This window comes from Phyllobates terribilis, unplaced genomic scaffold, assembly GCF_046119375.1.
Source record: "Phyllobates terribilis strain yellow unplaced genomic scaffold, ASM4611937v1 Scaffold_10__3_contigs__length_209671492, whole genome shotgun sequence".
Taxonomy (NCBI): domain Eukaryota; kingdom Metazoa; phylum Chordata; class Amphibia; order Anura; family Dendrobatidae; genus Phyllobates; species Phyllobates terribilis.
This window is the reverse complement of record NW_027362770.1, coordinates 192,022,054-192,083,001: the sequence shown is the minus strand read 5'-3', so window position 1 is coordinate 192,083,001 and position 60,948 is coordinate 192,022,054. Positions and strand designations below refer to the sequence as shown.

The 60,948-nt window shown below is 46.3% G+C and overlaps 1 protein-coding gene across 3 annotated transcripts; it reads right to left on the bottom strand.

Annotated features, from left to right (window-relative positions):
* Nucleotides 1-6,213: 6,213 nt before the first annotated feature.
* LRTM2 (leucine rich repeats and transmembrane domains 2) lies at nt 6,214-50,817 on the bottom strand. Of its 3 annotated transcripts, XM_073650385.1 has the most exons (5): nt 50,561-50,817; nt 50,344-50,483; nt 17,593-17,719; nt 8,870-9,460; nt 6,214-8,012 (listed from the first exon to the last, which is right to left on the bottom strand). In XM_073650385.1, the coding sequence occupies exons 3-5, from the start codon at nt 17,639-17,641 to the stop codon at nt 7,582-7,584; spliced, it is 1,071 nt and encodes a 356-aa protein (XP_073506486.1). In that variant the 5' UTR covers nt 17,642-17,719; nt 50,344-50,483; nt 50,561-50,817; the 3' UTR covers nt 6,214-7,581. The 3 variants fall into 3 exon arrangements, with proteins under 3 accessions (XP_073506486.1, XP_073506485.1, XP_073506487.1); XM_073650384.1 differs by having other exon boundaries at nt 50,344-50,817; XM_073650386.1 differs by lacking the exon at nt 17,593-17,719 and having other exon boundaries at nt 50,344-50,803.
* Between the last annotated feature and the right edge of the window lie 10,131 nt (nt 50,818-60,948).

The following is a 60,948-nucleotide window of genomic DNA, read 5'->3' as shown; positions in this document are numbered from 1 at the left end:
AGGCAGTATTATAGTAGATATATATTCTTGTACACAGGAGCAGTATTATAGTAGTTATATTCTTGTACATAGGGGGCAGTATTATAGTAGTTATATTCTTGTACATAGGAGCAGTATTATAGTAGATATATATTCTTGTACACAGGAGCAGTATTATAGTAGTTATATTCTTGTACATAGGGGGCAGTATTATAGTAGTTATATTCTTGTACATAGGAGCAGTATTATAGTAGTTATATTCTTGTACACAGGGGGCAGTATTATAGTAGTTATATTCTTGTACATAGGGGGCAGTATTATAGTAGTTATATTCTTGTACATAGGAGGCAGTATTATAGTAGTTATATTCTTGTACATAGGAGCAGTATTATAGTAGTTATATTCTTGTACATAGGAGCAGTATTATACTAGTTATATTCTTGTACATAGGAGCAGTATTATACTAGTTATATTCTTGTACATAGGAGCAGTATTATAGTAGTTATATTCTTGTACATAGGGGCAGTGTTATAGTAGTTATATTCTTGTACATAGGGGGCAGTATTATAGTAGTTATATTCTTGTACATAGGAGCAGTATTATAGTAGATATATATTCTTGTACACAGGAGCAGTATTATAGTAGTTATATTCTTGTACATAGGGGGCAGTAGTATAGTAGTTATATTCTTGTACATAGGGGCAGTATTATAGTAGTTATATTCTTGTACATAGGGGCAGTATTATAGTAGTTATATTCTTGTACATAGGAGGCAGTATTATAGTAGTTATATTCTTGTACATAGGAGCAGTATTATAGTAGTTATATTCTTGTACATAGGGGGCAGTATTATAGTAGTTATATTCTTGTACATAGGAGCAGTATTATAGTAGTTATATTCTTGTACACAGGGGGCAGTATTATAGTAGTTATATTCTTGTACATAGGAGCAGTATTATAGTAGTTATATTCTTGTACATAGGGGCAGTATTATAGTAGTTATATTCTTGTACATAGGAGGCAGTATTATAGTAGTTATATTCTTGTACATAGGAGCAGTATTATAGTAGTTATATTCTTGTACATAGGGGGCAGTATTATAGTAGTTATATTCTTGTACATAGGAGCAGTATTATAGCAGTTATATTCTTGTACATAGGGGGCAGTATTATAGTAGTTATATTCTTGTACATAGGGGGCAGTATTATAGTAGTTATATTCTTGTACATAGGGGCAGTATTATAGTAGTTATATTCTTGTACATAGGGGCAGTATTATAATAGTTATATTCTTGTACATAGGAGGCAGTATTATAGTAGTTATATTCTTGTACATAGGAGCAGTATTATAGTAGTTATATTCTTGTACATAGGGGGCAGTATTATAGTAGTTATATTCTTGTACATAGGAGCAGTATTATAGTAGTTATATTCTTGTACACAGGGGACAGTATTATAGTAGTTATATTCTTGTACATAGGAGCAGTATTATAGTAGTTATATTCTTGTACATAGGGGCAGTATTATAGTAGTTATATTCTTGTACATAGGAGGCAGTATTATAGTAGATATATATTCTTGTACACAGGAGCAGTATTATAGTAGTTATATTCTTGTACATAGGGGGCAGTATTATAGTAGTTATATTCTTGTACATAGGAGCAGTATTATAGTAGATATATATTCTTGTACACAGGAGCAGTATTATAGTAGTTATATTCTTGTACATAGGGGGCAGTATTATAGTAGTTATATTCTTGTACATAGGAGCAGTATTATAGTAGTTATATTCTTGTACACAGGGGGCAGTATTATAGTAGTTATATTCTTGTACATAGGGGGCAGTATTATAGTAGTTATATTCTTGTACATAGGAGGCAGTATTATAGTAGTTATATTCTTGTACATAGGAGCAGTATTATAGTAGTTATATTCTTGTACATAGGAGCAGTATTATACTAGTTATATTCTTGTACATAGGAGCAGTATTATACTAGTTATATTCTTGTACATAGGAGCAGTATTATAGTAGTTATATTCTTGTACATAGGGGCAGTGTTATAGTAGTTATATTCTTGTACATAGGGGGCAGTATTATAGTAGTTATATTCTTGTACATAGGAGCAGTATTATAGTAGATATATATTCTTGTACACAGGAGCAGTATTATAGTAGTTATATTCTTGTACATAGGGGGCAGTATTATAGTAGTTATATTCTTGTACATAGGAGCAGTATTATAGTAGTTATATTCTTGTACATAGGAGCAGTATTATAGTAGATATATATTCTTGTACACAGGAGCAGTATTATAGTAGTTATATTCTTGTACATAGGGGGCAGTATTATAGTAGTTATATTCTTGTACATAGGAGCAGTATTATAGTAGTTATATTCTTGTACACAGGGGGCAGTATTATAGTAGTTATATTCTTGTACATAGGGGGCAGTATTATAGTAGTTATATTCTTGTACATAGGAGGCAGTATTATAGTAGTTATATTCTTGTACATAGGAGCAGTATTATAGTAGTTATATTCTTGTACATAGGAGCAGTATTATACTAGTTATATTCTTGTACATAGGAGCAGTATTATACTAGTTATATTCTTGTACATAGGAGCAGTATTATAGTAGTTATATTCTTGTACATAGGGGCAGTGTTATAGTAGTTATATTCTTGTACATAGGGGGCAGTATTATAGTAGTTATATTCTTGTACATAGGAGCAGTATTATAGTAGATATATATTCTTGTACACAGGAGCAGTATTATAGTAGTTATATTCTTGTACATAGGGGGCAGTATTATAGTAGTTATATTCTTGTACATAGGGGCAGTATTATAGTAGTTATATTCTTGTACATAGGGGCAGTATTATAGTAGTTATATTCTTGTACATAGGAGGCAGTATTATAGTAGTTATATTCTTGTACATAGGAGCAGTATTATAGTAGTTATATTCTTGTACATAGGGGGCAGTATTATAGTAGTTATATTCTTGTACATAGGAGCAGTATTATAGTAGTTATATTCTTGTACACAGGGGGCAGTATTATAGTAGTTATATTCTTGTACATAGGAGCAGTATTATAGTAGTTATATTCTTGTACATAGGGGCAGTATTATAGTAGTTATATTCTTGTACATAGGAGGCAGTATTATAGTAGTTATATTCTTGTACATAGGAGCAGTATTATAGTAGTTATATTCTTGTACATAGGGGGCAGTATTATAGTAGTTATATTCTTGTACATAGGAGCAGTATTATAGCAGTTATATTCTTGTACATAGGGGGCAGTATTATAGTAGTTATATTCTTGTACATAGGGGGCAGTATTATAGTAGTTATATTCTTGTACATAGGGGGCAGTAATATCTGGGCTGTAGGTAATTGGGCCTAGCAGGTGACAATGGTGGTGACACAGTGGTGGTGGTGACGGAGTGTGGCACATGACGTCTTTGCGGTGTGGGGCGATCCTGCAGTGACGCTCGGCTTGTACCGGGTATTAATCAGGGTCTGTCTTCGTAGTGTAATGTCGTTACGTTCGCTGTATGGTTGCAGTAATATCATTGTGACTTTGCCCTTTAAGGGTTGGTGACATCAGTCGGACGTGAGACGCATTTCAATCATTATTTGGTGGTGCTCGCAGTCCGGTGTTGTGTGATTAGATCTCTTCCCATATAGACCTGGTGGCTGCGGTGGGTGACGGGTTGGGGATGATTCCGCCAGTTGCATAGTGTCGGGGGGGAGATGGCACCTGTGTGCGGGCGCAGCGTGGCATGACCCAGCACGGTGCCGTTATCTGCCCCTCTGATGTGTGATTGTGCACGGTGACCTCTGCGGATGACGAGCCGCCGGCTCCCGAGTTGCTTTGGTAACAAGAATGTGCTGTCATCCTGAGCGCTTAATCTTCCATATAATCGCACGTCTGTTCCTTCCCGGTAGAAGGGTCTTAATGGTGTGAATGCCCTTGATCTTTCTTAAAGGGATGGGATCACCTTGCGGCCATTTGTTTCCCGATAATGTGATCTATAATCAGGATTAATGATCATAATTAGAGAATTCATGTATCGGAGTCAGCTTGAAATTACGGAAGCAACTGAGGCTTTATATGTATTTCGGTCATAGAGCCCATAGTATGAGGGAAGGAGAGAGATGCAGCTGCAGCATCTGTACCTCCATGCTGTGAATCTGCATGCTGTGAGAGGGGAGAAGGACCAGCCAGGTGGAAGAGAAAAGACTTCAGAATATACAAGTTAGATACCTCCATTGTTAAGGAAAGTCAGTATCCCAAACAGGCTGTATCCACAGCTTTCGACCCAACCAGTTTTTGTGCTGATGAGGTTCACAAGACCGAAACAGATCTTCCCATCAAAAGGCGTCTTCAAAGAGGAGATAACTGAGACATTTATCTACTCTCAAGAGACATTGATCTCAAGTGCAGCCATAGATCAACATTATATATAACTACTGGAATCCTAACCTGCGCTGATGAGGGTAATAAGACCAGAACTGGTCTCCGATGAGGTGACACCCACGTCGTGCTCCAAGCTTGGTACACGCGCAAGACAGACTCACGGGGAAGCCATATCTCGGCATTATACATGGCTAACAGGAATCCTAACCTGCGCTGAGGAGGATAATAAGAACAGAACTGGTCTCTGATGAGGTGGTACCCAAGTCATGCTCCAAGTTCAGTACAAATACAGGGAAGCCATGCAATCGCAACTCGCATAGCTAACTGGATTCCTAACCTGTGCTGATGAGTTCCACAAATCCTGAACCGGTCTCCAATGAGATGATACTCAAGTTGTGTTCTAAGCTTACAACAAGCACAAGACAGACTCACAGGGAAGCCATATATCGGCATCATGCATTCCTATACTGTGCTGATGAGTTTCACAAGACCAAAACTGGTCTCTGATTAAACAGTACACAACTCATCCTCCAATGTTACTACAAACATGAGGCAGGCTCACACAGAAGCATCCCACAATGCTAACTGGATTCGTAAACTCTGCTGATGAGTTTCCCAAGGCCAAAACAGGTTTCTGATCATCCGTTGCCCAAGTCATGCTCCAAGCTTACTACAACAACAGGACAGACTAACTGGAAAGCCATGCAAACCACATCTCGCAAAACTTACCGGAATCCTATCCTGTAATAATGAGGGTAATAGGACCAGAACTGGTCTCTGATAAGGTGATACCCAAGTCATGTTCCAATCTTGTTACCAATATGTGGCAGAGTCACAGGGAAGCCATATATCTGCGGCATACGTGGCTAACTGGACTCCTAACCTGTGCTGATGAGTCTCACAAGACCAAAACCGGTCTCTAATTAGGTGATACACAAGTCATTCTCCAAGCTTACTACAACCTCGTGTCAAACTCAGAGAACCCATGTAAATGACATCCCACATAGATAACGAGATTCCTAACCTGCGCTGATGAGTCTCACAAGGTCAAAACAGGTCTCTGATCAGGTGATACCCAAGTCGTGATCTTCCTGCAGCCACTAGCCGAACTCTAAGAAGCCATGTAAATGATCTTTTACATTGATCTCTTGACTCCTGATCTTTGCTAATGAGGTAGACAAGACCAGAACTGGTTTCTTTAATAATTCTTTGGTAACATAACCAGGCGGACCCCAGAAATACCAGAACTGTTTTTTTTGATGAGGCGATACCCAAGTTGTGTACCGAGCTTACTAGAACCACGAGACAGACTCGCAGGGAAGCCATGTATCGTCATCATACATAACTATCTGTATACCTACCTTGTCCTGATGAGTCCCACAAGGCCAGAACTGGTCCTCAATGAGATGATGCCAAAGTCCTACCCTGATCTTGCAACAACCATGAGACAATCTCACAGAAAAGCCTTAAGACCGGCCTCTCACACAGCTAACTGTATTCTTATCTTTTACTGATGAGGACCACAAGACCTAAACAGATCTGTCTATAAAAATTCTCAAATGACATCTATTTTTTTTTTTTTTTTCAAAGTTTCCTGTTTTCCTCTTTATTCCAGATGATTTTACTTGACTATTTTATTGAGGCACCTTTCTAACAAATACGATTCTTAATCTGCGCTGATGAGGTATACAAGACCGAAACAGTTCTGCGGGACACCGCTTAGGCGGATCATGCTGGGAGCGGTACTTTTGCCACACATGGGGAGCAGTATTGTCATACCCGCTGACCGGGGGTAAAGAACACGTTCTCGTATATTAAGGACCACGTCTTTATTCCATAATAAAGTGCATTGGTTACAGATCGTAGATAAGACTAGGGGGAGATTCACACTGCAAAGAGGGAGACACTGAGCCGACAGCACTAGGCGGTGACAGATACATATATTCCATCCTATGTCATAGAAAAATATATTGTTTGTACAACTTTATCTATAGTCCAGTCTCCGTCCGATAACATTCTCCAACATTTTCTGTGCTTTACCAGACAAAAAAAGGAATTTTTTTTTTTTTTTTAGAAATATTGGAGTTATACTAGGAAGTGCTGCCATTTTGTGCAGAAAATGGACGAATAAATTCGCAAAATTTGTACAATTTTCCTAAATGCTAGATCTACTCCCGGAGTGGATCCGATTTTGTGAAAATACCGCCATCACCTCAAACTCTGGCCTGGGTTTTCATTGCACTTTTCCATACCTATGCACCAGCTACATTTTGGACTACAGTACCCATCCTGCTTTGCTTCTTAATTACCAGTGCATTCTGGGATTTTGCCTTGGAGAGCAGCTGCAGAGCCCGGAGGTTGTCTTCCTCCTCCTCCTCCTCCTCCTTCCCGCTTGCTCCTCCAGCCGCTTCCAGCTGTGTTGCTCTTGGTAACTGAGTGCGTTGCTTCAATGACATATGGAAAAGAGGCATTTAAAAAATGACTCAAAGAAATCACGGCGGCTTTCGAGTCCCAGCGGCCTCCGACTCCGGGATCCTTAATTAGCTGATTATGAATCAATCCATCTATACAGAAGTCTTCCAAAAAAAAAAGAGAATCTCTGCCAAATACTAGGGAAAAAAGAAATTCTAGCAAACGGGGGAGGAGGAGCTGGACGTGGCTGCCGTATTTATTGCCGCTTTTTTAGGGAAAGGGGGAAAAAAATAGAGTCTCTGAGTTGCAATCCTGTACAAGATCAGTTACGAGACAGGGGGTTACGGTGGATCTCCACATCTGACCACAGACTCGTACAGGCATCCTGAGACTTTTACATGGTCCTCGGTGACCACCATGTCAGAGTCCCACTCCAGGTGTAAAGGGTGAGTTTTTATTTTTGCTCATTTTGCATGTGGTCCACTTGCACTTTCCGGGGGTCCCACATTAAAAAGTTGACGTGACCTCTCCACAATTTTTGGATTACGGTATTTAGCAGCCGGTGGATCTAGATATTGAATATTGACATCTGCCTTGTGACGCAGACTGTACTAAAGTTGTTCCATGGCTGACTTCGATAGATTTACACCCCTTGGACAGTTTCTAGAAGGGTCGTGAATTTGTCCATTTTCTTTAGGGCGCAAGAACCACCTAATTTCTAAGATGGATCATTTGCAACCTCCACTCATGGTGGACACCAGATGCGTTCCTCATGCTACAGATGAAATCTGCCGCTGCTCTTCTTGTTCTCCTTCTGCGTCGCCCATGAGGGGCTGACGTTTTTTCAACTCTCGGTGGTACTTTGCCATTAAAGAGGCGTAGATACACCCGTAAGCCGCTGCAACCACCATCATGATGCAAACCACCCCACAGACAACTCCAGCAATAATCACAGTGCCGATGGCTCGCCGGACGCTAGCAGGGCGGTACCTCTGTTTTTGAGGACAGTCTGGCCCTGGTTCTGGCTCCGCGTGGGCGGGGCTTGTTTTAGTGCAGGGCGGAGCTAGCCTATCAGCAGGCCCCGAATTGTTCTCATCCTCTAACTGTGAGCAGTAGCTGAACATCTCCACGGGGACCATGCGTATGTCCCTCCCCCGAAGCTCCTTTGGAAGGGTGCACTGCAGCTCGTCAATTTTCCCCCCTGTAGGGATAGAAAATGGGGACAAAGGTTAATTTATTTCTGGATTCTAAAATGTTGACTTGTCATGGACCAATGCAACGGGTGGAGTAGACGCAACTTGGAGAACCCGTGTTGCGGATGCCTGGAAGGGAACGCGCCGTGTTGGGATCAGCGGCACTCGTAATTATCGTCAATCACGGGGACAAAAAGTTAGAGTACATATAAGAAAAGGGCATCTAAGGCATAGAGGCTCACTTTACAACTACTACCGGGCCCCTGTAGAGAGGGGCCCCCCAACCTTGTTTGGCTGCATCCATTTTTTTTATGGATCTTGAGAACCTACTCAAGTATCGTAGAAAGGGGTCCCATGTGGCTAGAAATGTGGACACGTAGACCAGCCCCAGTTTAACTTCTGCCATGGAGTCCCATCAAAGGACCCTGTGCACTTTTTATTGGACCACCACCTGGACAACATTACTACGGATTCTTAGCTGGTTCCCAGATAAAGAGATTAAAGATTTTTTTTGACCCTAATGTAAAATTTGTATCAGATTTTTCTAATAGGACCCTGAGCCCCGGAGGACCACAGAAGGTCACCAAAGAAGACCTCAGATCTCCGAGATCCAGTGGAGATCCACATTGATAGAAAGGTTCCACCAGATCATCTGGACAGAAGTGTAGCTTGTTTGGGCTTCTAACCTAATCACCCCAATTGCCACCATCTTCCTGGTGTCCTATCTTTTCTAGGAACCAGATCGACCACTATGTCTATACCTGGACTATGACAACCCAAGAGGAGATGGAGCACATGCGACTCGAGGTCTGAAGAATTAGGGACTTTGTGAGGACTGGTGACCCCGGATCTCCTGGCGGCTTACCTCTATAAGAGAACCACTCCATCCAGTGCTTGAAGTCTCGAAGGTTGCAGTCACACTCCCACGGATTGTCACCGAGCTGAATGTTCTCCAATCCACCTAGAGGTTCGAAGGTCAACCGCTCCAAGCTCTGCAGACGATTGGAGCGTAGGGACAACCAGTGCAGGGTGGGTAGGTCGTCAAATAGTCCCGAGGGCAGTAAGGACAAGAAATTGAGGGAGAGGTCCAGCCGACGTAGCTGCGGCAGCCCCTGGAGGAGGTCACGCTCCACTCCGCGGATGCTGTTGTTGCGCAGGCGTATCTCCGTAAGGTTCACCAGGTCCCCAAACACCTGTGGCGGCAGCTGATCCAGGTAATTGTTGGAGAGGTCCAAGCGGTGCAAGGACGTCAGATTGGAAAAGGGGCCTCCAGACAAGGAGCTTATCCGGTTGTTGAGGAGCAGGAGGATTCGTGTGTCCTGGGAGATGTCCGTGGGGACGGATGTGAGTCCTCGTCCGCTGCAGTCCACCTCCATGCTGCTGCTGTTACAGGTGCAAGATGGCGGGCAGGTGAAGAAGGATGAGGCGACACACAGAGACAGCGAGCAGAAGAGGACTGGAATAGAGATGAAATACGAGGAATTATCGGGCAAGAAGATTTCCTTAAAGGGGGGTTCCACGTCTGATCACATACGTCACCTATCCAGAGGGGTTCACAAACTTTACTAAGGGGTCAGTAAATCCCTATTGATTGCCAAAATGACTTGTAATATCATATACTACACATTCAGAGACTGATCACCATCCAGATATGGTCCTGCTCACTGAGCTGACGAGTTACCTACACTGATACACAGTAACAAAGTCTCAGCTCTGTATGGGACTTCATCCTCTGGATGTAAATGCGAATGTTTATATTCATTGGCAGCAAGCAGAGATATTAAAAAAAAAAAAAAAAAAAGTTTTGTTTTTACAGGTAGTCATTTTTTTTCTGTTTAGTTTGGTGACCCTTTGTCTTGGGGGTTGGAGGGGTGGTCCTCGCTCGTCTGTTTCCCCCCATAATCATCCTTTAGCCTCTCATCTGAGTCCTGCGGGTTTGTTGCCGCGCTTTCATCCCACGTTTGAAGCTATATTTAAGGATTTTCTGAAGTTGTTCACCTTCCCCCCCGGTGGCTGCAGTGAATGCAGCGCGGATATTGGATTTGCGGAGCTGAATAGCCGCCTGCCGTGGCCTAGATATTGCGTAGAGTCAGCGGAAGAACAGACGGGGGCAGCCGGCTTGTAAGAAACGAGTCGTGATCCATCCCTGAGCCCATAAGATGGCAGCCAGGAATCCAGGACACTTGGGTGAGCGCCCGACTGATGGCCACTCAAGAGGTTGTGCTCCCCGGCCTCCAGAGGGGGCTCCTAGGCTGGCACTAATGGGGGCTTCTTTAGTTACCCCTTGCAGGATTTTGGCTAGTACTTGGAGGCTTCCATGGCTGGCATTTGGGGAGACTTCTGTGGCTACCAGTTATGGGGGCTTCTTATACTAGGACTTATGAGACCTCTGTGGCAGAAACCTATGAAGGTGCTTCTATATCTACCATTTATAGGGGCTTCTATATCTACCATTTATAGGGGCTTCTTTGGCTACCACTTATATGGGCTTCTATATCTACCACTTATAGGGGCTTCTTTGGCTACCACTTATAGGGGCTTCTTTGGCTACCACTTATAGGGGCTTCTTTATCTACCACTTGCAGGGGCTTCTTTGGCTACCACTTACAGGGGCTTCTTTGGCTACCACTTATAGGGGCTTCTTTAGCTACCACTTATAGAGGCTTCTTTAGCTACCACTTATAGGGGCTTCTTTAGCTACCACTTACAGGGGCTTCTTTATCTACCACTTACAGGGGCTTCTTTGGATACCACTTATAGGGGCTTCTTTGGCTACCACTTATTGGGGCTTCTTTATCTACCACTTATATGGGCTTCTTTGGCTACCACTTATAGGGGCTTCTTTAGCTACCACTTATAGGGGCTGGCTACCACTTATTGATGCTTCTTTGGCTACCACTTATTGATGCTTCTTTGGCTACCACTTATAGGGGCTTCTTTATCTACCACTTACAGGGGCTTCTTTATCTACCACTTACAGGGGCTTCTTTGGATACCACTTATAGGGGCTTCTTTGGCTACCACTTATAGGGGCTTCTTTGGCTACCACTTATAGGGGCTTCTTTATCTACCACTTATAGGGGCTTCTTTGCCAACCATTTATAAAGGCTTCTTTGGCAGCCACTTATGGGGGCGACTGATGCTGACACTTATGAAACCTCTCTGGTTGAAAATTATGGAGATTTTTTTGGCTACCACTTGGTACTTAGGGGGAATTCTGTGGTTGGCATTTATGGGACTTCTGGTGTTAGCACATAGGGGTCTTTTTCTGGTTGGCACTTAGCAATTACGGGGCTTCTGTGACTGGCGTTTATCGAGGTTTTTGTGACCACCACTTTCGTGATCATTGGTGATTAGCATTTTGGGGTTTTCTGGAACATATAAACTTCCTTTGGCTACCATTTATGGCTTTTATGGCCATCTGGGTGGGAACGATGATAATTTTTGCAGACAAATCCAATGTTTTAAATGAAGACCCCCAGCCATGTTCCGTGCAGCCCCTCATTCCCCACATATTACCATGGCATGATCTACATATCTGATATCCTGCACTGAGCCGGGGGTTGGACACGAGGACCCTGGAGGTCCCTTCCAGCTCTAACATTCTAGGACTCTATGATGACCCCACTGAGCTGATCCGGGGAGTCCTGAGTTACGGCACTAATGTCTCGTCTACCAGATTTAGACTTTTTAAAGGGTGAGAACGTTGAATAGGAGAAAGTGGTTGGGACGGCCCCCCATAATCCGACTACAATACATTGCAGCCACCGCCGGGGTTGTCACCCAGCTTTCCCCAGACCCTGAGCTGACTTTGATTCTTTTTTATTATTTGCCAGTTTCTGCTTCAAGTTTCCAGGTATAAGACCTCCGTGATCAGAGTCTCTGCGGCCCCCACCATGACACATTTCAGGTTCTCGCACAGCGAGGTCAATAATAATGAATATTTTATGGAGATGAGAAATGCGTCGTATTGTTCAGAGGCCGGAGCGACTTCTCATGTAACAGATCCAAGTGAGACTGGTCCCCGGGGGGCGCCGCTCCCTTGAAATGCACCCCGTTCAGCACCATAAATATTTAGTGAGAGGTGTCGCTGCTGCAACAGATCTTATATACAACAAGCAGAAGGAAGATATCCATCCGCCCCTGAAACATCGCCACCGGTGATTCCACAAAGCTGCATCATTAATCTGAGTTACATCCTGTATTATACCCCAGAGCTGCACTCACTATTCTGCTGGTGCAGTCACTGTGTACATACATTACATTACTGATCCTGAGTTACCTCCTGTATTATACTCCAGAGCTGCACTCACTATTCTGCTGGTGCAGTCATTGTGTACATACATTACATTACTGATCCTGAGTTACATCCTGTATTATACTCCAGAGCTGCACTCACTATTCTGCTGGTGCAGTCACTGTGTACATACATTACATTACTGATCCTGAGTTACATCCTGTATTATACTCCAGAGCTGCACTCACTATTCTGCTGGTGCAGTCACTGTGTACATACATTACATTACTGATCCTGAGTTACCTCCTGTATTATACTCCAGAGCTGCTCTCACTATTCTGCTGGTCCAGTCACTGTGTACATACATTACATTACTGATCCTGAGTTACCTCCTGTATTATACTCCAGAGCTGCACTCACTATTCTGCTGGTGCAGTCACTGTGTACATACATTACATTACTGATCCTGAGTTACCTCCTGTATTATACTCCAGAGCTGCTCTCACTATTCTGCTGGTGCAGTCACTGTGTACATACATTACATTACTGATCCTGAGTTACCTCCTGTATTATACTCCAGAGCTGCTCTCACTATTCTGCTGGTGCAGTCACTGTGTACATACATTACATTACTGATCCTGAGTTACATCCTGTATTATACTCCAGAGCTGCACTCACTATTCTGCTGGTGCAGTCACTGTGTACATACATTACATTACTGATCCTGAGTTACCTCCTGTATTATACTCCAGAGCTGCACTCACTATTCTGCTGGTGCAGTCACTGTGTACATACATTACATTACTGATCCTGAGTTACCTCCTGTATTATACTCCAGAGCTGCACTCACTATTCTTCTATTTAATTTCAAAGTGTCTGAAGTGAAATGTATGAATGTTTCATTAGATAAATGATTCGCCGCTTCTCCTCCGAGCTTCATCTTTCCTCTGGGCTACAGATAAGTGGATCTGACTGAAGGGAGACAGATGAAGCGTTCCTCGCTGTATCCCCTCCAGTGCCGGAGCGGTGTATAGGAATATCCATAAGGCCAGGAGCTGCTATAGGAGAGAGGCTCGCGGCCAAACAATTCATATTATGTCTCTACTCATAAGGGTGTAACAAAGCTCATCTTCTCACCTCAATATTCATTGTCCACAGCCACCACTAGGGGGAGCGCCCTGTATACAGAGATACATGATAAGATTCTGTCTGCAGCCACCACTAGAGGGAGCTCCCTGTATACAGAGATACATGATAAGATCCTGTCTGCAGCCACCACTAGGGGGAGCTCCCTATATACAGAGATACATGATAAGATTCTGTCTGCAGCCACCACTAGAGGGAGCTCCCTGTATACAGAGATACATGATAAGATCCTGTCTACAGCCACCACTAGGGGGAGGTCCCTGTATACAGAGATACATGATAAGATCCTGTCTGCAGCCACCACTAGGGGGAGCTCCCTGTATACAGAGATACATGATAAGATCCTGTCTGCAGCCACTACTAGGGGGAGGTCCCTGTATACAGAGATACATGGTAAGATCCTGTCTGCAGCCACCACTAGGGGGAGCTCCCTGTATACAGAGATACATGATAAGATCCTGTCTGCAGTCACCACTAGAGGGAGCTCCCTGTATACAGAGATACATGATAAGATCCTGTCTGCAGTCACCACTAGGGGAAGCTCCCTGTATACAGAGATACATGATAAGATCCTGTCTGCAGTCACCACTAGGGGGAGCTCCCTGTATACAGAGATACATGATAAAAGCCTGTATGCAGCCACCACTAGGGAGAGCTCCCTGTATACATAGATACATGATAAGATCCTGTCTGCAGCCACCACTAGGGGGAGCTCCCAATACAGAGATACATGATAAGATCCTGTCTGCAGCCACCACTAGAGGGAGCTCCCTGTATACAGAGATACATGATAAGATCCTGTCTGCAGTCACCACTAGGGGGAGCTCCCTGTATACAGAGATACATGATAAGATCCTGTCTGCAGCCACCACTAGGGGGAGCTCCCAATACAGAGATACATGATAAGATCCCGTCTGCAGACACCACTAGGAGGAGCTCCCTGTATACAGAGATACATTATAAGATTCTGTCTGCAGCCACCATTAGGGGGAGCTCCCTGTATACAGAGATACATGATAAGATTCTGTCTGCAGCCACCACTAGGGGGAGCTCCCTGTATACAGAGATACATGATAAGATTCTGTCTGCAGTCTCCACTAGGGGGTGCTCCCTGTATACAGAGATACATGAAAAGATCCTGTCTGCAGCCACCACTAGGGGGAGCTCCCTGTATACAGAGATACATGATAAGATCCTGTCTGCAGCCAAAACTAGAGGGAGCTCCCTGTATACAGAGATACATGATAAGATTCTGTCTGCAGCCACCACTAGGGGGAGCTCCCTGTATACAGAGATACATGATAAGATCCTGTCTGCAGCCAAAACTAGGGGGAGCTCCCTGTATACAGAGATACATGATAAGAGCCTGTCTGCAGCCACCACTAGGGGGAGCTCCCTGTATACAGAGATACATGATAAGATCCTGTCTGCAGCCAAAATTAGAGGGAGCTCCCTGTATACAGAGATACATGATAAGATCCTGTCTGCAGCCAAAACTAGGGGGAGCTCCCTGTATACAGAGATACATGATAAGATTCTGTCTGCAGTCACCACTAGGGGGAGCTCCCTGTATACAGAGATACATGATAAGATCCTGTCTGCAGCCAAAACTAGAGGGAGCTCCCTGTATACAGAGATACATGATAAGATTCTGTCTGCAGCCACCACTAGGGGGAGCTCCCTGTATACAGAGATACATGATAAGATCCTGTCTGCAGTCACCACTAGGGGAAGCTCCCTGTATACTGAGATACATGATAAGATCCTGTCTGCAGTCACCACTAGGGGGAGCTCCCTGTATACAGAGATACATGATAAGAGCCTGTATGCAGCCACCACTAGGGAGAGCTCCCTGTATACATAGATACATTATAAGATCCTGTCTGCAGCCACCACTAGGGGGAGCTCCCTGTATACAGAGATACATGATAAGATCCTGTCTGCAGCCACCACTAGGGGGAGCTCCCTGTATACAGAGATACATGATAAGATCCTGTCTGCAGCCACCACCAGGGGGAGCTCCCTGTTTACAGAGATACATGATAAGATCCTGTCTGCAGCCACCACTAGGGGGAGCTCCCTGTATACAGAGATACATGATAAGATCCTGTCTGCAGTCACCACTAGAGGGAGCTCCCTGTTTACAGAGATACATGATAAGATCCTGTCTGCAGTCACCACTAGGGGGAGCTCCCTGTATACAGAGATACATGATAAGATCCTGTCTGCAGCCACCACTAGGGGGAGCTCCCAATACAGAGATACATGATAAGATCCTGTCTGCAGCCACCACTAGAGGGAGCTCCCTGTATACAGAGATACATGATAAGATCCTGTCTGCAGTCACCACTAGGGGGAGCTCCCTGTATACAGAGATACATGATAAGATCCTGTCTGCAGCCACCACTAGGGGGAGCTCCCTGTATACAGAGATACATGATAAGATCCTGTCTGCAGCCACCACTAGGGGGAGCTCCCTGAATACAGAGATACATGATAAGATTCTGTCTGCAGCCACCACTAGGGGGAGATCCCTGTATACAGAGATACATGATAAGATTCTGTCTGCAGTCATCACTAGGGGGAGCTCCCTGTATACAGAGATACATGATAAGATCCTGTCTGCAGCCACCACTAGAGGGAGCTCCCTGTATACAGAGATACATGATAAGATCCTGTCTGCAGCCACCACTAGGGGGAGCTCCCTGTATACAGAGATACATGATAAGATCCTGTCTGCAGCCACCACTAGGGGGAGCTCCCTGTATACAGAGATACATGATAAGATCCTGTCTGCAGTCATCACTAGGGGGAGCTCCCTGTATACATAGATACATGATAAGATCCTGTCTGCAGTCATCACTAGGGGGTGCTCCCTGTTTACTGTCTTATTATTGTATTTGTGTATATATCTTTATATATAATCGTCTTATTCTGTCTGTCTGTCTGTCTGTCCAGGAAATCCCTCGTCGCTCATTGGTCCGGCAGCGGCCAATCAGCGACGCGGGATTTGAGAAAAAGGTGGCGGCCGTTAGCGGCGGAAGTACCCGCACAGGCAGCGGCGCTCCCCGGTCCTCACCAGCCGACCGCGACCAATCAGCGATTTTGGCGCCAAATTTAAACACCGCTCTGCTGATTGCGCCCGGTCGGCCGCATACATATTCTAGAATACCCGATGCGTTAGAATCCGGCCACCATCTAGTATATATATATAATACACATGCACTGGATCGTTGCCCGTTCTGCAGGATATTCCGGGTGATACAGATTCTCCTCTTTCTTCCTGTGTCGGGCGATGCCGCTCCGGAATCAGGGAGGACGTGTGAATTAGTTTAGCTATTTCTGTACCTTCCTGGCTATTTCTGGGGTGTTGGTGGCCTCATGTTAGCAGTTGGCTCATATATATATATATATATATATATATATATATATATATATATATATATATATATATAATATGGGGATCACATCTCCTCTCGGGGCAGAAGCTGAACATTATCACTTGGGGCAGCGGCTCATTATTATTTTTAAGGAGGTCTTTCTTCCAATTACAGCTCATGATTGGGGGCGCTGTTGCATGAGAAGCAACGTAAATAATCTGTTGCTGACAGTGGTGGAAAATGGTACTGCAAGTGACTGAATTTTGTAAATTGCTAGAAAAAAATCTGAAATATCAGTCTGCAGATCATATTAAAGGAATTGTACAGAGTTAGAGATTATTGTCTAGGGTGGTCTTAACTCTGGTCTGATCAGGAGCTTAGATTGATGCCCTGTCCTTTCCGTTCCTCATACTTTACACTGCAGCTCTGCTCTTTTTAGCTATGTTCAGTGACTCCAGCTTGGTTATTATCTAAGGTCATCTGAAATCTACCTCTTGTTTTATCTGAGCTCTGATTGATGTCCTGTATCTTTCCCATGCTTTACACTGCAGCTCTGCTAAATGTCACATAACTTTAATTAACCCTTTGAATCAGATATGGCCTTAATTCCTGCAGATCTCTGCTTGGTGTCAGAAACATTGTTTACATCCAGTGGCTGAAAACGCATCCTGACCTGATACTTCCCACAGCTTCACAAAGCATATGAGAAGACCCCAGTATTACCCATACTCCTCCCCTGCAGCCCCCAAACATTATAACAGATCACCCCCCATCATGGCTGCCATCCATCTCCTCGCACATACATGTGACTATCCGTCCACTTACGTGAGGTCTGTGCCCATCTGCAGGGGAAGCGTCTCCGTGGCTCCCTCATCCTGCTGCTACCACCCACAGCGCTGGGGGTCTCCACCTTCACATGGGTCAGGCTGTGCAGGGTGGTCCTGGCTGGAGTCTGGCGGGACACAAGAGACACCGTCACATACAGGACAGACAGACACCCTCATGCCTCACCTGCGCCTCCGCCCTCCTGACAGTGGCCATTCAGCACAAACTGGCTCAGCAGGATCAACTTTCTGTACTAGAATTACAGAAACCTCCAGACAACTGGTGACAAAGACCGAGGCTTCGTATCTGTAGGACTACAAGTGCCAGGACAACATATTACTAGTAAGATCGATTTATATACTGCTGGAACGATCGTCTATAAACTGGTGAAGCTAGATAGAGCATTACTGACAGTATTATACTCCAGAGCTGCACTCACTATTCTGCTGGTGCAGTCATTGTGTACATACATTACATTACTGATCCTGAGTTACATCCTGTATTATACTCCAGAGCTGCACTCACTATTCTGCTGGTGCAGTCACTGTGTACATACATTACATTACTGATCATGAGTTACATCCTGTATTATACTCCAGAGCTGCACTCACTATTCTGCTGGTGCAGTCACTGTGTACACACATTACATTACTGATCCTGAGTTACATCCTGTATTATACTCCAGAGCTGCACTCACTATTCTGCTGGTGCAGTCACTGTGTACATACATTACATTACTGATCCTGAGTTACATCCTGTATTATACTCCAGAGCTGCACTCACTATTCTGCTGGTGCAGTCACTGTGTACATACATTACATTACTGACCCTGAGTTACATCCTGTATTATACTCCAGAGCTGCACTCACTATTCTGCTGGTGCAGTCACTGTGTACATACATTACATTACTGATCCTGAGTTACATCCTGTATTATACTCCAGAGCTGCACTCACTATTCTGCTGGTGCAGTCACTGTGTACATACATTACATTACTGACCCTGAGTTATATCCTGTATTATACTCCAGAGCTGCACTCACTATTCTGCTGGTGCAGTCACTGTGTACATACATTACATTACTGATCCTGAGTTACCTCCTGTATTATACTCCAGAGCTGCACTCACTATTCTGCTGGTGCAGTCACTATGTACATACATTACATTACTGATCCTGAGTTACATCCTGTATTATACCCCAGAGCTGCACTCACTATTCTGCTGGTGTAGTCACTGTGTACATACATTACTGATCCTGAGATACCTCCTGCATTATACTCCAGAGCTGCACTCACTATTCTGCTGGTGCAGTCACTGTGTACATACATTACATTACTGATCCTGAGTTACCTCCTGTATTATACTCCAGAGCTGCACTCACTATTCTGCTGGTGCAGTCACTGTGTACATACATTACATTACTGATCATGAGTTACATCCTGTATTATACTCCAGAGCTGCACTCACTATTCTGCTGGTGCAGTCACTGTGTACATACATTACATTACTGATCCGGAGTTACATCCTGTATTATACTCCAGAGCTGCTCTCACTATTCTGCTGGTGCAGTCACTGTGTACATACATTACATTACTGATCATGAGTTACATCCTGTATTATACTCCAGAGCTGCACTCACTATTCTGCTGGTGCAGTCACTGTGTACATACATTACATTACTGATCCTGAGTTACATCCTGTATTATACTCCAGAGCTGCACTCACTTTTCTGCTGGTGGAATCACTGTGTACATACATTACATTACTGATCCTGTGTTACATCCTGTATTATACTCCAGAGCTGCACTCACTATTCTGCTGGTGCAGTTACTGTGTACATACATTACATTGCTGATCCTGAGTTACCTCCTGTATTATACTCCAGAGCTGCACTCACTATTCTGCTGGTGCAGTCACTGTGTACATACATTACATTACTGATCCTGAGTTACATCCTGTATTATACTGCAGAGCTGCACTCACTATTCTGCTGGTGCAGTCACTGTGTACATACATTACATTACTGATCCTGAGTTACATCCTGTATTATACTCCAGAGCTGCACTCACTATTCTGCTGGTGCAGTTACTGTGTACATACATTACATTACTGATCCGGAGTTACATCCTGTATTATACTCCAGAGCTGCACTCACTTTTCTGCTGGTGCAGTCACTGTGTACATACATTACATTACTGATCCTGAGTTACATCCTGTATTATACTCCAGAGCTGCACTCACTATTCTGCTGGTGCAGTTACTGTGTACATACATTACATTACTGATCCGGAGTTACATCCTGTATTATACTCCAGAGCTGCACTCACTTTTCTGCTGGTGCAGTCACTGTGTACATACATTACATTACTGATCCTGAGTTATATCCTGTATTATACCCCAGAGCTGCACTCACTATTCTGCTGGTGCAGTCACTGTGTACATACATTACATTACTGATCCTGAGTTACATCCTGTATTATACTGCAGAGCTGCACTCACTATTCTGCTGGTGCAGTCACTGTGTACATACATTACATTACTGATCCTGAGTTATATCCTGTATTATACCCCAGAGCTGCACTCACTATTCTGCTGGTGGAGTCACTGTGTACATACATTACATTACTGATCCTGAGTTACATCCTGTATTATACTCCAGAGCTGCACTCACTTTTCTGCTGGTGCAGTCACTGTGTACATACATTACATTACTGATCCTGAGTTACCTCCTGTATTATACTCCAGAGCTGCTCTCACTATTCTGCTGGTGCAGTCACTGTGTACATACATTACGTTACTGATCCTGAGTTACATCCTGTATTATACTCCAGAGCTGCACTCACTATTCTGCTGGTGCAGTTACTGTGTACATACATTACATTACTGATCCTGAGTTACATCCTGTATTATACTCCAGAGCTGCACTCACTATTCTGCTGGTGGAGTCACTGTGTACATACATTACATTACTGATCCTGAGTTACCTCCTGTATTATACTCCAGAGCTGCTCTCACTATTCTGCTGGTGCAGTCACTGTGTACATACATTACATTACTGATCCCGAGTTACCTCCTGTATTATACTCCAGAGCTGCACTCACTATTCTGCTAGTGCAGTCGCTGTGTACATACATTACATTATTGATCCTGAGTTACCTCCTGTATTATACTCCAGAGCTGCTCTCACTATTCTGCTGGTGCAGTCACTGTGTACATACATTACATTACTGATCCTGAGTTACCTCCTGTATTATACTCCAGAGCTGCACTCACTATTCTGCTGGTGCAGTCACTGTGTACATACATTACATTACTGATCCTGAGTTACCTCCTGTATTATACTCCAGAGCTGCACTCACTATTCTGCTGGTGCAGTCACTGTGTACATACATTACATTACTGATCCTGAGTTACCTCCTGTATTATACTCCAGAGCTGCACTCACTATTCTGCTGGTGCAGTCACTGTGTACATACATTACATTACTGATCCTGAGTTACCTCCTGTATTATACTCCAGAGCTGCACTCACTATTCTGCTGGTGCAGTCACTGTGTACATACATTACATTACTGATCCTGAGTTACCTCCTGTATTATACTCCAGAGCTGCACTCACTATTCTGCTGGTGCAGTCACTGTGTACATACATTACATTACTGATCCTGAGTTACCTCCTGTATTATACTCCAGAGCTGCACTCACTATTCTGCTGGTGCAGTCAATGTGTACATACATTGCATTACTGATGGTCCAGCCGCTCCCTCTCTACTCACACACATTATACATATATACACAATAACAACTACTCATATTACAGACTTCTGGTCCGGTTACCAAAGAAAATAATAACCACAAACAATAAATAAAATAAACAAAATAAACAATAGCTGACAAAATATATCAAACTTTTTTTTTTAATTAATATAAAATAAATACTAACTATACAAATATATACAAAACTAAACAAAACCCCCCACACTCAAGCCCACCAGTCCCTCCCCGGCACTGACCTGAGAGCTGGTCCTGCGTCTCATGCCTCAGTCCAACGTCCATAGGCCAGATCAGGCAGTGCCAGTTTTTCACCCAAATAACCAGTGTCCCACAAGATGAACCCACCTCCCCCCTTTTCCCTCCACCCAACCTAACACCTCCACCCAAACCCATATATACAATATATACAGAAACAAACAATACAATAACCACAACTAACAAAGCCCAAGTTCGGTGCCTGCAGCCCTACATCACTGTCTACTGATCAAAACAAAAATCTACGGTGTCAGCAGCAGCCCACCACCAGGAGAGGAGATGACCAGACTAGGGCACACTAAAAGAAAAGCCCCTCCAGAGGAGAGCGGCCCTCCGTGTACCCAGTCTCTCATACTCCAGAGAACGCACTTTCACCAGGTCACCGAGTATGGTCCTAAACACATCGTCCACTGGGAGGATTTTCCGTTGCGTCGATACTAAGCACCGTGCGTTCCACGTGTGATACCTAACCACTGCGCTAACTAGAAATAAGGTGCAGCGGTCCCGACCACCGAGGTCCCCGAATGCTCCATAGGCCCATTCCGCATAAGAGAGACCGGCCAGCCGGGGCCAGCCAATGGAGGCGCCCACCCTGCTGTACACCTCTGTGTTAAAGGGACAACGAAGCAGGAAGTGGTCCATGCTTTCAAGCATGGTACCACAATGCTCCCGAGGACAGTTCCTGTCCTCAGAGCTCCTACACTTCAGATTGTCCCTCACACACAGTTTCCCATGGAAGCAGCGCCAAGCCAAGTCCCAAAACTTCGAGGGGATCCTGATGGAATTCAAAAGATGCAGACCCACCCCAAGATCCCGACTTGGGCAATCCCTGAGCGCCAGAGGCCTCTGAAAATGGGTCAACAGAACCCTTTTGTCAAGGAGCTTCCTTGGCAGAGTCCTGACCTCCCACATTCCCAGACCCCACCGGCGAATTACCTTCAGAGCCACGGTAGCGTAAGCCGGAAGATGTCCATGCTGTGTGCTGAGATCCTTCACTTGCCCTCCTGTCTCCCATTCTTGGAAGAAAGGCTGAAACCATCCCCTACAGCAGAATTCCCACAGAAGAGCCCTCTCTTTCCAGAGGTTTGCAATATTGATCTTAATAAAGGTATTCACAAGGAATACCACAGGGTTGACCATACCCAACCCTCCTAGTCTCCTCGTACGGTAAGTAACCTCCCTCTTGACCAGGTTCAGTCTATTCCCCTATAACAGTTGGAAGAACAAACTGTAGACCCGAGTCCAGAGAGGCTCCGGCAACATGCACACACTGCCCAGATAGATCAGCAAAGGGAGCAGGTAAGTTTTGATCAGGTTTTCCCTTTCCCTTAGGGTCAAATACCAACCCTTCCATTGGTTCACCTTCTGAGTGGCGATCTCTAGCCTGCTGTCCCATTTTTGTTTGGGGTAATCCCCCTGGCCAAATTCGATGCCAAGAACTTTTGCAGAGATTTTATGTCCTGGAAGGGTGTCCGGGAGATCAAAACCAGGATCTCCTCCTCCCAACCAGAGACTCTAACACTTATCCCGGTTGATCTTAGACCCGGATGCCTCCGAGTAGCGATTTACCTCTGACATCAGCCATTCTGCCTCCCCATCAGAGGAAACAAAAACGATGACGTCATCGGCATACGCCACCACTCTCAGAGTGGCTTCCGGTGCTGCCCGGTCCATCCCGATCCCAGCCAACGGTCCACGCTCCACCCTCCTAAGAAGCGGGTCAACCGCAAACACGTACAGCAGCGGGCTCAAGGGACATCCCTGGCGAACACCACACCCAACCTCAAAAGAGCTGCCAATCCAACCGTTCACAAGCGGGAAACTCTCTGCCCCAGCATACAAGGTCTTAAGCCAATCAACAAACCCCCCCGGCAGGCCATACCTCAGAAGGACACACCAGAGGTACTCATGATTAACCCGATCAAACGCTTTTGCCTGGTCCAATGACAGCATGTACCCCTTCCAGTGGCCAGCCCTACCCTGCTCCACCGCCTCTCGGACACAGAGTACAGCACTAATCGTACTGCGGCCCGGAACAGAGCAATGCTGGGCCCCCGAAAGGAGCCGGGGCGCAAATTTCACCAGCCGATTAAACAGCACCTTTGCCAAAACCTTCCTGTCTGCATTGAGAAGTGCTATGGGACGCCAATTCTCAATGCAAGATGGGTCCTTACCCTTTGACAAGATGATCAGGGCAGACCTCCTCATTGACTTTGGCAGAGTACCCGAGGAAAGACACTCATTGAATACCTCAGTCAAGAGGGGAACCAAGGCGTCCTTAAAGGTCTTATAGAATTCAGATGTTAAGCCATCCGGACCGGGAGATTTCTTCAGGGCAAGCTCTTCAATCGCCAACTTAACTTCCTCTTCCCTGATCATCTCTGTCAAAACGCCAAGAGAGGGGTCTACCCCTGGTTCGGGGACGGCTTCAGCCAGAAAAACCGACATCTCATCCCAATCCAGATCCCTCTTCCCCAAGAGGTGCAAGTAGAAGGATCTGACGACCTCCAGGATCCCTGATCTGGATCTTTTCAGGGACTCCGCAGTGTCAACCAGTCCTGTAACAACTTTACTATTCACTGACATCTTGCAGTTTCTGTAAGGGTCGGGCGAGCGGTACTTCCCATAATCCCTCTCAAAAACTAAAGATGCGTGTCTATCATACTGACACCTCATTAGCAAAGATTTCACTCTGGAGATCTCCTTGCGGCTACCTCCAGTTGAGACAAGATGCTCGAGTTTCCTCCTCAGGCCCTGATACAGGCGGTACCTGTCCAGACTCCTGAGGCTCGAGAGCTGGCGGAAGAATCTCGCCACCCTTTTCTTGAACATCTCCCACCACTCTGACTTACTACTAAAGAGATCCAGTAAGGGTACCTGGCTCTGAAGAAAATCCTCAAAGGACTGTCTTATCTCCGCTTCTTCCAAGAGAGACGAATTGAGCCTCCAAAAGCCTCTTCCCATCCGAGGGGTCTCTGTAACATTCAGGGAAAACAAAATCATACAGTGATCGGAGAACTCCACCTCAACAACAGATACTGCTGAAGAGACGGCTTCCTCCTTTAAATAAAACCTGTCTATCCTGGACCTACAGTTACCTCTATGATAGGTGAACCCCTCGTGGCCTGCGGTGTGCCGGATGTGGACATCCACCAGGCGAGCCTCACTAGCTATACTATTAAGGGCGACGCTATCATAAGTCAGCTTGTCTCTGGAACCTCCTCTATCCCGGGGCCTCGTGACAGTGTTGAAGTCCCCTACAAAGACGACCTGCCGACTCGTAAAAAGGTAGGGCTTGATCCTCATAAACAGACACTTCCGGTCCCACTTAGATTGGGGATCATAGATGTTAATGAGCCGGAGCTCTTGTCCCTTCATGAGGACATCTAATATCAGGCACCTCCCCATTTCTAACTCAATAACCCGTCGGCATTCCACTGGTGCGGAAAAAAGGACCGCCACTCCGCTATACGGCTCGGCCGCAAGAGACCAATAGGAGGGCCCGAGTCTCCACTCCCTCTTAGCTATAAACACCTCTGCCATATTTGGCAGCCTGGTCTCTTGCAAAAAGAAAATGTCAGCTTCATCCCGGCTGAGAAAATCAAAAGCTGCAAATCTAGCCATATTTGACTTAATGCTGGCGACATTAATGGACTCCAGCGTCAACGGAGTGGGTACCGCCATCATTGGTGATTGAGTTAGATGGGTTTCTTCTTCCCACTCCCCTTACCCTCTGCCTCAGAGGAGGAATCCTTCCCCCTCTTTAATGACACAGAGGTGTCCATTCCAGCATTTTTCCTTCTTTTTTCGTCCTCGTCTCCGGACTCTGGGCCAGTCCCTCCCCCCAAGGACCTTGCATCCCCAGGAGAAGGAGACTCGGCGCCCCCTGTAAACCCTGCCGAAGCCGGATCCTCACCCTCAGCCTCCTCCTCAGAGGAAGAGATGTTATCAAGGGCTTGGAACCGGTTAGAAAGACCAACCAGAGGGGAGTCGGTTTTACCTTCCTTAGGTACCTTGGTCAGATCGGGAGAAGATGTTTTATCTCCCTTCTTTTTCTTGTTTTTGGTGCCAAGCTTACGCTTGTTCTCTAGCCACCGCTTATTATCCTCATCCATACTTTCATAATGGGAGGATTCTGAGGCAGAGGCGGTTTCCTCCCTGTGGATTCTCCTGACCTCCTCATCCAACTCATCATCCCTCGGGGCCTCAGCAGCAAGACTGGCATCCAGGACAGGGGCCGCCCCAGTATCCTGGGGCTCGCCCTGCTCCCTCTCCTGTCTGCACTTGTCTAGACGCCTCAGCTGGGCAGGCGTCTTTTTATTGCTTTTCTTCCCTGGCCCCTCAGCTCTCCCACCTCTGATAGTCCCCTCCCCAGCAGAATCGGCCTCATGGCTTTCTCCTACTGGGGTCTCGACCACATTAGCGAAGGCGCGAGGACAGCGGCTGAATGGGTGACCTAACTCACCACACAGGTGGCACCTAATCTCCACACAAGAGGCAGCAAGATGGCCGACATCCCCACACAATGCACATTTCTGCACAATGCAGTTTTCCCTGAAGTGTGTGGGGTCGCCGCACCTGTGACAGAGCTTCGGTTTCCCCTGGTAGAAGACCAGGATACGATCCCTACCCAGAAAGGCTGATGATGGAATGTGGGCAACCCTACCACCTGAATGCTTAAGTTTTACCATAAACATCCAGGCCCCTGACCAGATACCAAACTCGTCACGGTTTTTCTTTGGCATCTCCACCACCTCTCCATACCGACCAAGCCATTTCTTGATGTCAGAACAAGAAAGCGACTCGTTACGAGTCATCACTTGGTTTTGGGAAGACACTGCCTGAACGGCAAAGTCTCGCCAGCCGGGCTAATTTTTTGCCAACTCATAATTCATCCAGAAGAGCTCAAGCCCCTCCGGCCGAACAAAGTTGACATCAAACTCAGGCATGGAATAGGCATGTATCAAGGCGTAGATGTCAATCGCCTTGAAGCCCATCCTCAGCAGGAGCTCCACAACTTTAGACCTTGGAGGACATGCATCACTGCCCCTCCACCGAAGACAGACCACATTCCTGCGCACACTGCCTGGCCTGGCTGTTGGGAGGGACCACACTGTATCCCCCCCTTTTTGCTCTCGGAAGGCCCCGAGGCCATGCCTCTCTATCCAGAAGGATAGATCAACCTCTCGACCCTCTACCATTAGAGATCTCTCCCCCTTCTTTAGGGCCTCCAGAAGGCGCCGTTGCAACATGCCGTCCCCAAAGCCCAGAGACAAGGAGGAGGAGGATGCCCTATTTGCCCCGGTGGTGACACTTTCATAACTCTGGACAGGCGTTGCCACCACCGGGGGGGGGGGGCAACCGGACCAGTGACTACATCAGCCCCAACAGCATCACCATTACCCACCTCCATCTCACCCTCCACCAAACCAGCAACCACACCACTAGACAATGAATTGGCCTCATTCACACCCACCACCACATTCATTCCTGCTGGACCAGTGACAATGGTGGATGACATTTTGACCTCAGCATCATCGGGCACAAGGGGCTCAGTCACCTCCATAGAACTGGAGGCAACCTCACCCCTGGTCTTATGTGTGCCCTCCACATCATCAGTCGGTAATTTCTGTTTGGCATTCGGTATAATGCGCCACTGATCTTTAGCCGCTGTGAGGCGCCGCTGATCTTTATCTTCAGGATCCTCCGGACTAGCGACGCCAACACAAAATAGCACTTTCGTGGGAGGACTGGAACGCTCAGCCCCGACAGCCCCCTCACACTGCCGCCTCTCCTCAACTAAGTGATCAGCGGCAACAGCATTCAGAGGCGCCGAGGCTATCGAAGCCGCCCCCGACACTGGGCTGCTCCCCCCTCCCACTGAGGAGCGCACCACAGCATCGTGGCCTGACGGAACGCCCGCCGCCGGGCCGCCCTCACTGTCCAGCCTCTCGGCTGATGCACCTCCTGCTGCGTCCCCGCTACTACAAGCAGAGACGGAGCTCTGCGCCTCACTACCACACCGTGTAATCTCCCCGCGCCTTTGCATCGGATCCACAGCAGAACCCGGGCTGGGCTGGGCAACGGGGCTTATACAGCGAGCTGAGCCTGCCGCCGACTCAGGGGGTACAGGGAGGGGGGCATATACGTATCTTACCTCTTCCTGCAGCTTTGGCTTGGTCTTCTTAGCCTTTTTGTGGCCCCCAGGTGCCTCTTCTGGTAGATCGTTGCCAAGAAGGAAGTTCTGGGGTACACTGGGGACTCCAGGAGCTTTATCTCGGCCATTAGCGCCCCTCCCTGGCCGCTGCTGTCACTGTCCTCCCCAGAGCCGGCAGAACTGCGGCCGGATGTCATTGTCGCCTGTCCTGCAGGGAGCTCGCTGCATGTGGCCTGCGGGTGACTGCAGGCTGCCAGGTGGGGCTTTCTGCTGGTCATCATCACTCTCATCATCCACCTGGCTCTCAGGCTGCAGCCCCACCTGCCTTTGTTCTCTGTTATCAGCCATTTCTCTGACGCGGTCTTCATTAATTAGTTTTTCCTTTAAAAGGACCACTCTGCTCCCTGATGGTGGCTTTCCTAAGTTCCAGCACATGAATCTCACTGGTGACCCTCTTTACCTCCGCCTGGAGGTTAGCCTTCCTCGATTTTGGAGGCCCCCGCAGCTTTGGCGCTTGTGCAGTGCAGTTCCTTCCGAAACCTCCTGACGAGCTTACTCGCATCTTCATCCTCACGGAGGTGGATCATGACCCATGAGGCATAGGTGAACACAGACTCCCAGGGACTTTGCAGCCCCCAACCTTCCTCAGTGAGGTCGGCCTCACCTCCGTGAGCACTCAGCTTTCCTCCGGAAGGAGTGCCATCATGCACGCTGTCAGGCTTACCCTCCATGCTGGAAGCCTTGCGGCTTCTAGGAGTCTCCACAGTCCCGGGGGGAGTAGAAGCCACATTGCTGCGACTCCTGGTGGAGCGTCTCACTCCCGAGTCCTCCGATGTGCAGGCCGGTTGCTGGTTTCTCCTGCCCCCCGCCGGCCTGGTTCGGGTAGCAGAAGCCTGGGACTTGGCTCCATCACTCATCCCAGGAAACCCACTCCCTCCCTGGGTAGGGGAGAGAGCAGATCCCCAGGTGGAGAGGTGTTGGTTCTCAGGAGAGCTGGAGCACACAGCAGGATCTGCAGCCACGAGACCCACAATCACCACAGTGAGCAACAGGTGATCAGAGCTGCACTCACTATTCTGCTGGTGCAGTCACTGTGTACATACATTACATTACTGATCCTGAGTTACATTCTGTATTATACTCCAGAGCTGCACTCACTATTCTGCTGGTGCAGTCACTGTGTACATACATTACATTACTGATCCTGAGTTACATCCTGTATTATACTCCAGAGCTGCACTCACTATTCTGCTGGTGCAGTCACTGTGTGCATACATTACATTACTGATCCTGAGTTACATCCTGTATTATACTCCAGAGCTGCACTCACTATTCTGCTGGTGCAGTCACTGTGTACATACATTACATTACTGATCCTGAGTTACCTCCTGTATTATACTCCAGAGCTGCACTCACTATTCTGCTGGTGCAGTCACTGTGTACATACATTACATTACTGATCCTGAGTTACATCCTGTATTATACTCCAGAGCTGCACTCACTATTCTGCTGGTGCAGTCACTGTGTGCATACATTACATTACTGATCCTGAGTTACATCATGTATTATACTCCAGAGCTGCACTCACTATTCTGCTGGTGCAGTCACTGTGTACATACATTACATTACTGATCCTGAGTTACATTCTGTATTATACTCCAGAGCTCGCCCCACAGCTCAGCCCTCGCCCCACCGCTCAGCCCTCGCCCCACCGCTCAGCCCTCGCCCCACCGCTCAGCCCTCGCCCCACCGTTCAGCCCTCGCCCCACCGTTCAACCCTCGCCCCACCGTTCAGCCCTCGCCCCACCGCTCAGCCCTCGCCCCACAGCTCAGCCCTCGCCCCACAGCTCAGCCCTCGCCCCACAGCTCAGCCCTCGCCCCACAGCTCAGCCCTCGCCCCACAGCTCAGCTCATCCTCATGAAGGCAGAGGTGACCTACATAACACAGGAACCTACAGGCGCTTCTCACTGGAGCCAATTAGTAGTGTCCTCACGCTCGCGGAGCTGATCCACAGCAGGCTGCACATACTAATGAGCGCCCAGCAGATCTCTGCTGTACGTCCGGGGAGGGGGTCTTATTATGGATGGGCCACCCCCATATAAGGAGATGGGGTCCTACTTGAGCCTCGGAGGCGTGACTTGATGCGCCTGGGAGGAGCCACAGCTCCGCCCACCAGTGATGTCATTCGCAGTTTGTGATGACATCATATCTGGGATTTCTGTACCTGTAACCCCTCCTGTGGGATCCTAAGCATAGAAATTTAAGGGTTATGAATATGGAAGCTGAGATATGGGGAGCTGTTTGTTGGAGGCCTGAAATCGTAGAGCTGCTCCAGCTGTTCGTCTGTGATGTGGACGCAATATGGTCACAGAGGATTTCCCCTGACACAATAAGCGGCTTTGTGCTTTCGAGCAGTCAGAACAGATTGTAATTGACCCTGCGGAGCGGATATTAGGTATCAGCCGGGAGGAAAAGCTCAGCGGCGGCAGCGGCGGGAGAGGCAGCGGCGGACCCTCCATGTCACAGGTGACAGCAAAAGCTGCGTGAGAGATCAGCACTGAGGCAGGAATAACTGATTATTATATGTAGATGCCGGAGGATGGGATAATGCTATATGAAGAGCTATGAGATCCGCGGGCGGCTCGCCACAGAGGCTGACACTCTACGGGTAAGGACACCGATCATAAAATAACCCAAAACTGGACTAGAAAAGGAATAGACATGTAAATATCCATCTAACTCCTATCCCTGGGTCTCGTATCTGTCCGTCCACCCGTCCTTCCATCCCTCCATCCATCGATTCATTTATCTAGAGATAGAAAAATTAAAGCAGCACTTTTCATGCAAAAATGGGTGCGATTCCCCCAAGGTTATCACTAAAACCTCTTGCATACAAATCTATCTATCTATCTGATTCTGGTCCCAAAAAGAAAATAGATGCAGCTGAATAAGTTGAAAAGTGCAAATTTAAGGATCTTTGACCAAATCCTCTTAAATAGCCAGAAAGAGGACAGATCGCTCCAATATTCCATTCCAAAACGAGTATTTGTAGTTTATTCTCCCGTAGTAAAGTGCAACGTCTCAGTTCAGTTTCAAGGTTGAGAAAGTTTCCACGTGGAAGTGAAACGTTGCACTTTACTACGGGAGAATAAACCACAAATACTCATTTTGGAATGGAATATTGGAGATCTGATTTCTTTCTTTTCCTTCCTTCCTTCCTTTCTTTCTTTCTTTCTTTCTTTTCCTTCCTTTCTTTCTTTTCCTTTCTTTTCCTTCCTTTCTTTCTTTTCCTTCCTTTCTTTCTTTTCCTTTCTTTTCCTTCCTTTCTTTCTTTTCCTTCCTTCCTTTCTTTTCCTTCCTTCCTTCCTTTCTTTTCCTTCCTTCCTTCCTTTCTTTTCCTTCCTTCCTTTCTTTTCCTTCCTTCCTTTCTTTTCCTTCCTTCCTTCCTTTCTTTTCCTTCCTTCCTTCCTTTCTTTTCCTTCCTTCCTTCCTTTCTTTTCCTTCCTTCCTTCCTTTCTTTTCCTTCCTTCCTTCCTTTCTTTTCCTTCCTTCCTTCCTTTCTTTTCCTTCCTTTCCCTCATTCATTTCTTTTCCTTTCTTTCCATCCACCTTCACATGACATACATTTTGTACATTTCGTACATTTCTTCCGCTACACACCCACTTCTTGTAGTTGCCTTCACTATGGCTGTTTGTTCCATCCTTCTCCTCTTCGGTCTCTTCTGTCCTGGATGTTTCCACATGGACATTTCCAGATATTTTGGTCACTCCTGTCCCAATGCATTCTCCCAGGGCACAGCCATTCACACTGCACTCATTGCACATGATGGGCACCGGCGGCTGCCCTCAGGGTCATCATCATGGGCATAGCTGGACAGGTACCTGCTGTGTTGTGCCTCCTGTGATGCCTCGGTGCCTCCTGTGATGCCTCGGGTCCTCCTGTGATGCGGTCACTCGGGCTCCGCTTTGGACAGTGTGGAGGGCATGGGATCGATGTCTAGACCAGGCTCTGCCAGCGCAGGTTTAATTTCCTGCTGGGGGCATAATCTCCTGGCAAAATACGGCTCAAGTCTTAATCTCTCCTTCTCATTTCATAGAGGGTGGGGGGATTCAGTACACTGTCCCCCTAATCTGCGAGGGTAAAGGTGCCCGCAGTGCGTAACTCATGTACTGCCCACTTCAATGAATAGTATGTGGGGTATAACCTGACCTGTGGATTAGGAGGAGGAGAGGTCGCGTCCCGTGTTTTAGGAGGAGGAGAGGTCGCGTCCCGTGTGTTAGGAGGAGGAGAGGTCACGTCCCGTGTACTAGGAGGAGGAGAGTTTGCGTCCCGTGTATTAGGAAGAGGAGAGGTCGCATCCCGTGTATTAGGAGGAGGAGAGGTCGCATCCCGTGTATTAGGAGGAGAAGAGGTCGCGTCCCGTGTATTAGGAGGAGGAGAGGTCTCATCCCGTGTATTAGGAGGAGGAGAGGTCGCGTCCCGTGTAGTAGGAGGAGGAGAGGTCTCTTTCTGTGTATTAGGACATCTTTCTCTCTGTGTATTAGGTCATCTTTCTCTCTCTGTATTAGGACATCTTTCTCTCTGTGTATTAGGACATCTTTCTCTCGGTGAATTAGGACATCTTTCTCAGTGTATTAGGGCATCTTTCTCTCTGTGTATTAGGACATCTTTCTCTCTGTGTATTAGGACATCTTTCTCTCTGTGTATTAGGACATCTTTCTCTCTGTGTATTAGGACATCTTTCTCTCTGTGTATTAGGTCATCTTTCTCTCTGTGTATTAGGTCATCTTTCTCTCTGTGTATTAGGACATCTTTCTCTCTGTGTATTAGGACATCTTTCTCTCTGTGTATTAGGGCATCTTTCTCTCTGTGTATTAGGGCATCTTTCTCTCTGTGTATTAGGACATCTTTCTCTCGGTGTATTAGGACATCTTTCTCTCTGTGTATTAGGGCATCTTTCTCTCTGTGTATTAGGACATCTTTCTCTCTGTGTATTAGGGCATCTTTCTCTCTGTGTATTAGGGCATCTTTCTCTCTGTGTATTAGGACATCTTTCTCTCGGTGTATTAGGACATCTTTCTCTCGGTGTATTAGGACATCTTTCTCTCGGTGTATTAGGACATCTTTCTCTCTGTGTATTAGGTCATCTTTCTCTCTGTGTATTAGGACATCTTTCTCTCTGTGTATTAGGGCACCTTTCTCTCTGTGTATTGGGGCACCTTTCTCTCTGTGTATTAGGACATCTTTCTCTCTGTGTATTAGGACATCTTTCTCTCTGTGTATTAGGACATCTTTCTCTCGGTGTATTAGGACATCTTTCTCTCGGTGTATTAGGACATCTTTCTCTCGGTGTATTAGGACATCTTTCTCTCGGTGTATTAGGACATCTTTCTCTCTGTGTATTAGGACATCTTTCTCTCGGTGTATTGGGACATCTTTCTCTCGGTGTATTGGGGCACCTTTCTCTCGGTGTATTGGGGCACCTTTCTCTCGGTGTATTGGGGCACCTTTCTCTCGGTGTATTGGGGCACCTTTCTCTCGGTGTATTGGGGCACCTTTCTCTCGGTGTATTGGGGCACCTTTCTCTCGGTGTATTGGGGCACCTTTCTCTCGGTGTATTGGGGCACCTTTCTCTCGGTGTATTGGGGCACCTTTCTCTCTGTGTATTGGGGCACCTTTCTCTCTGTGTATTGGGGCACCTTTCTCTCTGTGTATTGGGGCACCTTTCTCTCTGTGTATTGGGGCACCTTTCTCTCTGTGTATTGGGGCACCTTTCTCTCTGTGTATTGGGGCACCTTTCTCTCGGTGTATTGGGACATCTTTCTCTCTCTGTATTAGGACATCTTTCTCTCTCTGTATTAGGACATCTTTCTCTCTGTGTATTAGGACATCTTTCTCTCGGTGAATTAGGACATCTTTCTCAGTGTATTAGGGCATCTTTCTCTCTGTGTATTAGGACATCTTTCTCTCTGTGTATTAGGACATCTTTCTCTCTGTGTATTAGGACATCTTTCTCTCTGTGTATTAGGACATCTTTCTCTCTGTGTATTAGGACATCTTTCTCTCTGTGTATTAGGTCATCTTTCTCTCTGTGTATTAGGTCATCTTTCTCTCTGTGTATTAGGGCATCTTTCTCTCTGTGTATTAGGGCATCTTTCTCTCTGTGTATTAGGGCATCTTTCTCTCTGTGTATTAGGACATCTTTCTCTCGGTGTATTAGGACATCTTTCTCTCGGTGTATTAGGACATCTTTCTCTCTGTGTATTAGGACATCTTTCTCTCTGTGTATTAGGTCATCTTTCTCTCTGTGTATTAGGACATCTTTCTCTCTGTGTATTAGGGCATCTTTCTCTCTGTGTATTAGGACATCTTTCTCTCTGTGTATTAGGACATCTTTCTCTCGGTGTATTAGGACATCTTTCTCTCGGTGTATTGGGACATCTTTCTCTCGGTGTATTGGGACATCTTTCTCTCGGTGTATTGGGACATCTTTCTCTCGGTGTATTGGGACATCTTTCTCTCGGTGTATTGGGACATCTTTCTCTCTGTGTATTGGGGCATCTTTCTCTCGGTGTATTGGGGCACCTTTCTCTCGGTGTATTGGGGCACCTTTCTCTCGGTGTATTGGGGCACCTTTCTCTCGGTGTATTGGGGCACCTTTCTCTCGGTGTATTGGGGCACCTTTCTCTCGGTGTATTGGGGCACCTTTCTCTCGGTGTATTGGGGCACCTTTCTCTCGGTGTATTGGGGCACCTTTCTCTCGGTGTATTGGGGCACCTTTCTCTCGGTGTATTGGGGCACCTTTCTCTCGGTGTATTGGGGCACCTTTCTCTCTGTGTATTGGGGCACCTTTCTCTCTGTGTATTGGGGCACCTTTCTCTCTGTGTATTGGGGCACCTTTCTCTCGGTGTATTGGGGCACCTTTCTCTCGGTGTATTGGGGCACCTTTCTCTCGGTGTATTGGGGCACCTTTCTCTCGGTGTATTGGGGCACCTTTCTCTCGGTGTATTGGGGCACCTTTCTCTCGGTGTATTGGGGCACCTTTCTCTCGGTGTATTGGGGCACCTTTCTCTCGGTGTATTGGGGCACCTTTCTCTCGGTGTATTGGGGCACCTTTCTCTCGGTGTATTGGGGCACCTTTCTCTCGGTGTATTGGGGCACCTTTCTCTCGGTGTATTGGGGCACCTTTCTCTCGGTGTATTGGGGCACCTTTCTCTCGGTGTATTGGGGCACCTTTCTCTCGGTGTATTGGGGCACCTTTCTCTCGGTGTATTGGGGCACCTTTCTCTCGGTGTATTGGGGCACCTTTCTCTCGGTGTATTGGGGCACCTTTCTCTCGGTGTATTGGGGCACCTTTCTCTCGGTGTATTGGGGCACCTTTCTCTCGGTGTATTGGGGCACCTTTCTCTCGGTGTATTGGGGCACCTTTCTCTCGGTGTATTGGGGCACCTTTCTCTCGGTGTATTGGGGCACCTTTCTCTCGGTGTATTGGGGCACCTTTCTCTCGGTGTATTGGGGCACCTTTCTCTCGGTGTATTGGGGCACCTTTCTCTCGGTGTATTGGGGCACCTTTCTCTCGGTGTATTGGGGCACCTTTCTCTCGGTGTATTGGGGCACCTTTCTCTCGGTGTATTGGGGCACCTTTCTCTCGGTGTATTGGGGCACCTTTCTCTCGGTGTATTGGGGCACCTTTCTCTCTGTGTATTGGGGCACCTTTCTCTCTGTGTATTGGGGCACCTTTCTCTCTGTGTATTGGGGCACCTTTCTCTCCGCGGTTGTTTGCCTTGTGTATTGCATTGAGCCGTCACACTTCATCTCGTCGGGTATCTGATACTCTGCGCTGGAGCCTTTTATTCCATTCTTCGTGTCAGTAAATGCCCGGCTGATATGTGATCTGCGATGTCCGCGCTGTCGCGTCTGTGTTTTTCGTCCTCCCTGTTTGCTTTTTGCTGCTGTTTTCCAGGACTAATCATTGGGGATTAAGTGAGCTGCAGAATCTGTCGTCTGTAATGGATCCGTCTATTTCTGGAATCGACCATTTGCTTTCCTGGTAGAAGCGGTTGCTTTGCGGCGATATTGCTCCACTTTCTGCACCGCCGCCATCATTATCTCAGCGTTCTAGCCAAATACAGAAAATTGCTCATTTTTCTTCTGGCTCGTGGGCAATCAGATGGAGACATGGGGATAGATTGCATTTTAAGTGGTTCTTCCTAAAACCCTCATACAAGCGGCACTACAGGCGCCAGCATGCATAAAAGGTCTCCAAAAACAAGCAAACGCGCCAGACTGCCACCACTCTCAATGTCATGAGAAATGTTTGGGAAGCACAAAGCAAAAGAAGCCATTTGCATCGTACTTTATGCTCATGCCACACACTGAAGAGGTACACTGAAAAGCAGACATGTCCGAGATATGGAGATCGTGGTTTTCTCTTTGTGACCACGTAAGATGGAGCAAATCTGATCGACTCCGATGCAGACAGCATCATATATGTATTTATTGTGTATCCATATGCCTAAAAATTAGGAAATCCTAGAGCTCGGCTCCTCATGGGCGTGTTCAGACACACCCACATTCTAGCTCCACCCCCGAGGTATCACAATTGATCTTGTTACATTATCACATGATAAAAAAGCAATTGTATCTGTCCAAAACCTGCAGATTATTAGATGTCACACAATATCTAGCTTTATATCCCTTTCAGCATGGTTGCTTGCTACATTCATGAGGGCCTGCGAGCTAAAGGCGCCCCCTTCAGGCCTGGAGAACTCATGAGATTTCACCAACCTCACTGTGTATAACTTGCCAGTGTAGAAATTATATATTTTTTGATCGTCTGTAGGAGCCTGCACATAATACTGCAATCACTTACCACCCCTCCCCCTCCATCTTCCCACTCTCATTTTAATCCTTCCTTGCTCTTATTTCTTTTTATAAGGATTTATTATATAAATTCTGGATAATCAGGAATATGGAAACAACGGCAGAATTGGAAGCTGCATCCAGAGGGGTCACATAAAGGGGTCCGCAATAAGCATTTTAGTACAGATTAGGGTCTTATATAGTTTTTTGTATATATTTCTATAAATTTGCAGATTATTTTCATAGCTGAAGTTATTCTCTAGTCACATCCAAAGCTGCACTCGGAATTGTGATGGTTTTGGTGATGGCTCTCAAGCTTCTGGAACAGAGCGGAGACATTGTGGGAGAGGTAGTGCTGTCATTGTGGGAGAGGTAGAGCTGTCATAGTGGGAGAGGTAGCGCTGTCATTGTGGGAGAGGTAGAGCTGTCATAGTGGGAGAGGTAGAGCTGGCATTGTGGGAGAGGTAGTGCTGTCATTGTGGGAGAGGTAGAGCTGTCATAGTGGGAGAGGTAGAGCTGGCATTGTGGGAGAGGTAGTGCTGTCATTGTGGGAGAGGTAGAGCTGTCATAGTGGGAGAGGTAGAGCTGTCATAGTGGGAGAGGTAGCGCTGTCATTGTGGGAGAGGTAGAGCTGTCATAGTGGGAGAGGTAGTGCTGTCATTGTGGGAGAGGTAGAGCTGGCATTGTGGGAGAGGTAGTGCTGTCATAGTGGGAGAGGTAGTGCTGTCATTGTGGGAGAGGTAGAGCTGGCATTGTGGGAGAGGTAGTGCTGTCATTGTGGGAGAGGTAGCGCTGTCATTGTGGGAGAGGTAGCGCTGTCATTGTGGGAGAGGTAGTGCTGTCATAGTGGGAGAGGTAGAGCTGGCATTGTGGGAGAGGTAGTGCTGGCATAGTGGGAGAGGTAGTGCTGGCATTGTGGGAGAGGTAGTGCTGGCATTGTGGGAGAGGTAGTGCTGGCATAGTGGGAGAGGTAGTGCTGTCATAGTGGGAGAGGTAGTGCCGTCATAGTGGGAGAGGTAGTGCCGTCATAGTGGGAGAGGTAGTGCCGTCATAGTGGGAGAGGTAGTGCCGTCATAGTGGGAGAGGTAGAGCCGGCATTGCGGGAGAGGTAGAGCTGTCATAGTGGGAGAGGTAGAGCCGGCATTGCAGGAGAGGTAGAGCTGTCATAGTGGGAGAGGTAGAGCCGGCATTGCAGGAGAGGTAGAGCCGGCATTGCAGGAGAGGTAGTGCTGGCATTGCGGGAGAGGTAGAGCTGTCATAGTGGGAGAGGTAGAGCCGGCATTGCAGGAGAGGTAGAGCCGGCATTGCAGGAGAGGTAGTGCTGGCATTGCGGGAGAGGTAGAGCTGTCATAGTGGGAGAGGTAGAGCCGGCATTGCAGGAGAGGTAGAGCCGGCATTGCAGGAGAGGTAGAGCCGGCATTGCAGGAGAGGTAGTGCTGGCATTGCGCCGCAGTCTTCCCCATCTCAGCTGTTGGATACACCGCTGGTAAAAAAAACAAAAAACTAGCAGAACTTGTAACAATCTTCATAGGGTAAGTGTAAAAGAGTATTGAAAATGGTTATGTAAAATAAAACCCGTCCAGGCCACAGATGACCCTTGTGCCGCTTATCTCCTCTAGGGAGTAATCAGTGTGACATTTCCTATCTGTTCTCAGCAGACACGAGCAGTGATGTGTATACATGTATACGCTATGTCCGGGGGTCGGCGTAACTTCAGCCGGTGGCCATTCCTTCAGTTTGAGGCTGAACTTATCGGGGGTGGGGGGGGATTACATTATTAGAAAACGCCAGGAGTGAGGTTCTGCTGGAGACCTCACATTCCTCTTCTCTCGCTCCCTCCCACCCATCGCCTGTCTATAGGATGTAATGTAATGCTGAGCAGTAATCAGTGCGACTCTGAGCATCTGTAGCGATAATATTCCATCAATAGGCAATAATAAGAGTATCGGTCAACGCCGTGATAATTCATTGTCCGTACATATTATATATCGCCATCATTAGTAACTGCTCACTGGTCATCCTCCTGTGCCACGACCATAATAATGTCTCATACTGAATTATAGACCTGACCTGCAATCCTAGAGCCTCCATCATTCATTACCCTGAACTATTTCCTTCCTTTTTATTTCCCACTCTTTCTTTTATTTTATTTTTGCCCGAATTTCTCTGTCTCCCTGTTTCTTCCTTCCCTTATTAATTTTTTTCTCTTCCTTCCTCTCCTAATCTCCCTTCTCGCTATCTCTTCTTTCATTTTAATTTTCGTGTTCTATCTTTCCTATCATCCCCTCTTTCCAGCCCGCTTTCTTGTTCTTTCATTTCCTCTCTCTCCCTTCCTTCTTCCTTCCTCCAACTCCTCCCTTCACTTCTTCCTTCCTCACAACCTTCTTTCTTCATTCTTCTCTTCTTTCTTCTTAACCTTCTTTTTTCCCTCCTTCCTTCATTCCCTAGCTCTTTCCCTCCTCCTTCCTTTCTCCCTCCCTCCTTCCTTCCTTTCCTCCTACTTTCTCCCTGCCGTTCATCCCTCCTTTCCATTCTAACAGTCATTGTTCCCCTTCCTACCTGCCCTTTATCCTTTCATCCAACATTCATTGTTCCCCTTCCTACCTGCCCTTTATCCTTTCATCCTCCTTTTTTCTTTCCCACCATCATTTCATCTCCTTTTTTTCTCTTCCCTTTCTATCACTCTTTCCCTTTCCTTCCCATCATCTCCTTCTTTCTCTTCCCTTCCTGTCTTGTCCCTCTTTCTATTCCCTTCCCGCCGTGTCCCTCTTTCTCTTCCTTTCCCGTCTTGTCCCTCTTTCTCTTCCCTTCCCGTCTTGTCCCTCTTTCTCTTCCCTTCCCGCCATGTCCCTCTTTCTCTTCCCTTCCCGCCGTGTCCCTCTTTCTCTTCCCTTCCCGTCGTGTCCCTTTTTCTCTTCCCTTACCGTCGTGTCCCTCTTTCTCTTCCCTTCCCGTCGTGTCCCTCTTTCTCTTCCCTTCCCGTCGTGTCCCTCTTTCTCTTCCCTTCCCGCCTTGTCCCTCTTTCTCTTCCCTTCCCGCCTTGTCCCTCTTTCTCTTCCCTTCCCGCCTTGTCCCTCTTTCTCTTCCCTTCCCGCCTTGTCCCTCTTTCTCTTCCCTTCCCGCCTTGTCCCTCTTTCTCTTCCCTTCCCGCCTTGTCCCTCTTTCTCTTCCCTTCCCGCCTTGTCCCTCTTTCTCTTCCCTTCCCGCCTTGTCCCTCTTTCTCTTCCCTTCCCGCCTTGTCCCTCTTTCTCTTCCCTTCCCGCCTTGTCCCTCTTTCTCTTCCCTTCCCGCCGTGTCCCTCTTTCTCTTCCCTTCCCGCCGTGTCCCTCATTCTCTTCCCTTCCCGCCTTGTCCCTCTTTCTCTTCCTTCCCGCCTTGTCCCTCTTTCTCTTTCCTTCCCGCCGTGTCCCTCTTTCTCCTCCCTTCCCGCCGTGTCCCTCTTTCTATTCCCCTCCCGTCTTGTCCCTCTTTCTATTCCCTTCCCGTCTTGTCCCTCTCTCTCTCTTCCCTTCCCGTCTCGTCCCTCTCTCTCTCTTCCCTTCCCGTCTCGTCCCTCTCTCTCTCTCTTCCCTTCCCGTCTCGTCCCTCTCTCTCTCTTCCCTTCCCGTCTCTCTCTCTCTTCCCTTCCCGTCCCTCTCTCTCTCTTCCCTTCCCGTCTCGTCTCTCTCTCTCTCTTCCTCTCTTCCCTTCCCGTCTCGTCTCTCTCTCTCTCTCTTCCTCTCTTCCCTTCCCGTCTCGTCTCTCTCTCTCTCTTCCCTTCCCGTCTCGTCTCTCTCTCTCTCTCTCTCTCTTCCCTTCCCGTCTCGTCCCTCTTTAGTCACCATATTCCATTCATTTCTGAGTGCGGCGTCCCGGCGTCATGTTGGCTGCACCTGCTCCTCCTGGTTATGATTTTCCTTCCATTCTCTTTCCTGAATGAGGGCTCCCTGGGCCGCGGACATTGTTCGTACCGTGTACAGTCGGCCTGGCAGCTAATCGTTTTTATATCCAGGTCCGGATCAGAACCGGAGTTGGCAGAACATGGAGGCGCAGCCACGGCAACCAATCCCATCGCTGCTGTCATATACAAAGCTGGCGGGTTTGGAAGCTGACACCTAATAGGTTGCTATGGGCAACGCCTGATTCCATGTCCTATAAAGCACATTTAAATGCTGGGCATCTTTGTTCATTTAAATAAAGTTTACTGACAATCTTTTGTGTCCATACTGTAACATATACTCTGTGGCCCCTGGAATCTGCCCTCAGGGGTCCGACACAGAGAGTATATCACAAAGGAAGAACATATAGAGAATTCTTTTCAAAACTTTATTTGAAAAAAAATGAACAACACTATATGTAATCAGTCAATCTAGAAAATGAAAGCTGAATGACTTGGGCCTACTTGTTTGTGAAGTCCTGGGTGTTATTTTCAACCAACTTTATTTATAATAAACATAATGAAAGTCAGGGGGTGAAATCGAACCCCAAGGATACCTGATAGGCACTGTTATATGTCTGTGGGATCCAGCGGAAAGATTTCTGAATCTCTTAAAATACTGATCCGTCAAAGCCGGTATAAAAGGAATCCATGACGGTAACGTGGACAAAGCTGTAGCCATTCTTATCTGTACGGCCTGAGAAAATCAGGATGTGACATTTACAGGGGGCAGAGACCGGCATTGTACAGATACTGACCGCTCCTCACCCACTGCGGGAGCCGGCGCCGAGGTGAAAAGATAATGGGCAGAGATCTGCCATCTGTTCTGGGCCTCTAATATCAGAATGTGGAGAAAGTGCCAGGAAGGACACGGATTCTGTAAACTTTCATATTGGATGACACTGATGTAGACCTCAGGCAAAAATATATAATTACTATAATACTGCCCCTATGTACAAGAATATAACTACTATAATACTGCCCCTATGTACAAGAATATAACTACTATAATACTGCCCCCTATGTACAAGAATATAACTACTGTAATACTGCCCCCTATGTACAAGAATATAACTACTATAATACTGCTCCTATGTATAAGAATATAACTACTATAATACTGCCCCCTATGTACAAGAATATAACTACTATAATACTGTCCCTATGTACAAGAATATAACTACTATAATACTGCCCCCTATGTACAAGAATATAACTACTATAATACTGCCCCCTAGGTACAAGAATATGACTACTATAATACTGCCCCCTATGTACAAGAATATAGCTACTATAATACTGCTCCTATGTACAAGAATATAACTACTATAATACTGCTCCTATGTACAAGAATATAACTACTATAATACTGCCCCTATGTACAAGAATATAACTAGTATAATACTGCCCCTATATACAAGAATATAACTACTATAATATTGCCCCTTATATACAAGAATATAACTACTATAATACTGCCCCTATATACAAGTATATAACTACTATAATACTGCCCCCTATGTACAAGAATATAACTACTATAATACTGCCCCTATATACAAGTATATAACTACTATAATACTTCCTCCTATATACAAGAATATAACTACTATAATACTGCCCCTATGTACAAGAATATAACTACTATAATACTGCTCCTATGTACAAGGATATAACTACTATAATACTGCCCCTATGTACAAGAATATAACTACTATAATACTGCCCCTATGTACAAGAATATAACTACTATAATACTGCCCCCTATGTACAAGAATATAACTATTATAATACTGCCCCCTATATACAAGAATATATCTAGTATAATACTGCCCCTATGTGCAAGAATATAACTACTATAATACTGCCCCCTATGTACAAGAATATAACTACTATAATATTGCCCCCTATATACAAGAATATATCTAGTATAATACTGCCCCTATGTGCAAGAATATAACTACTATAATACTGCCCATATGTGCAAGAATATAACTACTATAATACTGCCCCCTATGTACAAGAATACAACTACTATAATACTGCCCCCTATGTACAAGAATACAACTACTATAATACTGCCCCCTATGTACAAGAATATAACTACTATAATACTGCCCCTATGTACAAGAATAAAACCACTATAATACTGCCCCCTATGTACAAGAATATAACTACTATAATACTGCCCCCTATGTACAAGAATATAACTACTATAATACTGCTCCTATGTATAAGAATATAACTACTATAATACTGCCCTCTATGTACAAGAATAAAACCACTATAATACTGCCCTCTATGTACAAGAATAAAACCACTATAATACTGCCCCCTATGTACAAGAATAAAACCACTATAATACTGCCCCCTATGTACAAGAATAAAACCAGTATAATACTGCCCCTATGTACAAGAATAAAACAAGTGTAATACTGCCCCCTATGTACAAGAATATAACTACTATAATACTGCTCCCTATGTACAAGAATATAACTACTATAATACTGCTCTTATGTATAAGAATATAACTACTATAATACTGCTCCTATGTACAAGAATATAACTACTATAATACTGCCCCCTATGTACCAGAATAAAACCACTATAATACTGCCCCCTATGTACAAGAATATAACTACTATAATACTGCCCCCTATGTACAGGAATATAACTCCTATAATATTGCCCCCTATGTACAAGAATATAACTACTATAATACTGCCCCTATGTACACGAATATAACTACTATAATACTGCCCCTATGCACAAGAATATAACTACTATAATACTGCTCCCTATATACAAGAATATAACTACTATAATACTGCTCCTATGTGTAAGAATATAACTACTATAATACTTCTCCTATGTACAAGAATATAACTACTATAATATTGCCCCCTATATACAAGAATATATCTAGTATAATACTGCCCCTATGTGCAAGAATATAACTACTATAATACTGCCCCCTATGTGCAAGAATACAACTACTATAATACTGCCCCCTATGTACAAGAATACAACTACTATAATACTGCCCCCTATGTACAAGAATATAACTACTATAATATTGCCCCCTATATACAAGAATATATCTGGTATAATACTGCCCCTATGTGCAAGAATATAACTACTATAATACTGCCCCCTATGTACAAGAATAAAACCACTATAATATTGCCCCCTATGTACAAGATTATAACTACTATAATACTTCTCCTATGTACAAGAATATAACTACTATACTACTCCCTATATACAAGAACATAACTACTATAATACTGCCCCTATGTACAAGAATATATCTGCTATAATACTGCCCCTATGTACAAGAATATAACTGCTATAATACTGCCCTCTATGTACAGGAATATAACTACTATAATACTGCCCCCTATGTACAAGAATATAACTACTATAATACTGCCCCTATGTACACGAATATAACTACTATAATACTGCCCCCTATGTACAAGAATATAACTACTATAATACTGCCCCTATGTACAAGAATACATCTACTATAATACTGCCGCCTATGTACAAGAATATAACTACTATAATACTGCCCCCTATGTGCAAGAATATAACTACTATAATACTGCTCCCATGTACAAGAATATAACTACTATAATACTGCGCCCTATGTACAAGAATATAACTACTATAATACTGCCCCCTATGTTCAAGAATATAACTACTATAATACTGCCTCTATGTACAAGAATATAACTACTATAATACTGCCCCTATGTACAAGAATATAACTACTATAATACTGCTCCCATGTACAAGAATATAACTACTATAATACTGCCCCCTATGTACAAGAATATAACTACTATAATACTGCCCCCTATGTTCAAGAATATAACTACTATAATACTGCCCTCTATGTACAAGAATATAACTACTATAATACTGCTCCTATGTACAAGAATATAACTACTATAATACTGCTCCGTATGTACAAGAATATAACTACTATAATACTGCTCCCTATGTACAAGAATATAACTACTATAATACTGCTCCCATGTACAAGAATATAACTACTATAATACTGCCCCCTATGTACAAGAATATAACTACTATAATACTGCCCCCTATGTTCAAGAATATAACTACTATAATACTGCCCTCTATGTACAAGAATATAACTACTATAATACTGCTCCTATGTACAAGAATATAACTACTATAATACTGCTCCGTATGTACAAGAATATAACTACTATAATACTGCCCCCTATGTACAAGAATATAACTACTATAATACTTCTCCTATGTACAAGAATATAACTACTATAATATTGCCCCCTATATACAAGAATATATCTAGTATAATACTGCCCCTATGTGCAAGAATATAACTACTATAATACTGCCCCCTATGTTCAAGAATACAACTACTATAATACTGCCCCCTATGTACAAGAATACAACTACTATAATACTGCCCCCTATGTACAAGAATATAACTACTATAATATTGCCCCCTATATACAAGAATATATCTGGTATAATACTGCCCCTATGTGCAAGAATATAACTACTATAATACTGCCCCCTATGTACAAGAATAAAACCACTATAATATTGCCCCCTATGTACAAGATTATAACTACTATAATACTTCTCCTATGTACAAGAATATAACTACTATAATACTACTCCCTATATACAAGAACATAACTACTATAATACTGCCCCTATGTACAAGAATATATCTGCTATAATACTGCCCCTATGTACAAGAATATAACTGCTATAATACTGCCCTCTATGTACAGGAATATAACTACTATAATACTGCCCCCTATGTACAAGAATATAACTACTATAATACTGCCCCTATGTACACGAATATAACTACTATAATACTGCCCCCTATGTACAAGAATATAACTACTATAATACTGCCCCTATGTACAAGAATACATCTACTATAATACTGCCGCCTATGTACAAGAATATAACTACTATAATACTGCCCCCTATGTGCAAGAATATAACTACTATAATACTGCTCCCATGTACAAGAATATAACTACTATAATACTGCGCCCTATGTACAAGAATATAACTACTATAATACTGCCCCCTATGTTCAAGAATATAACTACTATAATACTGCCTCTATGTACAAGAATATAACTACTATAATACTGCCCCTATGTACAAGAATATAACTACTATAATACTGCTCCCATGTACAAGAATATAACTACTATAATACTGCCCCCTATGTACAAGAATATAACTACTATAATACTGCCCCCTATGTTCAAGAATATAACTACTATAATACTGCCCCCTATGTACAAGAATATAACTACTATAATACTGCTCCTATGTACAAGAATATAACTACTATAATACTGCTCCGTATGTACAAGAATATAACTACTATAATACTGCCCCCTATGTACAAGAATATAACTACTATAATACTGCTCCCTATGTACAAGAATATAACCACTATAATACTGCTCCTATGTACAAGAATATAACTACTATAATACTGCCCCCTATGTACACGAATCTAACTACTATAATACTGCCCCTATGTACAAGAATATAACTACTATAATACTGCTCCCTATATACAAGAATATAACTACTATAATACTGCTCCTATGTGTAAGAATATAACTACTATAATACTTCTCCTATGTACAAGAATATAACTACAATAATATTGCCCCCTATATACAAGAATATATCTAGTATAATACTGCCCCTATGTGCAAGAATATAACTACTATAATACTGCCCCTATGTGCAAGAATACAACTACTATAATACTGCCCCCTATGTACAAGAATACAACTACTATAATACTGCCCCCTATGTACAAGAATATAACTACTATAATATTGCCCCCTATATACAAGAATATATCTGGTATAATACTGCCCCTATGTGCAAGAATATAACTACTATAATACTGCTCCTATGTACAAGAATATAACTACTATAATACTGCCCCCTATGTACAAGAATAAAACCACTATAATATTGCCCCCTATGTACAAGAATATAACTACTATAATACTTCTCCTATGTACAAGAATATAACTACTATAATACTACTCCCTATATACAAGAACATAACTACTATAATACTGCCCCTATGTACAAGAATATATCTGCTATAATACTGCCCCTATGTACAAGAATATAACTGCTATAATAGTGCCCTCTATGTACAGGAATATAACTACTATAATACTGCCCCCTATGTACAAGAATATAACTACTATAATACTGCCCCTATGTACACGAATATAACTACTGTAATACTGCCCCCTATGTACAAGAATATAACTACTATAATACTGCCCCCTATGTACAAGAATATAACTACTATAATACTGCCCCCTTTGTACAAGAATATAACTACTATAATACTGCCCCTATGTACAAGAATATAACTACTATAATACTGCCCCCTATGTACAAGAATATAACTACTATAATACTGCTCCTATGTACAAGAATACATCTACTATAATACTGCCGCCTATGTACAAGAATATAACTACTATAATACTGCTCCCATGTACAAGAATATAACTACTATAATACTGCCCCCTATGTACAAGAATATAACTACTATAATACTGCTCCCATGTACAAGAATATAACTACTATAATACTGCTCCCATGTACAAGAATATAACTACTATAATACTGCCCCTATGTACAAGAATATAACTACTATAATACTGCCCCTATGTACAAGAATATAACTACTATAATACTGCTCCCATGTACAAGAATATAACTACTATAATACTGCCCCCTATGTACAAGAATATAACTACTATAATACTGCCCCCTATGTACAAGAATATAACTACTATAATACTGCCCCCTATGTACAAGAATATAACTACTATAATACTGCTCCTATGTACAAGAATATAACTACTATAATACTGCTCCTATGTACAAGAATATAACTACTATAATACTGCTCCGTATGTACAAGAATATAACTACTATAATACTGCCCCCTATGTACAAGAATATAACTACTATAATACTGCTCCCTATTTACAAGAATATAACCACTATAATACTGCTCCTATGTACAAGAATATAACTACTATAATACTGCCCCCTATGTACAAGAATATAACTACTATAATACTGCTCCCTATGTACAAGAATATAACCACTATAATACTGCTCCTATGTACAAGAATATAACTACTATAATACTGCCCCCTATGTACAAGAATATAACTACTATAATACTGCCCCCTATGTACAAGAATATAACTACTATAATACTGCCCCCTATGTACAAGAATATAACTACTATAATACTGCCCCCTATGTACAAGAATATAACTACTATAATACTGCTCCCTATGTACAAGAATATAACCACTATAATACTGCTCCTATGTACAAGAATATAACTACTATAATACTGCTCCCTATGTACAAGAATATAACCACTATAATACTGCTCCTATGTCCAAGAATATAACTACTATAATACAGCCCCCTATGTACAAGAATATAACTACTATAATACTGCCCCTATGTACAAGAATATAACTACTATAATACTGCCCCCTATGTACAAGAATATAACTACTATAATACTGCTCCCTATGTACAAGAATATAACCACTATAATACTGCTCCTATGTACAAGAATATACCTACTATAATACTGCTCCCTATGTACAAGAATATAACCACTATAATGCTGCTCCTATGTCCAAGAATATAACTACTATAATACTGCCCCCTATGTACAAGAATATAACCACTATAATACTGCTCCTATGTACAAGAATATACCTACTGTAATACTGCTCCCTATGTACAAGAATATAACCACTATAATACTGCCCCTATGTACAAGAATATAACTACTATAATACTGCCCCCTATGTACAAGAATATAACTACTATAATACTGCCCCTATGTACAAGAATATAACTACTATAATACTGCCCCCTATGTACAAGAATATAACCACTATAATACTGCTCCTATGTACAAGAATATAACTACTATAATACTGCCCCCTATGTACAAGAATATAACTACTATAATACTGCCCCCTATGTACAAGAATATAACTACTATAATACTGCCCCTATGTACTAGAATATAACCACTATAATACTGCACTGTCTAGTGTCTCAGGTGAAGAAATATCTTGGATCTTTCTTTCACAGTAAGATCTTTCATTGTTCAGTGTGTTCGGTTACAATCGTCCACCATTAGGTTCCTTATTTCGGATGCTCGTGTGCCCGCTGTCCCCATAAATTCCTCCATATTTTTACAGTCAAAAGTTGAAGGTTTCAAATCCTTCAAAAGATTTCCTTGTCAGCTAGAGGGCCGTATAATAGTGCAGGAGCGTTATATGTGGAGTGGCTGATATCAATCACGTGTACGGACCGTCGGTCACGTCGTTCGTCTTTGCACAATGGGGAACAAGACCTCATAGGTGATAGGGGGCATACCACTAAGTATCAACTGAGCAGAAAAAAGGAAGCCATAAGTGTTTCAAACACCCCAAATACAACATAGCATGGGCAGGGAAGGCAAGAGAGGGTAGATAGAGGCACAAGTGAGTGACCACTGCTCCCTGAGGAAGTACGGAAACGCGCGTCGGGGCCTCCCCTGACACTGTTGGTCATCTCCAACCTCTCGCTAAGTATGCCATATTTAGCTTAATCCATGTGATATTTGCACATTTGTGTTGTTGTGTATGACTTATGGCCGTTTGTTGACCTTATACATATGCCAGATTATATGATAAATGTCACTGTGACTTTATCAACACACATTTTGTTGTTAACAATGAATTGTACTGTGTGTTGTAGGTTTGGTTAAAATCTGACACCAACTGTGCCTTATGGCTTCCTTTTTTCTGCTCAATTCTATCGGTAGTACCTACCAAAATTTAAGTTTTTACAGATTTTACCAGAATAGTTAAAAATGGCAAGAAAAAAAATTCATGATTGGAAATAAAGCACAAAGATGGCGAGTATATTTATAAAGGGGCCTGCAGCACAAGTACTATTTCATCCCACCCGTGATCGCCGCCATTGGAGTGGGGAACAGCCGGGCAAGTGGACTTGTTACAGACGGCGTTATTTTTGGCATTATGAGACCCCTCAGTATTTCTGTATCGCCCACCAGGTTCATAGAAACCGGCTCGTCCGCAGAGCTGACAATTCACCACCATGCAACGACATTAGGCAAGCAATGGTTATTCTGTACCAGAGGCGCTCGATCCATTAAATGGGTCTCCATGATATGGATTTGGGGGTCCCCTGTTTGTAATATTTGCCATGTACTGGGGCCCCTCTAATTTGTGCTAACATCAGTGTCCATCCTCTGTAGGAAGAGGACACTTGTTATGGGGGATTGGATGGGACATATGGGGGGGAGATGGGGCTGGATTAGCATATAAACATTTGTAGTGCCCCCTGCGATGCCATGGGCATATGTGCCAGATACTGCATTCACCCAGGATAACGCCAGCCATCACAACCCCCCATAGAGACATGACCTTACATGTTGTATTACATCACATGGCACCATTACACCCATCACCCACAATTGTTCTGCACTGGCAGGAAAGGGGTTAATGAGGGGAGGTATTGGGGGATAGACATACTGACGGCAGGTATGAATGGCACATATGACCCCTGCCCGGCCACCCCACACCTGTTCCCTCTGGTCCAAAGTCTCCCCCCAACATCCGCTCCAAATCAACCCAAATTCTCGGTGTGATCCTTACCGTGCCCCTCGGAGGTAGATGACAGCCAGGAGACGAGCGGAGCGCTCACAACGTGTGCCAGTCATGGACACCCCCCCCAACAATAGGGCTTCAGGTGGAGACGATGCCAGGAGCCCTCTGCCGCTTCAACCTTTCATCCCCTGGGAAAGAGGAGAGGGGCAGGACAATAAACGAGAGGAGATGGCAGCGGGGATGCGAGCGGAGAGGAGCCCCTCACCGTCTACAGGCGAGAAGAGAGCAGTCAGCTGAAGACAGCGAGACAGCAGGGAAGCCCCGGAGAATGAGAGTGCAAGAGAGACGAAGGCGACGTAGGATGACAGGGACTCAGTGCACTGAGCAGAGTAGGCAGGCGGCGAGCCACACACACGCACACACACGTGTAGCCCCCCTACATGGCGCCCAGACAGGGGCAACCTCCAACCACAGCTGCCTGCTGTACACGGACATCATTCATTGCGAGGGAGAAGGAATCTCCGAACATACAGATATACACACACACACATAAATATACACAGACACATACATACACGCACACACGTGTAGCCCCCCTACATGGCGCCCAGACAGGGGCAACCTCCAACCACAGCTGCCTGCTGTACACGGCCATCATTCATTGCGAGGGAGAAGGAATCTCCGATACATACAGATATATACACACACACACATAAATATACACAGACACATACATACACATACATACAAACACTCACAGATACACACACACATATATATATACAGTACAGACCAAAAGTTTGGACACACCTTCTCATTTAAAGATTTTTCTGTATTTTCATGACTATGAAAATTGTACATTCACACTGAAGGCATCAAAACTATGAATTACCACATGTGGAATTATAGACTTAACAAAAAAGTGTGAAACAACTGAAAATATGTCTTATATTCTAGGGTCTTCAAAGTAGCCACCTTTTGCTTTGATGACTGCTCTGCACACTCTTGGCATTATCTTGATGAGCTTCAAGAGGTAGTCACCGGAAATGGTTTTCACTTCACAGGTGTGCCCTGTCAGGTTTAATAAGTGGGATTTCTTGCCTTATAAATGGGGTTGGGACCATCAGTTGTGTTGTGCAGAAGTCTGGTGGATACACAGCTGATAGTCCTACTGAATAGACTGTTAGAATTTGTATTATGGCAAGAAAAAAGCAGCTAAGTAAAGAAAAACGAGTGGCCATCATTACTTTAAGAAATGAAGGTCAGTCAGTGCGAAACATTGGAAAAACTTTGAAAGTGTCCCCAAGTGCAGTTGCAAAAACCATCAAGCGCTACAAAGAAACTGGCTCACATGAGGACCGCCCCAGGAAAGGAAGACCAAGAGTCACCTCTGCTTCTGAGGATAAGTTTATCCGAGTCACCAGCCTCAGAAATCGCAGGTTAACAGCAGCTCAGATTAGAGACCAGGTCAATGCCACACAGAGTTCTAGCAGCAGACACATCTCTACAACAACTGTTAAGAGGAGACTTTGTGCAGCAGGCCTTCATGGTAAAATAGCTGCTAGGAAACCACTGCTAAGGACAGGCAACAAGCAGAAGAGACTTGTTTGGGCTAAAGAACACAAGGAATGGACATTAGTCCAGTGGAAATCTGTGCTTTGGTCTGATGAGTCCAAATTTGAGATCTTTGGTTCCAACCACCGTGTCTTTGTGCGATGCAGAAAAGGTGAACGGATGGACTCTACATGCCTGGTTCCCACCGTGAAGCATGGAGGAGGAGGTGTGATGGTGTGGGGGGGCTTTGCTGGTGACACTGTTGGGGATTTATTCAAAATTGAAGGCATACTGAACCAGCATGGCTACCACAGCATCTTGCAGCGGCATGCTATTCCATCCGGTTTGCGTTTAGTTGTACCATCATTTATTTTTCAACAGGACAATGACCCCAAACACCTCCAGGCTGTGTAAGGGCTATTTGACCAAGAAGGAGAGTGATGGGGGGCTACGCCAGATGACCTGGCCTCCACAGTCACCAGACCTGAACCCAATCGAGATGGTTTGGGGTGAGCTGGACCGCAGGGTGAAGGCAAAAGGGCCAACAAGTGCTAAGCATCTCTGGCAACTCCTTCAAGATTGTTGGAAGACCATTTCCGGTGACTACCTCTTGAAGCTCATCAAGAGAATGCCAAGAGTGTGCAAAGCAGTCATCAAAGCAAAAGGTGGCTACTGTGAAGAACCTAGAATATAAGACATATTTTCAGTTGTTTCACACTTTTTTGTTAAGTATATAATTCCACATGTGATAATTCATAGTTTTGATGCCTTCAGTGTGAATGTACAATTTTCATAGTCATGAAAATACAGAAAAATCTTTAAATGAGAAGGTGTGTCCAAACTTTTGGTCTGTACTGTATATGTATATAAACATACACAGACATGCATACAGATGTACTGTACATACCTATACACATATATACAGTTGTGCTCAAAAGTTTACACACCCCGGCAGAATCTTTCCTTTCTTGTTTCAGGGAATATGAATGATAACACTCATGGTTACTGGTTGGGTGAAGACATTTATTGTCAAACTACTGTGTTTTCTCTTTTTAAATCTTAATGACGACCAAAAACATCCAGATGACCCCGATCAAAAACACTGATGATGCTCCATGAGTGAGGGCACTGGAGGCCAGAAACGCGTCAGTATATGGATTTCGGATTTTTCAGACCTTTTATAAAGAGGACCGGTCATCAGAATTGTATTTTACAGGCGCTTTCCTGCTGAGTAGATCCTCACCTTTCTTGTACAAATCTAATTTGCTGTTTTAGAGAAATCCTTAGTGAAAATTGTATGCTAATGAGCTGCAAGTGCAGAGTGGGCGGGGCCATGCACTTCCTGCTCCGCCTCCTCTCTGCAGATCTCAGATATAAGCCTAGGACTTGGGAAAAGATTCGGGCTGTTGTGGATAAAGTGCATCAGAACATAGAAGTGTTAAAAGATTTTTTTTTTTTAAATTACAAATTGCAAAGTGAATGAACAAAAGAGAATTATAAATCCCGTCAGTATCTGCCGATAAAGATGTGAGACGGAGCTATGAGAGATGGCGCAGAGCATTGCGGAATTACTGCAGACATTTACTTCCTCCCTGCTGATGTCGGCCACAAGTGCAGAGGTCCGACAGAGAGCGGAAATGACCCCAATGTCTCACAGAATAGGTAATGAGGAGCTGTCTGTCTATAGAGGACCCTGCCGGCTAATGAGGTCCTGTGATCACAGCAGCGTCTGCACTGATAACAAGCTGACAGTGTCCGCCTCTGCTGTCAGAGGGGTGTGATTACTGCGTGCTGACAAAGGAGGCGCCGACAGAGGGCGCGCTGACTGACAGAGGGCGCGCTGACCGACAGAGGGCGCGCTGACCGACAGAGGGCGCGCTGACCGACAGAGGGCGCGCTGACCGACAGAGGGCGCGCTGACCGACAGAGGGCGCGCTGACTGACAGAGGGCGCGCTGACCGACAGAGGGCACGCTGACTGACAGAGGGCACGCTGACTGGGGGCATGCTGGCTGACAGAGGGTGCACTGACTGACAGAGGGCGCACTGACTGACAGAGGGCACGCTGACTGGGGGCATGCTGGCTGACAGAAGAAGTGCTGGCTGACAGAGGGCGCGCTGACTGGGGGCATGCTGGCTGACAGAAGAAGTGCTGACTGACAGAGGGCGCGCTGACTGTGGGCATGCTGGCTGACAGAGGGTGTGCTGACTGACAGAGGGCGCGCTGACTGACAGAGGGCGCGCTGACTGACAGAGGGCGTGCTGACTGACAGAGGGTGCACTGACTGACAGAGGGCGCGCTGACTGACAGAGGGCACGCTGACTGACAGAGGGCGCGCTGACTGGGGGCATGCTGGCTGACAGAAGAAGTGCTGACTGACAGAGGGCACGCTGACTGGGGGCATGCTGGCTGACAGAAGAAGTGCTGACTGACAGAGGGCGCGCTGACTAGGGTCATGCTGGCTGACAGAGGGTGTGCTGACTGACAGAGGGCGCGCTGACTGACAGAGGGTGCGCTGACTGACAGAGGGCGTGCTGACTGACAGAGGGTGCACTGACTGACAGAGGGCGCGCTGACTGACAGAGGGCACGCTGACTGACAGAGGGCGCGCTGACTGACAGAGGGCACGCTGACTGGGGGCATGCTGGCTGACAGAAGAAGTGCTGGCTGACAGAGGGCGCGCTGACTGACAGAGGGCGCGCTGACTAGGGTCATGCTGGCTGACAGAGGGTGTGCTGACTGACAGAGGGCACGCTGACTGACAGAGGGCGCGCTGACTAGGGGCATGCTGGCTGACAGAGGGTGTGCTGACTGACAGAGGGCGCGCTGACTGACAGAGGGCGCGCTGACTGACAGAGGGCGTGCTGACTGACAGAGGGTGCACTGACTGACAGAGGGCGCGCTGACTGACAGAGGGCACACTGACTGACAGAGGGCGCGCTGACTGACAGAGGGCGCGCTGACCGACAGAGGGCGCGCTGACCGACAGAGGGCGCGCTGACCGACAGAGGGCGCGCTGACTGACAGAGGGCGCGCTGACCGACAGAGGGCGCGCTGACCGACAGAGGGCGCGCTGACTGACAGAGGGCGCGCTGACCGACAGAGGGCACGCTGACTGACAGAGGGCACGCTGACTGGGGGCATGCTGGCTGACAGAGGGTGCACTGACTGACAGAGGGCGCACTGACTGACAGAGGGCACGCTGACTGGGGGCATGCTGGCTGACAGAAGAAGTGCTGGCTGACAGAGGGCGCGCTGACTGGGGGCATGCTGGCTGACAGAAGAAGTGCTGACTGACAGAGGGCGCGCTGACTGGGGGCATGCTGGCTGACAGAGGGTGTGCTGACTGACAGAGGGCGCGCTGACTGACAGAGGGCGCGCTGACTGACAGAGGGCGTGCTGACTGACAGAGGGTGCACTGACTGACAGAGGGCGCGCTGACTGACAGAGGGCACGCTGACTGACAGAGGGCGCGCTGACTGGGGGCATGCTGGCTGACAGAAGAAGTGCTGACTGACAGAGGGCACGCTGACTGGGGGCATGCTGGCTGACAGAAGAAGTGCTGACTGACAGAGGGCGCGCTGACTAGGGTCATGCTGGCTGACAGAGGGTGTGCTGACTGACAGAGGGCGCGCTGACTGACAGAGGGCGCGCTGACTGACAGAGGGCGTGCTGACTGACAGAGGGTGCACTGACTGACAGAGGGCGCGCTGACTGACAGAGGGCACGCTGACTGACAGAGGGCGCGCTGACTGACAGAGGGCACGCTGACTGGGGGCATGCTGGCTGACAGAAGAAGTGCTGGCTGACAGAGGGCGCGCTGACTGACAGAGGGCGCGCTGACTAGGGTCATGCTGGCTGACAGAGGGTGTGCTGACTGACAGAGGGCACGCTGACTGACAGAGGGCGCGCTGACTAGGGGCATGCTGGCTGACAGAGGGTGTGCTGACTGACAGAGGGCGCGCTGACTGACAGAGGGCGCGCTGACTGACAGAGGGCGTGCTGACTGACAGAGGGTGCACTGACTGACAGAGGGCGCGCTGACTGACAGAGGGCACGCTGACTGACAGAGGGCGCGCTGACTGACAGAGGGCGCGCTGACTGACAGAGGGCACGCTGACTGACAGAGGGCGCGCTGACTGACAGAGGGCACGCTGACTGGGGGCATGCTTGCTGACAGAGGGTGCACTGACTGACAGAGGGCGCGCTGACCGACAGAGGGCGCGCTGACCGACAGAGGGCGCGCTGACCGACAGAGGGCGCGCTGACCGACAGAGGGCGCGTTGACTGACAAAGGGCGCGCTGACTGGGGGCATGCTGGCTGACAGAGGGTGCACTGACTGACAGAGGGCGCACTGACTGACAGAGGGCACGCTGACTTGGGGCATGCTGGCTGACAGAAGAAGTGCTGGCTGACAGAGGGCGCGCTGACTGACAGAGGGCGCGCTGACTAGGGTCATGCTGGCTGACAGAGGGTGTGCTGACTGACAGAGGGCGCGCTGACTGACAGAGGGCGCGCTGACTGACAGAGGGCGTGCTGACTGACAGAGGGTGCACTGACTGACAGAGGGCGCGCTGACTGACAGAGGGCACGCTGACTGACAGAGGGCGCGCTGACTGACAGAGGGCGCGCTGACTGACAGAGGGCACGCTGACTGACAGAGGGCGCGCTGACTGACAGAGGGCACGCTGACTGGGGGCATGCTTGCTGACAGAGGGTGCACTGACTGACAGAGGGCGCACTGACTGACAGAGGGCACGCTGACTGGGGGCATGCTGGCTGACAGAAGATGTGCTGGCTGACAGAGGGTGCGCTGACTGACAGACGGCGCGCTGACTGACAGAGGGCGCGCTGACTAGGGGCATGCTGGCTGACAAGACGTGCTGGCTGACAGAGGGTGCGCTGACTGACAGAGGGCGCGCTGACTAGGGGCATGCTGGCTGACAGAAGACGTGCTGGCTGACAGAGGGTGCGCTGACTGACAGAGGGCACACTGACTGGGGGCATGCTGGCTGACAGAGGGTGCGCTGACTGACAGAGGGCACACTGACTGGGGGCATGCTGACTGACAGAGGGCACACTGACTGGGGGCATGCTGACTGACAGAGGGCACACTGACTGACTGGGGGCACGCTAACAGGGGAGGCATTGACTGACAGGGGGCGCGCTAACAGGGGAGGCATTGACTGACAGGGGGTGCTTTGACTGACAGAGGGCACGCTGACTAACAGAGGGAGCACCGACACTGACTTACTGGGGGCACGCTAACAGGGGACTCATTGACTGACGGGGCGTGATGATTGACAGAGGGAGCGCTGACTGGGCGCACTGACTGACTGGGGGCACACTAACAGGGAGCATATTGACTGACAGAGGGCGCATTGACCTACTGGGCACGCTGACTGACTGGGGGCACGCTGACTGACAGAGGGTGCACTGAGGTCCTTCCTTGGTCCTGGGTTACCTAATAACAGGTAGTTCGGGGTCCGCAGCCAATCAGAAGACCCTCACATGTAACCATCAATTCCGGTGCCAATCCTCACACTGGGTCACAATGGCGAGAGCTGTTTGGAGCCGGGTGACTCCTCTCCCTGTCCCCACACCAAGTTTCTATTTTACGCTTGCCGTCTCTTCTCTCACTCTCTCTTATCTTGCTCGCTGTCTCTTCTCTCGCTTTCTGTCTCTTCTCTCGCTTTCTGTCTCTTCTCTCGCTTTCAGTCTCTTCTCTCGCTTTCTGTCTCTTCTCTCGCTTTCAGTCTCTTCTCTCGCTTTCTGTCTCTTCTCTCGCTTTCAGTCTCTTCTCTCGCTTTCAGTCTCTTCTCTCGCTTTCTGTCTCTTCTCTCACTGTCTCTTCTCTCGCTTTCTGTCTCTTCTCTCGCTTTCTGTCTCTTCTCTCGCTTTCTGTCTCTTGTCTCTCTTTCTGTCTCTTGTCTCTCTTTCTGTCTCTTGTCTCTCTTTCTGTCTCTTGTCCCGCTCGCTGTCTCTTGTCCCGCTCGCTGTCTCTTGTCCCGCTCGCTGTCTCTTCGCTCACTTGCCCTCTCTCTCTTTTCACTCTCTTCTCTTCGCTGCTGTCTCTTTCCTCGGTATACAGCGGTCTCTTTCTATTTTTGTTTTCCTGTATTCCCCCTCCGCCTTCTCCCATCTTGCTCTTCTCCAGGGTCCTGTCCCTCTCATTATGCGGGTGCTGTCTCTTTTGTTTGCGGCTGTTTTCGGGGTGTGCTCAGGATATCACTGTCTCGCTGCTGTCACCCCCCTGTAATTATTGTTCTCAGCTGAGATCAGACATCTGTGCAGCACAGTGGGATCCACCACCCACCTCAGCCCCCAGTGTGGAGCCGCGACCAGCAGTGTCAAGTACCCGGATAGAAGAGGATCGCAGCAGCTGTGGCCCAACCTGTGAAGGACAAGGACCAGCGGACACCCAGACACACAGCCTCAATGTGTCATCAGAGGCTCTGACCGCGGTCCTGAAATAATTCCCACCAGGATAACACCAACCCTGTCGTCCCCGACACCATCATGCTGCCTATCGGCATACTCCTCTCCTGAAATACTCTGTTCTGCTGTGCAGGCCTGCTACATCCACTGCTGATCTCTGGTGATGGATAGGCGGCATTCTCAGTGATGTCACCGCTGATCTCTAGTGATGGATAGGTGGCATTCTCAGTGATGTCACTGCTGATCTCTGGTGATGGATAGGCGGCATTCTCAGTGATGTCACCGCTGATCTCTGGTGATGGATAGGCGGCATTCTCAGTGATGTCACCGCTGATCTCTGGTGATGGATAGGTGGCATTCTCAGTGATGTCACCGCTGATCTCTGGTGATGGATAGGCGGCATTCTCAGTGATGTCACCGCTGATCTCTGGTGATGGATAGGCGGCATTCTCAGTGATGTCACCGCTGATCTCTGTTGATGCATAGGCGGCATTCTCAGTGATGTCACCGCTGATCTCTGGTGATGGATAGGCGGCATTCTCAGTGATGTCACCGCTGATCTCTAGTGATGGATAGGCGGCATTCTCAGTGATGTCACCGCTGATCTCTGGTGATGGATAGGAGGCATTCTCAGTGATGTCACCGCTGATCTCTAGTGATGGATAGGCGGCATTCTCAGTGATGTCACCGCTGATCTCTGGTGATGGATAGGCGGCATTCTCAGTGATGTCACCGCTGATCTCTAGTGATGGATAGGCGGCATTCTCAGTGATGTCACCGCTGATCTCTAGTGATGGATAGGCGGCATTCTCAGTGATGTCACCGCTGATCTCTGGTGATGGATAGGCGGCATACTCAGTGATGTCACCGCTGATCTCTGGTGATGGATAGGCGGCATTCTCAGTGATGTCACCGCTGATCTCTGGTGATGGATAGGAGGCATTCTCAGTGATATCACCGCTGATCTCTAGTGATGGATAGGTGGCATTCTCAGTGATGTCACTGCTGATCTCTGGTGATGGATAGGCGGCATTCTCAGTGATGTCACCGCTGATCTCAGGTGATGGATAGGAGGCATTCTCAGTGATATCACCGCTGATCTCTAGTGATGGATAGGTGGCATTCTCAGTGATGTCACTGCTGATCTCTGGTGATGGATAGGCGGCATTCTCAGTGATATCACCGCTGATCTCTGGTGATGGATAGGCGGCATTCTCAGTGATGTCACCGCTGATCTCTGGTGATGGATAGGCGGCATTCTCAGTGATGTCACCGCTGATCTCTAGTGATGGATAGGAGGCATTCTCAGTGATGTCACCTCTGATCTCTGGTGATGGATAGGCGGCATTCTCAGTTATGTCACCGATGATCTCTGGTGATGGATAGGCGGCATTCTCAGTGATGTCACCGCTGATCTCTAGTGATGGATAGGCGGCATTCTCAGTGAGGTCACCGCTGATCTCTGGTGATGGATAGGCGGCATTCTCAGTGATGTCCCCGCTGATCTCTGGTGATGGATAGGCGGCATTCTCAGTGATGTCACCGTTGATCTCTGGTGATGGATAGGCGGCATTCTCAGTGATGTCACCGCTGATCTCTGGTGATGGATAGGCGGCATTCTCAGTGATGTCACCGCTGATCTCTGGTGATGGATAGGTGGCATTCTCAGTGATGTCACCGCTGATCTCTGGTGATGGATAGGTGGCATTCTCAGTGATGTCACCGCTGATCTTTCGTGATGGATAGGCGGCATTCTCAGTGATGTCACCGCTGATCTCTGGTGATGGATAGGTGGCATTCTCAGTGATGTCACCGCTGATCTCTGGTGATGGATAGGTGGCATTCTCAGTGATGTCACCGCTGATCTCTAGTGATGGATAGGTGGCATTCTCAGTGATGTCACCGCTGATCTCTGGTGATGGATAGGAGGCATTCTCAGTGATGTCACCGCTGATCTCTGGTGATGGATAGGCGGCATTCTCAGTGATGTCACCGCTGATCTCTGGTGATGGATAGGAGGCATTCTCAGTGATGTCACCGCTGATCTCTAGTGATAGATAGGCGGCATTCTCAGTGATGTCACCGCTGATCTCTGGTGATGGATAGGCGGCATTCTCAGTGATGTCACCGCTGATCTCTGGTGATGGATAGGCGGCATTCTCAGTGATGTCACCGCTGATCTCTGGTGATGGATAGGCGGCATTCTCAGTGATGTCACCGCTGATCTCTGGTGATGGATAGGCAGCATTCTAAGTAATGTCACCGCTGATCTCTAGTGATGGATAGGCGGCATTCTCAGTGATGTCACCGCTGATCTCTGGTGATGGATAGGCGGCATTCTCAGTGATGTCACTGCTGATCTCTGGTGATGGATAGGCGGCATTCTCAGTGATGTCACTGTTGATCTCTGGTGATGGATAGGCGGCATTCTCAGTGATGTCACCGCTGATCTCTGGTGATGGATAGGCGGCATTCTCAGTGATGTTACCGCTGATCTCTGGTGATGGATAGGCAGCATTCTAAGTAATGTCACCGCTGATCTCTAGTGATGGATAGGCGGCATTCTCAGTGATGTCACCGCTGATCTCTGGTGATGGATAGGCGGCATTCTCAGTGATGTCACTGCTGATCTCTGGTGATGGATAGGCGGCATTCTCAGT

Bases quoted from the DNA above. Each gene is read 5' to 3' on its own strand.
- LRTM2 (XM_073650384.1), bottom strand. From the start codon at position 17,641: ATGAGGGAGCCACGGAGACGCTTCCCCTGCAGATGGGCACAGACCTCA. The intron at 9,461-17,592 runs GTAAGTGGACGG...TCTCTATTCCAG, and splicing joins CAGATGGGCACAGACCTCAC to TCCTCTTCTGCTCGCTGTCT. The intron at 8,013-8,869 runs GTAAGCCGCCAG...CTATCCCTACAG, and splicing joins GGAGTGGTTCTCTTATAGAG to GGGGGAAAATTGACGAGCTG.